Source organism: Schistocerca americana, chromosome 5, assembly GCF_021461395.2.
Source record: "Schistocerca americana isolate TAMUIC-IGC-003095 chromosome 5, iqSchAmer2.1, whole genome shotgun sequence".
NCBI lineage: Eukaryota > Metazoa > Arthropoda > Insecta > Orthoptera > Acrididae > Schistocerca > Schistocerca americana.
The window spans coordinates 279,736,168-279,808,256 of NC_060123.1; positions in this window are offsets into that span (position 1 = coordinate 279,736,168).

A 72,089-nucleotide genomic window follows, 5' to 3' on the forward strand; every position below is an offset into this window, starting at 1 on the left:
GTTATTTTCATGTTTTTTTTAATTGCTGTGGCACCTTTGTTATTTTCATAAATTTTACTTGTTAATAAACAGTCATAAATTTTCCTGTGATCAGTTGGCTCTTGCAATGAGCAAATACTGGTGAACTCCATAAGGGTAACAACCAGAAATTGTTTTCATATTAACGACACAGGAACCATTTTTTTTACTTGGTGACCGAATTAGGTCTACACTATCTTTTAAATAGGTGGCACAGATTTTTTTTCTCTTTTAAATTGGTAGATTCTAAAGATGTGTTGAAATTATTGTGTTTTAGCAAGTAGCTGGTGACCTTTTGCCTTTTCTTTACATTTTTGGTTTAAGTTGGGTGTGAGAAGCCTGCTTGGGAATGTCCTAGCATGGCCAGAAAATTCCCTGCACAGTTTTTTCCCGGAGCGTTGGGGTTATGAAAAGTCTCTGTTGGATTCCTTTCATGTTAATTTCTTAAATCTGTTGTCATTTATGGCATAAATTCCTCTTCTAAATTTACTGTGGCGTTTCTGACTATCTGGGAGGAGACTGAGTAGTGGAACGTGTTACTTTTACACATAAACAAGAACGATCTGTCACACTACTACACTTTAAAACACAGTTTATATGTAATTCATGTCACACAGTCTCATACGGAACCTACATCCGCTTTCTTTTACATACTGTATATGATAAGATACTGTCATCCCCCTTCCCTTCTGTGTGAGAGGATGAATGAGCAAATGTATTTCTAGTTGCTTGAGGGTAGCAGACAAGCCTGTCTGCTAGAGAACAGTAGGACCAACGTCGGAACAGGTACCTACGCTTTCTAAAAACAGAGAGGTTTCTATCCTTAGTATGGTCCTGTCCGTCCCTTGTCATGTTGGTATAGGAAGCTGCCTCTCTGGTCACTTCCGTTTGTATCTGTTAGCACGCTCGGTAGGAGCCCAGGTCAGTCTGTTCGCGGCGAGCGTCTGAAGTGGTAAGATCTCCGGCTAAGCGCGTGTCTGTTAAGTCCGTAGGACAATGGATTTCTTAAGTTCAGCCTAACTGAAAATTTAATCAACTTTATTTCAGGTTTAGCTCTAAAATATCAAATGTTATCTTAAATTGCAACGCTGTGTAATTCGAGTGTGAAGTTCAGAATATCTTCCGGTAGTTGCTTTGTCACTACTTTGTGAGTAAAGTGGAACCACGTGTTGATCAGTAACTCTAACTAAGATCATCAATCTTAAATGCGAATGTGCGTGAGATTATAACGTCTCGTCTTGAAAATATTTTTCAATATAGCAACTTTTCTTTATGTTCAACCCACGTGGGGTGTACTTTGTGAGACCAGTACCACGTGCTTATACAATTGTTTGACCCATCAGGTTAACAGTAAGACGATAGTAACCAGTTCGAGGTTTTTCTTTTGTAAATTGCGCTTCGATGTAATTTATTTTAATTATCAAAATTATTGTGGAGTTACACTCTTTGTGTAAACCAAGTTGACCACGTGAAGCATGTGGTGTAAGCATCAAAGTAGCCCTCAGCTATTCTTTTCGAGAAGATTTCACAGAGAATTAGTATGAATTTAGTATACCAGTGTGTGGTAATTTCAGGACGGACAGGATTGCGCTACGAACCAACTTCTTTGGGTGAAAATTGAATCAGTTGGTTGTGGTTAATTTCCTCTTGCATATGTTTCAGCGTTCTTCGTGTGTTATTTTATGAATGGAGTGTTGTATGTAGTCTCCCAATCTTGGCTCCCTATTTGATGTGTCCCGTAAGAGTACAAACTCACATTTTCACAATCCTAAATAAGGCACCAGTTTAGTTAGGAATCAAGTTTGATATGCTGAAATTTTAACTGAACAATGATCAATGTTAAAATAAATGTCCAAATATAAACTGATTTATTTCATTTTATTTAAATTGTTTTTTTATATGTATATCACCGGTTATCGTAAGATGAGTACTAAAAGATTATAATTAATGTTAGTCTGGATGGGAATTTGGTAAGCTAGACTGAATATCTGGTGAAACAGTTGCGCAGTAAAGCAAGGTTAACTTCCTCAGATAGCTCACAGTTTTTAACCCACTTTTATGGTCTTGAACATCAGGACCGCTTACACCACAAATTAAAGCAACAACGTTACAACACATTGTCATATCACTAAAGTTACTTGTTGGCCGGCCGGAGTGACCGAGCGGTGCTAGGCGCTTCAGTCTGGAATCACGCGACCGCTACGGTCACAAGTTCGAATCCTGCGTCGGGCATGGATATGTGTGACGTCCTTAGGTTAGTTAGGTTTAAGTAGTTCTAAGTCTAGGGGACTGATGACCTCAGATGTTAAGTCCCATAGTGCTCAGAGCCATTTGAAAGTTACTTGTTGTGAAAATCCCGCAACAGTATGGCATAGCCTACATTTCCTCTAAGTATTTTTCCATCGGGTAGGATAAAATATTTTCTTATCTGTTACATCATGCGTCACAGGACTAGAATATTAAACTCATTTTTTGACTCATGACGGAGAATTAAGATCTATCTGTATCACAGGGCGCCACCTGACTTTCGAACTCTGTTTTGAGATAATCAAATGTCTCGTAACATATGAGTATGAAGTCTCTTAATGTAACAGCACAGGGAAGTTGTAAACATACGGTTTATACTACTATCACACTATAAAATCTGTAATGTATCTGATTGTATTGTGATGGTCGTCTCTGCCTGTGTAAGTGAGATACAATTTTCTAACGCTGTGTCTTCTGCGTATGTAACAGTATCATCCGAGGAAATCATCATGGAAGCTACATTAGCCGGTACGTCGTCTGTATATGTCTTTTGAAAAATGGTGGTCCTATAAAAGTCTTCTGTGGTACACCTGAAGTTATTTTTACGTATAAAGATTTCTGTCCAATAAGCCTGTCGTGCTGTGTTCTGTTTACGAGAAACTTTTCAATCTAGTGACAAAACTGGTATGATATTCCATACGCTCGTATTTTGTTCATAAGGCGACAGCGCGGAGGTAAATGGAACGCATTATGGAAGTGACGGAACACATCAAACGGGGCGCCTGTAAGTACTGCCCTCTGTGTTTCTCCATCCTGTGCTACCGCCAAAGTAGTAGCACCGTCTCGCACTACCGTGAAGGAATGCGTTTGCGTCAGACGTGGGTTGCTGACCCACCCGTCGACTGCACTCTGCAGCGAGCAGCGGAAATGACGCCGTGCAGTGAAGTTCCGCGAACAGTTCCGCGTGTTTACACGGTGTCTCCGCGCCGCGCTGCCTGCGCGCTGCACTACCTTTTCCGTACCGTCTGCATACGACGAGTGCGCTCTCCTGAGCCTCATCCTGCAGATACACCACGCGAGGCTGTCATAGCGACGGACCCCGAAAGAAGCGGTAAATAAAACTGGAAACCTCTCCAAGCCGAACACTATGGTTAGTAGTGCAGTGCAGTTCGTGTAATGTGCACGTCAAGACAAACAAATTCTTACAATTTCAGAAAACTTGTATGATTGATTCAAGAAAAAGAGCTTCTGGTATTCAGCGATTCAATAACGCGTTGGTCCACCTCTGGCCCTTATGAAAGAAGTTATTCGGCCTGGCCTTAACGGACAGAATTGTTGGACGTTCTCCTCACGGGTTTCCCCCAGTTGGCGCCTTTGATCGTCAAAATCCCGAGCTGGTTGAAGGAGCCATAGTGCTTCAAAGTTCTCAGTCGGGAGCCATCTGGATATCCCACTGGCCAATGTTGGGTTTTGCAAGTGTGAGGACAAGCAATAGAAATCAGAATGGCTTTCAATGAAGGACAACAAAACGGGGCGTACAATATCATCGACATACGATGTGCAGTAAGAGTGCCGCTGATGGCAACCAAAGGAAGGGAACGTGCTATGAAATGGTATAGAACTTTAGACCACCACTCCTAGTTGTCGGACAGAATGGTGGATGACAGTCAGGTTGGTATCCCACCGCTGTCTGGGCATATTAACACATGTCATCGACCTCGAATCTCATTTACTGTACTATTGTTGTCTTCAGTGATGACTCTCGCTTCTAACAGCGCCCCGATAACTAGTGAAGATAATTTGGAGATGTATCGGACAGCGATTTTCACCCGCCACATGGCCCAACAACCAGGAATGATGGTCCGGGATACCATGTGTTTTCATAACAGGACCCCTTTGGTTGTCATCCGCGCCATCCTTGTAGCACAGCGGTACATCGACAATATTCTACGCCCCGTTTAGTTACCCTTCATGGCAAGCCATCCTGGGCACTTACAATGCAGCAACATAATGCCCGGCCGCACAGGGCGAAAGTTTCCATGGTTTATCTTCGTGCATGCCAAATCGTACCATGGCCACCATGCTCGTCGGATCACTGCCTAGTTGAGAACGTGTAGAGCATTATGGGCAGGGCTCTCCAATCACCTCGGCATTTTGAGGATTTAATACGTCACTTGAACAGAATTTCGCACGAAACCCTCAGGAGTATATCCAACAACTCTGATAATGAATGCCAAGCCGAGTAACTGCTTGCATAAGGGTCAGAGGAGGTCCAGCACATTACAGACTTTCTCAGTCTGTGAAGCTCTTCCTGTTGAATAACTCATCCAACTTTTCTTGAAATTTTATTCAATTGTTTGTCTGTACCTGTGTGTCACGTCTACCGATAGTTCCTAGCCTTTTCTTTTTTTTTGTCTCAGAGTGTATATTTCGTTGAGATTTTCAGTCACAAATTTAGCCAGAGTTAAAGAGTTAATAGTACTAATAACAGCTATAGAAGATTTATTAATTCGCGAATATTGGAAATACCGTGTTATTAGAATTTCAGAACAAAGTTGGAAGGTAGAGCTCAAATATAGTCTACATACCTACACAGACGCGGGAATTTTATGAGATGTGACACTGTGTCTCGTACTCATCCCATCCCCCTGTTTTGATTCACATGTAGAGTATTATTGGTTTCAAGAGACATGGTCAATATTATGAGTAGGGTCTTTATTCAGTGATTTAGAAGGGCAAAATACTTAAATACAACCACTGTTCATCTACGGTACATCTATATTTAGTAAACCATTGTGAAGCGCATCGCAGAAGGTAATTTTCATTGTTCAAGATGCTATGGCGTCTCCCCTTTCCATTCAGGTGTAGAGTGTGGGAAGAACGAATATCTGGATGCCACTGTGCGTGTTGCAGTTAGGATAATCTTGTGCTCACGACACCTACGGGAGTGATACATAAGGGGATACAGTACATTCTACATTCACCGTTTATATGTTGTTGTTCCTGTTGTGGTCTTCAGTCCTGAGACTGGTTTGATGCAGCTCTCCATGCTACCCTATCCTGTGCAAGCTTCTTCATCTCCCAGTACTTACTGCAACCTGCATCCTTCTGAATCCGCTTAGTGTACTCATCTCTTGGTCTCCCTCTACGATTTTTACCCTCCACGCTGTCCTCCAATACTAAATTGGTGATCCCTCGATGTCTCAGAACATGTCCTACCAACTGATCCCTTCTTCTTGTCAAGTTGTGCCACAAACTCCTCTTCTCCCCAATTCTATTCAATACTTCCTCATTGGTTATGTGATCTACCCATCTAATCTTCAGCATTCTTTTGTAGCACCACATTTCGAAAGCTTCTATTCTCTTCTTGTCCGAACTATTTATGGTCCACGTTTCACTTCGATACATGGCTACACTCCATACAAATACCTTCACAAACGACTTCCTGACACTTAAATCTATATTCGATGTTAACAAATTTCTCTTCTTCAGAAACGCTTTCCTTGCCATTGCCAGTCTACATTTAATATCCTCTCTACTTGGACCATCATCAGTTATATTGCTTCCCAAATAGCAAAACTCCTTTACTACTTTAAGTGTCCCATTTCCTAATCTAATTCCCTCAGCATCACCCGACTTAATTCGACTACATTCCATTATCCTCGTTTTGCTTTTGTTGAAGTTCATCTTATATCCTCCTTTCAAGACACTGTCCATTCCGTTCATCTAATCTTCCAAGTCCTTTGCTGTCTCTAACAGATTTACAATGTCATCGGCGAACCTCAAAGTTTTTATTTCTTCTCCATGGATTTTAATACGTACTCCGAATTTTTCTTTTGTTTCCTATACTGCTTGCTCAATATACAGATTGAATAACATCGGGGAGAGGCTACAACCGTGTCTCACTCCCTTCCCAATCATTGCTTCCCTTACGTGCCCCTGGACTCTTATAGCTGCCGTCTGGTTTCTGCACAAATTGTAAATAGCCTTTCGCTCCCTGTATTTTACCCCTGCCACCTTTAGAATTTGAAAGAGAGTATTCCAGTCAACATTGTCAAAACTTTTTCTAAGTCTACAAATGCTAGAAACGTAGGTTTGCCTTTTCTTAATCTTTCTTCTAAGGTAAGTCGTAAGGTCAGTATTGACTCACGTGTTCCAATATTCGTACAATGAAGGCTTGACGACCGGATGGTACCGTTGTTGATAATTCTTCCGGGTTATATGGCCGTGGTCCATGGAATACTTCTATTCCTAACGTTTCGTCCAATAATACGTTGGACATCCTCAGAGGTATGGCTGGTCCTGCCAGTCGGAAGGACTCAACAGGACCAGCCATACCTCTGGGGATGTCCAAGGTAGTATTTGACGAAACTTTAGGAATAGAAGTATTCGATGTTCCATTATTTCTACGGAATCCAAACTGATCTTCTACCAGATTTTCCATTCGTCTGTAAAGAATTCGTGTTAGTATTTTGCAGCTGTGACTTATTAAACTGATAGTTCGCTAATTTCCACATCTGTCAACATCTGCTTTCTTTGGGATTGGCATTATTATATTCCTCTTGAAGTCTGAGGGTATTTCGCCTGTCTCATACATCTTGCTCACCAGATGGTACAGCTTTGTCAGGACTGGCTCTCCCAAGGCCGTCAGTAGTTCTAATTGAATGTTGTCTACTCCCGGGGCCTTGTTTCGACTTAGGTCTTTCAGTGCTCTGTCAAACTCTTCACGCAGTATCGTATCTCCCATTTCATCTTCATCTACATTCTCTTCCATTTCCATAATATTGTCCTTAAGTACATCGCCCTTGTATAGACCCTCTACATACTCCTTCCACCTTTCTGCTTTCCCTTCTTTGCTTAGAACTGGGTTTCCATCTGAGCTCGTGATATTCATACAAGTGGTTTTTTTTTCTCCAAAGATCGATTTAATTTTGCTGTATGCAGTATCTATCTTACCCCTAGTGAGAGAAGCCTCTACATCCTTACATTTATCCTCTAGCCATCCCTGCTTAGCCATTTTTCCCTTCCGTTTATATATGGTAATCGAAATTTTGTAAGTATGCTCTTTCGGGATAGGTCAACAAGCTCAGTTTCTTCAGCATCTCCGTGATACTCTTCTATGGGTCGAACAACCCTGTAACCATTCATGCTGCCCTTCTCTGTGTACGCTCAATATCCCCTGTTAGATCAATTTGCTACGGTTCCCACACAGGTGAGCGACATTGATGGATCACAAGAATGTTATATAAACAACCCCCTTTGTAGACAGACTGTATGTCTTTAGTGTTCTACCAATGAACCGATGTCTGCTACTTGCTTTACCTATGAATGAGCCGATGTTGTCGATCCATTCTCTGTTGTTACAAGCTAGTAACCCTAGGTATTCGTATGACCTCACCGTTTACAATTGTGAGTCGTTGAGGTTGTTGTCGTAGGATACTACTTTCTCGTTTTGTAAAGTTCACAGTTTAGTGTTTCTGAATGTTTCAAGCAAGTTGCCATTTTTGAATTCTTTTTACGATCTGACTGAAAATTTGTGCAACTTTTTTCAGGGAGTCTTTCATTACAGATAACCGCATCTTCTGCGAAAACTCTGAGCTATTATTAGCACTGCCAGCAAGGTCGTTAATATGGAACATCAACAGCAAGGGTACCAACTCACTTCCTTTGCGCACGCATATGTAAATGACTCTCCATCCAACATAATAAATTACATCCTCACTACGAAGAAACCCCAAATCAGTCACAAATTTCGTTTCGTATCCCTTACAACCGAAGTTTCTATTTGTTGGTGCATAAGTTCGTTGCGTTTTTGTTTTGCATGTTGGTGTTACTATAGCTATGGGATTATTTGTTGGTTGTCTTCTTATTTGCAATTCACTGTTATTTTGTCATTTGGAGATAGTGAGAGAAACTGTGGGTAGAAAACGGAGTGCCAAGTGGAAAATCGGAACATTTACATCATCTTCTGATTGAATTCAAAAGAGGAGAGACAGCAGCAGAGGCAGCCACAAACAGCACCGTGTGCGGGAATAATTAAACTGGACAAAGCACGACTATAAAATGGTTTTATTATTATAAGAAGCATTGTTTTGACATTAGTGAGCTTCCGCGTTCAGGAAGATCTTCGTGTTTGATGAACATCGTTTAAACGCATTAATCCACAGTGATCCACGTGACTGTACTCGATAATTGACAAAAGTGATTTCCACCATCGTGCGACATTTGATTGCAATGAGGAAGGATCAAAAATCAGGTGTATGGATTTCGCATGCCCTAAGCCAAAACCACAACACTTAGTGGGTGGCCTCGTATACATTTGATGTCACTCGTCATCGAATGGCTCGTGAACAACACCGACCATTCCTATCGTGTACCGTTATTGGTGACGAGAATGTTGTCTTTACGCTAGAATAAAGAAAAGAAAGGAATTGTTGAGCCCAAACAAAGAAGAAACTCCCCGTACAAAGCCTCCGTGCATCCACAAAAAAAAGAAAAAATGTTGGGCATCCCATGGAACAGCGATGGTGAGGTGTATTACGAATTGCTTATCGAGGTGTAATTGTCACTGCTAACAATTATTGTTAACAAATGAGACGTCTTGCAGACCCAATACAAGAATGACGACTACGAAGACTGCGTGAAGTGACGCTACACCTAGATAACGCATTCTGCTTCACTGACAGAAAACGCTATACAAGAGTTGGGTTGGGAAGTCAACGTACACCCACGTTATTCACGTGATCTTGCATCCTCAGATTTCCACCGTTGCTGCTCTCTATCAAACAACTTTCAAGGAACTTCCTTCCCCGATGACAATGGACTCCGAACATGGGCTCGACAAGCTCTACACTACACATGGCCTGCACCTAAATAGGAAGGGGAAAGTTAAGTTAGCTTCTCTATTAACAAATACTGTAAGGGAGGCTACAGTCACACAAGGGATGAGCCCCGTGGTTAATGGGACCAGGCAGACAGGTTTTTAGGTTAAACCAAAATTCCGGACCGACAATAATCAAGAAAATTAGAATAAAAGAAGCTTCATGTACAGTAAGTGGGGATAAAGATAAGGGTAGTATAAATTTACTTCATTAAAATATCAGGAGAATAAAAAATAAAGCAGATCAGCTGTTAGTGTGTTTAGATGCTCTCAAAAATAAGAATGAGATTGATATATTTTGTCTGTCTGAACACCATGTAACTGTGGATATGGAAAGTATCAGTATAAATGGGTATAGTTTAGCATCTTACACTTGCAGATCTAGCGTGGATAAAGGGGATAAGTACAAAACTGCCGAAGTAAGCAAATTTTGTGTCGATCAGCGCTTTGAAGTTTTGTGCATGTGAACTACAGTTAGATAATGTAGTGTTGATATTAGCAACAGTGTACAGGTCCCCATTGGGAGATTGGGAGCTGTTCATAAAAAGTTTGACTCCCTATTACGCTGTCTGTCAGACAAAAAGAAAAAGTTGCTAATCTGTGGTGACCAGTATAAACTTTCTAAGCAATTCTGATAGGAAAAGTGAACTAGAAGTGTAATTAGTGGCACATAACTCAGAATAAGAGATCAATTTCCCAACATGTATAGCTCAAGACAGTAGCACTCTAATAGATAATGTATTTGTGCAGCAAGAGGATGCAAAACTAACACATTCTTTCTCTGTGATAAATGGATTATGAGACATGATGATGATGTCCCCACATGATACGAACCAAAGTTTGGGTCTGTGTATACATCGCTGGAAAAGTCCCTTGTCTCACCTGGAAACGTCATCACTCAGTTGGACAGTCTCCTGTGTTCACACACTGCCGATGTTTGGTGCAGTTGCTATCTTGTCAATGCCAAATTAATTTTAAGAATTTGCAAAATATATTTTTTACTTCTGGTCGAGCGCGTCGTGTTGTAGAAAATACTCTATAAATTTTCAGAGCTGTCTGAGAGAAAGATGTGGAATTGTAATGTGCAGGTGAGTATTGCAGACACGTGTTTTGGACTCTCGAAAATGGACGACTGTGTCACTATACAGAGGGTTGTCAGGTTTATTAATTTACGTTCTTTCAAAACTACATACTTTCGTCGTTTCGCTGATCAAATTAGTTTTTGTAAATCAGTTTGCAGTTCAGCTGAAAACAAAATGCTGTCAATCGCTTCACAGTCCGATTCTAGAAGAAGGAAACTGTTCAGTACTTTGCTAAAGAGGAACAATAATATATCTCCGTTCTCTTAATACAACTGCTTCTGGTTCTACCCTTCAGAGTGTATTGTTAATTTCAGCAACCTGTTGTCTTCTGCACTGAATCTCGAAAAATCTTCAGTCTTGTAAATCTAGGTTCTGGCCTTAATCGTCTCTTGTAGTTCCTCTTCCAAATTGAATATTAAAACCAAATTTTTTCTTGAACTATCGTTGTTCTGTTTGAATATTGGTGATGCAGTAGTTTTACATAAAGTTCTAAACTCTGTTTTCCACCGCTTGCTCATACTGATTTCTCAGTCTCAATATCTATCTCTTATTCTTAAACTTTTGCAATTTTAACCACAGTGAAAGCTGCTTATCTTTCAGGAAAAAAATCAATTTTCACTAATTAATTCTGTGTTCATACCCATCCATCCACATACTATCTGAATCCCAGCTAAGACTAACTCCACTTCAGTACTTCCAATTCTCTTCATCATATTCTTCCTTCCACTCGTTGCTATTAAGAAAACACCGCATGATTACTAAAAATAACAGATTTTTCCACTAATAATCAGACATGCAGACATGCTGATTCTATTCATCCTAACACTTCCAAGTCCTCATCTGGACTGATATCTTTCGTTTACTACTTCTGCATTAACAAAAGTGATCACAAACTAAACTTTCTCAATTGGACCAAACCATCAGAATACACAGTATTTACATAAAATTGCATTTACAGAATAATATAACAAGTACACATAACACTTTACATCACATTCCGTTTACATTAAGATATGAAATAAATAAAGGAAATTAACTGAGTGACTAATTAGAAAATGTGTTATATACTTAAGCTAAATATTACGCTTGTGTAAAGCTGCTTGGCGACAGAAGAATGGCGGGAAAAACGTCCATCACAATACTACAACATAATTTGTTGCAGAAAACTGATAGTGGAAGGGAAGAACAGTATGGTCAGGTCAAGATTTGAGTGCATAAAACAAGTCATTCATAACATGGGATGTAGCAATATTGCTGCAGTGAAGAAAATAGCTAGACACTGACAGAACTGAAGAGCTGCATCATTCTTGATGATGGAAACTACAACATATTGTAAATGATTTTAATTACCTGCAGGAGTTTGTTCTGTTTATTCACAAGATTCTGTAATTGTCTCCACATTGCTGTCATTCTAATGATTCAGTGAGAAGCACCAGTAATGGCATCAGCCGTCACAGAAGGATACATAGTCTGCATTAAGTTTCTCAGAGAAAACAGCATAAATTCTACGAGTGCTTTGAACTTATGTCAGTGAGGCATACTTGTATAGCATTTGAAAATTGTGTATTTGATGTATTTTGTTGTATTTTGTATTAGTTGTTAGTATCTAGATATTATGTAATTTATTTATGTTCTTTAATTACAGTAATAAGATAATAGTAATTTAATATGTCCCAGATATCTGGACTGACAACAGGTTCCGCAGTAAGCAAAATGAAAAATCATTAAATACCTAAGAAGTAGATTTAAGGATAACATTTGCTGGTGGGTATAAAATTTTAGCCTATTCATACAGTCACGACCCATGTATTAATTTTCAAAACTCTTCAAGTTTTCAAACCAATGGAGATGGTATGAGGTGTGGCAGTACTATGTAATTTCACTGACCACACTCGTTTAAGAAAGAACATCTACGTATTCTAGTAAGTAGCGTAAGAAAATAATTGATAGTGGTCCAATCATCACTTGCTTTAATCGTAAACATATGTTTGAGTGAAGCTAAATGTTCTTATGTTTAAATAAGAAAAATATTATCTTGGTAATAACAGCCGTCTTCGTGTGCTATTCATATGAGTCTTCTGTACGGATTAGTGAATTTACTCATGGCATTTTTGTTGCCCTATGCATGTAATAACTTTCAGAAATCAAATCAATAATCAAATTAACTAATTTAGCAATAATGAACCTTAAATTGCTGTTGTTACGACATGCCACAGCAATAAAATAAAAACAGTGAATAGTGGTGCGCATGTGAATGGGAACAATGCCCATTAAACCTTTTATAAAATAATGACAACTTTTATTAAGCCTTTCTTAACTAAAACTTCCTGGCGAACCAACTGATAAAACTTACACAAAAGTTACAAACACAAATCAGTTAAGGTATGGTATTTGATGGGCATTGGGTTGGAAGTTATATAAGTTCTCCCCTGAATTAATCCATTTTACAATGCAATCTGACGTTGTTCACATGAATCCACAGTTAGGCCCAACTCTACTTAAATGGTATCAACTACAATCAGCTATACAACAAACTGAGGTTCACTTGAGAACAGTATCATCTAACAGTGCTACGTCAGAGCAGTACTACTTTACCTTTTCACCTTGATCCGGGCGGCAGCAGAAAACTGCATGCAGTGGTTGAGTATGGTCGCATCACCAGCTGTAATGTCTTGATGCACCCACGAAAGTAGGCAAACTATGCGGCCTGGAGTTCTGATTGTCAGAATGTGGGGAATTTCCCTATCCGAGCCCAAAAACCCCTGCAGATTTAAGTGTGAGGCGCGTTTGTTCGTTGGCCTGACAAAACTCGTTTGACTCACAGGCATGACGCGACAGTGCGTGCTAGAATTGTCTAATGTCAGACAGCTGACTCAGGATGAATAAGTTCATCCATGGTTACACACGATATGTCAGAGATGATATGCAGGTCCACTGTTGGTACAATTGGAAACTGCCACAGACTCTTAGTCCACTACAAGATATAGACCACATGTCTCACTAACTAGAAAATAGCTTGAAGTTCTTCACCAAGGGAGGACCAGACCACCAAATCCCCAGAAGAATCGCCACCACTTGCCGTCGACCATCAGTATGGGACCCGAATTAGCAAAAGGAAGTCGCCCATACATTGCACGAACCTGTCGAACTGTCTTCTACTCATTAAATCTCCCCCTGTGAGTGTTCTGTAGGCCAGGTAACCAATACAGACACAGCACCAGGTTTTCCACACTGGGAAGCAAGCCTCTCCTTTGTGTATACTGAGAGGAGCCAATCAGCACCTCCAAACCTCTCTTGTATGAAAAAAGAAGGCGTTAGGCTAGGGAAGCATCCTTCTCACAGTAAGCATGGCCATGTTTTGGCAAAAAAAACATCTAGCTAAAATTTATGAAAGAAAGCTGCGTCCCCAATTATTATCCCCATGAGATGGATGTTTTTGCCGCTCACTAAAAGAACCTGGCGTCTTCATGGCGTCAGTGGCTGTTGCAGTCCTACCTCTGCCAGATACATACACCAGAGACTCCGTCCGTGTCGTCCCAGGTTCTCACACAAGATTGCATAGAGTCTTATGACCTACCCACCATTTGTAAAAAAGCTGTTTGGAGCAGTATCTCTTTAATGGCTTCCTCCACCCACTTTCAGCTATCTGACCATCTTCTGTGATGGACTGATGCTGGCCCAGGTAAAATATTTTGTGAACTGGTGCCCTTCTATCTGACCCTAAGCAGAAGGAAGAGAGAGCTTCATTGAGAAGTTTGTCTGCAGGGAAGAACCATTGAACACTATTTCTCAGAATTAATTGCACGACCATGTCGTTGCAATCAGCATTTAAGGCCCCCAATTTGACTCTATGTCTGTTCTTGGTAACCTCTGCTACAGCCCTCTGAGTGCAACCTCTCTGCGGGTTACACATGCAGTTACCAAGGACATTCTGCCCACAATTTCCCCATGTAGGAAAAGTCATTAGGTACACATAGCAAATGTAGTACTGGGGAACACCAACATCATGACCTAAAATATGAATGTTAATCTGACTGACAATGTTGTTCAAATGAGAGACTAGTAGGCCACCTCTCACTGTGTCCCTGGTGCCAATAATTTCTGCATGGAGAATGTCACACTTCAGTAATTAGGTTAGTATGACATGGGGTAGAAGAAATTATGACTCTTCAACTGGGGTTTTGATAATGATATACTGGACAGTGACAGATTTGCCAACTAAAAACTACTGAAACGGTTGCTGCCCTCTTCAGTAACCACACGTTTGTCTGGCCACTCAACAGATACCCCTCTGTTGTGGTTGCACCTAACGTGCGGCTATCTGTATCACTTAGGCACGCAAGCTTCCCCATCAACGGCAAAGTCCATGGTTCATGGAGGGGGGGGGGGGGGTGGGGAGGTGAATAATTCTTAACATTAATTTAATGATATAAACGCAGAAGTCCTATTCTATAACAGAAGTCTTATACTGTGAAGGGTTATAGGGTTGTTTGAGGGGTTTGGTCGTCTGGTTTCCGCGATGTCATTCTCGTGCTCATGCTGCCGACTTCGCCAACCAATCCCTCCGTTATTCTTTCTTTGCCCCCGTTCCAGGCCACCTGCATGAACTGGCTAAAATTTTGCATTTCTTTTCTTTAGTTGTTTCTGTTTCCCTGAAAGTTGCCTCCATGCGTCCTCCGTCTGCTTCTGTCATTCCACTGAGGACAGTTATTAAATAATTGGCCTTGATATTGGTTTCTTGTTCCTAAGAGGAAACTACAGCCGTAATTTTTCCCGAGGGCATGCAGCTTTACTGTATGATTAAATGATGATGGCGTCCTCTTGGGTAAAATATTCCGGAGGTAAAATAGTACCCCATTCGGATCTCCGAGCGGGGACTACTCAAGAGGATGTCGTTATCAGGAGAAAGAAAACTGGCGTTCTACGGATCGGAGCGTGGAATGTCAGATCCCTTAATCGGGCAGGTAGGTTAGAAAATTTAAAAAGGGAAATGGATAGGTTGAAGGTAGATATAGTGGGAATTAGTGAAGTTCAGTGGCAGGAGGAACAAGACTTCTGGTCAGGTGACTACAGGGTTATAAACACAAAATCAAATAGGGGTAAAGCAGGAGTAGGTTTAATAATGAATAGGAAAATAGGAATACGGGTAAGCTACTACAAACAGCATAGTGAACGCATTATTGTGGCCAAGATAGACACGAAGCCCATGCCTACTACAGTAGTACAAGTATGATGAAATAAAAGAAATTATTCAGATTGTGAAGGGAGACGAAAATTTAATAGTCATGGGTGACTGGAATTCGAGTGTAGGAAGAGGGAGAGAAGGAAACATAGTAGGTGAATATGGATCGGGACTAAGAAATGAAAGAGGAAGCCGCCTGGTAGAATTTTGCACAGAGCACAACATAATCATAGATAACACTTGGTTTAAGAATCATGAAAGAAGGTTTTATACATGGAAGAACCCTGGAGATACTAAAAGGTATCAGATAGATTATATAATGGTAAGACAGAGATTTAGGAACCAGGTTTTAAATTGTAAGACATTTCCAGGGGCAGATGTGGACTCTGACCACAATCTATTGGTTATGACCTGTAGATTAAAACTGAAGAAACTGCAAAAAGGTGGGAATTTAAGGAGACGGGACCTGGATAAACTGAAAGAACCAGAGGTTGTACAGAGTTTCAGGGAGAGCATAAGGGAACAATTGACAGGAATGGGGGAAAGAAATACAATAGAAGAAGAATGGGTAGCTTTGAGGGATGAAGTAGCGAAGGCAGCAGAGGATCAAGTAGGTAAAAAGACGAGGGCTGCTAGAACTCCTTGGGTAACAGAAGAAATATTGAATTTAATTGATGAAAGGAGAAAATATAAAAATGCAGTAAATGAAGCAGGCAAAAAGGAATACAAACGTCTCAAAAATGAGATCGACAGGAAGTGCAAAATGGCTAAGCAGGGATGGCTAGAGGACAAATGTAAGGATGTAGTGGCTTATCTCACTAGGGGTAAGATAGATACTGCCTACAGGAAAATTAAAGAGACCTTTGGAGATAAGAGAACCACATGTATGAACATCAAGAGCTCAGATGGAAACCCAGTTCTAAGCAAAGAAGGGGAAGCAGAAAGGTGGAAGGAGTATATAGAGGGTCTATACAAGGGCGATGTACTTGAGGACAATATTATGGAAATGGAAGAGGATGTAGATGAAGATGAAATGGGAGATACGATACTGCGTGAACAGTTCGACAGAGCACTGAGAGACCTGAGTCGAAACAAGGGCCTGGGAGTAGACAACATTCCATTATAACTACTGACGGCCTTGAGAGACCCAGTCCTGACAAAAGTCTACCATCTGGTGAGCAAGATGTATGAGACAGGCAAAATACCCTCAGACTTCAAGAAGAATATAATAATTCCAATCCCAAAGAAAGCAGGTGTTGACAGATGTGAAAATTACCGAACTATCAGTTTAATAAGTCACAGCTGCAAAATACTAACACGAATTCTTTACAGACGAATGGAAAAACTAGTAGAAGCGAACCTCGGGGAAGATCAGTTTGGATTCCGTAGAAACACTGGAACACGTGAGGCAGTACTGACCTTACGACTTACCTTAGAAGAAAGATTAAGGAAAGGCAAACCTACGTTTCTAGCATTTGTAGACTTAGAGAAAACTTTTGATAATGTTCACTGGAATACTCTCTTTCAAATTCTAAAGGTGGCAGGGGTAAAATACAGGGAGCGAAAGGCTATTAACAATTTGTACAGAAACCAGATGGCAGTTATAAGAGTCGAGGGACATGAAAGAGAAGCAGTGGTTGGGAAGGGAGTAAGACAGGGTTGTAGCCTCTCCCCGATGTTGTTCAATCTGTATATTGAGCAAGCAGTAAAGGAACAAAAGAAAAATTTGGAGTAGGTATTAAAATTCATAGAGAAGAAATAAAACCTTTGAGGTGCGCCAATGACATTGTAATTCTGTCAGAGACAGCAAAGGACTTGGAAGAGCAGTTGAATGGAATGGACAATGTCTTGAAAGGAGGATATAGGATGAACATCAACAAAAGCAAAACAAGGATAATGGAATGTAGTCTAATTAAGTCGGGTGGTGCTGAGGAAATTAGATTAGGAAATGAGACACTTAAAGTAGTAAAGGAGTTTTGCTATTTGGGAAGCAAAATAACTGATGATGGTCCAAGTAGAGAGGATATTAAATGTAGACTGGCAATGGCAAGGAAAGCGTTTCTGAAGAAGAGAAATTTGTTAACATCGAGTATAGATTTAAGTGGCAGGAAGTCATTTCTGAAAGTATTTGTATGGAGTGTAGCCATGTATGGAAGTGAAACATGGACGATAAATAGTTTGGACAAGAAGAGAATAGAAGCTTTCGAAATGTGGTGCTACAGAAGAATGCTGAAGATTAGATGGGTAGATCACATAACTAATGAGGAAGTATTGAATAGGATTGGGGGGAAGAGAAGTTTGTGGCACAACTTGACCAGAAGAAGGGATCGGTTGGTATGACATGTTGTGACGCATCAAGGGATCACCAATGTAGTATTGCAGGGCAGCGTGGAGGGTAAAAATCGTAGAGGGAGACCAATAGATGAAAACACTAAGCAGATTCAGAAGGATGTAGGTTGCAGTAGGTACTGGGAGATGAAGAAGCTTGCACAGGATTGAGTAGCATGGAGAGCTGCATCAAACCAGTCTCCGGACTGAAGACCACAACAACAACAACAACATACTCCTATTTCTGTTTCGCCAATCATTGTTTCCACCAGATGCATCTTGCGAATTTCTTTCATTATGTCTCCTTCGTTCCCTCGCATTTTGCGCTTCCTTGACCAACTCTAACTCCTTTAGAGCACTTTTCAATGACTCTATCGTGTCATTACAATTGCCAATGAAGAGCTGCTGGTAACTCAATGGCTGTTTCATGTAGCAGCGTCGCCTTATCTCCTTATCACAATACCGGTGGTCTTGGTAAACAGTTCTTGTTGACAGAAATTTCCAAAAACCTTACCGGTTTGTGATACCACGACGCTTCGTAATCTTTCCCTAAGATGGTCTCTTGTTTAATCCTTTCCTGGGTGTCCTGTGACCAGTAGTCCTTCAGGAAAGGCTCTTTAAATTCTCCATAGCGTCAGCAGTTTGCTGTAGCGCGACGCATTTGCTCTACTATTGAACCTTGCAGGTATCCACAGACAAATTGCCATTTGTGTACTAGAGGCCATGACTTGGGTAGTACTATGTCTTACTGAGAAATCCATGAGTTGGATGTAATGAATTTGTGGTTCTCCATTTATACTTGAAACCATTGAATTGAGAGAAAATGTTTGAAGTCGAAATGTTTATAATTTTGCGGTACTGGACTTTCTCTAACTTGCAGTGCACATGCGCCCAAAATTTCATGGCCATTGCTGTACCCTCGTCTCGTTTCAACAGAGTTATGGAATAATGTTTCCGTACGTCTGAATGACGTGCATTCTTGGTGCGGTTCGGTACTTTGTACTGTACGCGCCACTGACTCCACTCGCTCCGCCGAGCGCCATATACTGTTAAGCGGGCGCTCCTGCCTTATATCGGCGTGTGCCAGTTCCAATGGTTCAAATGGCTCTGAGCACTATGGGACTTAACGTCTGAGGTCATCAGTCCCCTAGAACTTAGAACTACTTAAACCTAACTAACCTAAGGATATCACACACATCCATGCCCGAGGCAGGATTGGAACCTGCGACCGTAGTGGTCGCGCGGTTCCTGTGCCAGGAATGTGGCTGCGGGAAGAATTGCAGAAATTTCTGTTTGGAATTCCTGGTCGGCAAGGAACTCACGGGGACTTGCTGTTGCTTCCTGCCGAATTTCTACACGAGTGACCCGTTCACACATTTCTCATCTCACCCGTCAGCTCATTCTGCTGGGTGGTGAGACGTGTTTGCTCGTCTTTGATTTCTAACATTTCTTACTTTGTCTTTCCAACTACTCTCTGTTCCTGTTTTTAAGAGGAGAAGAGAACTTCTTGGTTGCGCTCACTTCGACCTTTGCCGGCGCTGCCTGATCTCCTGATCTTTTGGGCATTTTTTCGCGCGCCTCGTGCCACGAATCTGGCTATCCTAGCCTTACATTTGGACTCTACCGCTACTTCTCGCGTGTCACATGACATTCTCCTAATGTATTCAACCTCTGCTTTTACACCCTTAACTTCATTCCTGATCTTACTTACGTTTCCGACGAACTCATCAGCCCTCCTTTGAATTTCCTTAAATTATTTCATGGCTCCGTTCTGTCTCTTTTCCTCCTTGTCTTGTCGCTCCTGAATTTCCTGGATTTCATTAATGAGGAACGCCTGTCTTTGGTTTGGTCCTCTTCTTGCCTTCGTCTCTTCTCTGCCTCTTGCATAAATTGAATGAAGGATTCTAACTTCGTACTTCCAGTAACGTACCCTGGACTAGATGCACGCGACTCAGCTGCTCTATGGCGTCTTGCCAGCAAAATCGAACTTTTACTTGCACCTGACTGTACCTCTTTCCATATTTATAGAACCTACGTGACCACCCGTCTGGACATCGTTTTCACTTTCGTTTCCTGTGTGAACTGAACCCTCATCATCGGAGTATCTTGCATTTGACATCTGTGCTCTATCTGCAGACTGATTTAAATGAACTTCTTCCTCTGTTCTATCTTGTTCTGCTTCAACGGCTGGGTCGTGTTCCATTTCTGACGACATTTATGTGCAGCCTTTCTCATTATACAAACGAGCTTTGCTTCTCGTAAGCATCCGAATCGATTGCTGCTTCCGCAAGTTCCCGATTCTAACGATCACGCACCACATCTCCACTCTGATCTTCTTTTAAATAATTTTCGCCAAAGCCCATGAAACAAATCCCACACCACGATATCGCACACATCTCCATACTCAAATTCTTCCACAGAAGCTTACACAACGCTCTTAGCAACGAAGCAACGTCAGAAAACAAGTGACGTAGAAGCCACTGACAAGACACAATGAGAAATCAAAAAAAGACAAACAATAAATACAATGAAATAAAATATGTTCAGCATATTACGAATTGATGAGGTACAGTGTATAGCGCCAAAACCGAGTCTATATGTTCCCAGTACACCACAGTCTCAATAAAAAAAAGGAAAAAAAACGCGCTTGTTTCTCAAGATGACATAGTGATTACCTCACAAAAGTGCCATGATTCGAGATTCTGGCAAAGGGATGCCAATTGCAATGTCTGAGTGAAGCTAAATGCTATTGTCCTTAAATGAAGAAAAATACAATCTTAGCAGTAAAGTTAGAGTCGTGTGCTATTCATATGGGTCTTGTATATAAATTACTGAATTAAAGATTGCATTTATGTTGCCCTTTGCAAGTAATCATTTTCAGAAGTCAAATTAATAACCACATTAACTGATTTAATAATACTAACCTTAAATCGCTGGTGTACCCATGTACCACCACAATAGAATAATACTAACAGTAGAGGGAGTATGAATGAGATTGGAAGCTTTGTAAGTTCTCCCCTGAATGAATCCCCTTCACATCGTAAACTGACGTTGTTTACATGAATCCACTGCGAGACCCAACTCTACCAAAATGGTATCAACTATACCAGAAACTATGGTTCACCTGAGAACAGTATCATCTAAGAACGCTAAGCCGTTGCAGCAGTACTTTACCATTTCACCTTGATTCAGGCGGCAGCAGAAAATAGCACGCTGGGGACGCAGAACGGTCGCTGTGGCAGCCGTAATGTGTTGACGCGTCCACGAAAGTATGCAAAGTATGCAGTCTGGCGTTCTGATTATCAGGACGTGGGGAACTTCTTTATCAGAGCCCTGAAACCCTGGTAGATTTCAGTGTGAGCTGCACCCGTTCGCTGGTCTGGCGAAACCAGTTTGACTCCTGGGCAATGACGGTGCATGCTAGAATTGCCTAATGTTGTCTAATATGAGACGACTGTCTCAGGACGAGTAAGTTCATCCTTGCAACATGCTATATGTCCGAGATGATAAGCAGTTCCACTGTCGGTACAGCTGGAAAAAGGCGTGAGCTTTCAGTCTACCACAAGATACAAACCCATAGTCTCATCCGCTAGGGAAAAACTCGAAGTTCTCTACCAGGGGAGGATCAGAAGGCCGACTTCCCAGGAATCTCCACACATTCCACCAAGCCACGGACAGGAGCCGAATTATCAAAACGAAACCGCCGACACGTTACATAAACCAATCAGACAGTCCTCTATTCTTTGAATCTCCCTCTTGACTGTTCTACTGGCCTGGTAAACAATCCAGGCGAAGCACCAGGATCCAACGATGGGAAGGAAGCCTCTCCTCTGCGTATACTGAGAGGAGCCAATCAGTGTATCCAGATATCTCTTGTATGAAAAAAGTAGACTTAAGACTAGGACAGCATAATTCTCACGGTAAACATGACCATGTTTTGGAAAAAAGCATCTACCTAGACGGGACCACAACCCCTCATCTACAGGGTGATGTAATCTTTCCAGGCCAACCACTCCTAATATCTGAAATAATCGTGCTAAACTTCTCTGATAGTCGTGCCCATGAAGTATATGTTTTTACAGCTCACTGAAAGAACCTGTCGACTTCCTGGCGTCAGGGCGGGGGAGAGGAGTGGGTTTACAGTTCAACTTCCACTGCACACATTCACCAGCCACTATGTCCCTATCACCACAGCTTCTCACGTGGGATTGTACGCAGTTTTACGACCTTCCCACCGTTTTCACAAAAGCTCAATTTTCAGAAGTCTCACATACCTGGCCTCCTCCACCCACATTCAGCTATTTGGCTTTCTGCTGTGATACACTGGCGCCTGGCCCAGGTAAAATGTTTTGCTAACTGGCACCCTTCTATCCGACCCTAAGCGAAAGGAGGGGAGAGCGTCGGCGAGAAGTCCCTCAGGAGGTAAGTACCACTGAACACTGTTTCCCAGAATCACTCGTACAGCATGTCACTGCGCTCAGCATTTAACGCACGCCGGCCGCGGTGGTCTAGCGGTTCTAGGCGCTCGGTCCGGAACCGCGCGACTGCTACGGTCGCAGGTTCGAATCCTGCCTCAGGCATGGATGTATGTGATGTCCTTAGGTTAGCTAGGTTTAGCTAGTTCTAAGTTCTAGGGGACTAATGACCTCAGAAGCTGAGTCCCATAGCGCTCAGAGCCATTTGAATCATTTAACGCACGCCCCCCCCCCCTCCCCACGCATTCGCCTCCCTCCCTGTCCTCGGTCACCTCCACTGTGGCCCTCTGGTTACAAACTCTGTAAAAGTTACACATGCAGTTACAAGGACATTCTGCCCACAATTTCTTCATCTAGGAAAAGTCATTAATCACAAAAAAAGTCTCTGAGCACTATGGGACTTAACATCTGTGGTCATCAGTCCCCTAGAACTTAGAACTACTTAAACCTAACTAACTTAAGGACATCACACATATCCATGCCCGAGGCAGGATTCGAACCTGCGGCCGTAGGTTGCAGACTGAAGCTCCTAGAACCGAACGGCCACACCGGCCGGCCATTAATCACAGTTAGCAAATGTAGAATTGAGGAACACCGAGATCATTACCTAAAATTTAAGTGTTATTCTGAGTGATAATGTTATTCAAGTGAGAGCATATCTTGCCACATCTCAGTGGAACTTTTGCAAATGGAAAAATGGAAATGATCGTATGGCATTGTTTGGCGCAGGACTCATGCGGGGGAGTTCGGCCGCTGTTTTGCAACTCCTTTTTAGTTGACGCCACTTCGGCGACGTGCGTGTCAATGATGATGAAGGACACACAACACCCAGTCCCCCGCTGGGAATCGAACCCGGGCCCCCGGCTTGGTAGGCGGAAACGCTACCGCTACGCTGCGGAGGCGGACTTATGCTAATGATGGTCCGTGTTTAATTTTCATTTGATTGGTGCAGACAGCATCAGAATCACTCAACTTGACCACGAGGTATTAGAATTTTATTGATTAGCGCAACAAAATTCGCAGAGGTAAGCAGCATTCTGTTCGGTCTTGTAGTCCAAGATCAGTCAGCTTGACCACCGAAGGCGCAATGGTTCCAGGTGCTGCGGAAACGAGGACTTCGGGAATGTTTCTGAAGCCTGTTACGGGAATACTTCATGGAAAAACTAAAAGTGAGATGCAGTTTTTTGGGGGAGACACCTCTTATCAGTAGTGATTGGACTTGCCCCTTGCCTTGAAGGACGCCAGAAGAAAAAGCGACCTGCACATAACAATAAATTTTGCGGCATAAAAAGTGACCACAAAAAAGGTTCCTCCGTGAGTTTATATGGGAGGAAAGCGTTTGGAGCGCCATAATATCAATATTATGTATTGAAGGAGAAGTGATATGTCTGAGATCACAATTGGCTAAAGACCTATAAATATGGATCAGAGTATCTTGCAGAGGCAAATCACAGTGGGTCTTGACGATAGACGGGCCTGAACAGTCAGCTGGAAGCGAGTTTAATTGGTATTTCAAAGTTATATTTTGATTGTGACAGTAACTGCAGATTTGTACATGCCGGCTCTGATGAACAAAGCTCGTGTCGTGCGGTTACGTCGTCTCTCACATTTATGCTGATAAGTAGGACAATACTTCTTATCTTTCTGTGTACCTTCTCAGTGTTGAGTTAATGAGCTTTTGCTCGTGATTATGAGTGTCAGTTTTATCGTATCGGAGAAAACTGCAAGTTCCAGTTCAATGCAGATTCAGAACTATCCAATTTTCTCAATCATAAGATCCTAAGTGCCCGCAGTATCATTGCTAGCGAAGGATATTTACGGAAGTCTAATATTACCGGGAATTAAAGGCTACAGTGCAGGTTCCGTGAATTCTAGTCCGCAGCCCTTTTTTTCTTTGTGTTTATGTTGTTACTGATGTACACCACACTAACAGGAGGGTATAAAACCTCAACTGTACGACATGTTTTTACCAGACTCTTGTGTTACTTACACCCCCATGAATGGCTTATGGTAATGTAAAGAGTACGTGTGCCGCCCAGTTGGAGCGCATCGTCAGATCGAACGCAGAAAGGAAAGTTGGAAGCAACCATGTTCGGTCTTCCGAAGCTGTTTCACAGCGGAAGATAGTAACACTGTCCCTCCTTTCAATCGTCGTACGAACGTCGAAATGGTAGATATTGAGATAATCGATTGTGGAACTGAAAAGCAGCTACAATCGCTTGGTAATGGAAAGGCGTCAGGACCAGATGAGATACCTATGGATTCAATAAAGATTATTTGAAAGTACTTGCTCCCCTTCTGGCAGTAATTTACCGTAGATCGCTTGAGCAACGAAAGGTACCTAACGACTGGAAGAAAACGCAGGTCATCCCCGTTTTTAAGAAAGGCCGTAAGACATATCCACACAATTATAGACCTATATCGTCGACATCAATCTGCTGTAGAATTGTGTAAAATGTTTTATGCTCAAGAATTAGGATTTTTCAAAAAAATTAACATTTCCTCTATAAAAATCAACATGAATTTCGCAAACAGAGATCCTGCGAAACTCAGCTCGCTCCGTTCCTCTATGAGGTGCACCGCCCATTGGACAACGGCACTTAGTTTGATGCCGTGTTCCTTGATTTCGTTAAGGCATTTGACACCGTCCCGCATTGCCGTTTAATGAAAAAACTGCGAGCGTACTTGCGACTGGATTCAAGACTTTCTTACAGATAGAACTCAACACGTCGCTCATAACAGAACAAAATCGACAGATGTAAAGGTAATATCGGGAGTACCACAGGGAAGTGTGATAGGATCGCTGCTGTTTATAATATGTATAAATGATCTAGCAGAAAGCGTCGGATGCTCTTTAAGGCTATTCGCAAATGTCTGCAACAAGCAGCAACGCCAGAAGCTAGTAAGCATTTGCAGAACGACGTGCAGAGAATTGATGGTTGATGCAGGCTCTGGCAGTTGATCCTGGACGTAAATAAATGTAACATATTGCACATACATAGGAACAGAAGTCCACTACTGTACAGCTACTCTATTGATGACAAACAGCTGGAGACAGCGTCTGTCGTAAAATATCTAGGCGTAACTATCCAGAGCGACCTTAAGACCTTAAGTGGAATGACCATGTAAAACAGATAGTGGGAACAGCAGACACCAGACTCAGATTAATCTGAAGAGTCTTTAGGAAATGTAACGCATCCACGAAAAAAGTGGCTTATAATGTGCTTGTTCGCCCAATTCTTGAGTAGTGTTCATCTATCTGCGATCTCTACTACGTAGGACTGATAGAGGACATAGAGAAGATGCAACGGAGAGCGGAGCATTTCGTCACGGGATTGTTTAGCTGTCGAAAGAGCCTTACGGAGATGATAAACAAACTCCGTTAGCAGACGTTAAAAGAGAGGCGTTGTGCATCACGGAGAGATTTACTACTGAAATTCCAGGACAGCACTTTTCAGGAGGAGTCGGACAACATATTACTTCCACCCACATACATCTCGCGTATTGATCACGAGGAGAAAATTTAGAAATTAGAGCAAATACAGAGGCTTATTTATAGTCATTCTTTCCACCCACTATCCGCTAGTGGAACAAGATTGGAGGGATCAGATAGTGGTACCGAAAGTACCCTCTGCCACACTCCATTAGGTGGCTTGTGGAGTATTATGTAGATATAGATAGATATGTATTAATAGGTGAATGCAGTGCAGCTCGGCAACGAGTGAACTGATCCAGCTGGTAGGTCCCAGGTATGACTAGAACATGGACGCCTGACATTCTACCTCTCACAGCTGCAGACAGTTCATTATGAAAGACAAGCTTACGTTTGTCGTCTTCCACATATCCGCTCTAAATTGATGTACTAATCATTAATGAGTATAGAGGATTGACGTTACAAGTGGATTTAATTCATGGAACAGTCCAGAGCATACCTTTACCCTGTAATGATTATCAGACGACTATTGATGATCATTACGCTTGCGTGTGCTTTCAGAAAAGATTGGTACCTGAAACTTCGATGCAGATTAAAGATGTGTAGCAGAAGAGAACTTGAAATGGGATGTTTGCCTTTTGCCGGCAATAGCTCTGTCCAGTGAGCTATCGAAGCACGAACTTCTGTGAGGTTTGGAGAAAAGCAGATGAGATACTGGCACAAGTGAACATGTGAGGGCGTTCGTGAGTCGAGCTTGGACAATACAGTCGGTAGAGTATTTGCGCGTGAGAGGCAAAGGTCCCAGTTTACAGTCCCGGTCTGAAACACGGTTTTTATCTGCCACGAAGTTTCAAGTCGACCCACACCCATCTGCAGAGTGAAAATTCATTCTGGAATCTTGTTACTTGCCATTGTTAGATATATTCAATGGGTGTTAATTCCACCGACAAAATTGCGGAAGGTGTTCACGGATATTCTGGCGTGAGGGTACCGTGATCTCCGGTGGCTCGTTAAAGAATAGTAATGTAATTCTGATTCGGTTTATTACTCCAATTAACTATCTTTCTGTGAAAATTCCTTCATAACCGTGAAAAAGCCTGTGAAATGCGTTTTGACAAGGATATAATAGTTGTTCATGTAAGGCTGTTCGGCGTTTAGTGGCATGCGGAATATATACGTGGATATAAATAGAGACGATAAGCCTGTATGAAATCACATTATGTTTGCAATTAGGTATGTAGTCGGCATGTCTGCAGAAGTGAAGTGTTCTCCATTTATCGACACTAGCATACGCCGGTGCGCAACGCACAGAAAGTAACAAGCGTGCCTCTGTGATAAAGTGGCGGATGAATGCGATAATTCCGCCCCGAGCGATTTATTGCCGTTCATAATCCTTCAATAAACTCATTGCTCTTCCGTGTAACTGGTCGCAAACGTGTTACTTTAATCCACAAACATAGAAGTGATAAATCTGCATTACGGGATTATTTTCGCTATTGATGGTACACGCAATCAGCGGTTATTGGGAAGCGGATTGTACGTGACGTCGGTTAGTGTTGCGGCGTGCTAGGCACATGCAACGTAAAATCTGAATGACCAATGACGTAACACGGGGAGGTAGGAGATTCTGTCACCTAGATGGCTAAAAAACGCTTATGCAGTGACCAAAAAAAGTACAAAACAGTTGGTAATAACGCAGATATGTGCGTATATATAAACTGCTGAACTTTTCCACTCTCAGGTAACAGTTTTAATTTCCTCATTTAATTTCAGTACTTCATTTCATTTTGTAGGTATGAAAGATAGTGCACATAATAGACCAATTTGCTGTTTCTGCTGGTTTCGTTTAAATTCATAAAGGACAACTACATTCACATTTTTTGCCTCGAACCTTCATCACTCCTCTAGATTGTTTAAATATCTTTTCTGTTTCCTAAATAATGTGACACTTTCATCAGCTAATATAATCATAAACACTATCGCCGTTTAACTTCATTGCTTGGATGAGAGCTAAATCAGACCTCTTTGAAGAGTTTCTCACTAGCTATAGCTAACACGTAGTAAATTTTCCAGTAATATTGTATTCTGCTTGTTGCGCTTGACCTTAAGCTTCTCACGGTTTACCCGACGGGAGGCTCTAGCTACACGACATTTCCATTACACCATAACTGTTTCGTCTTCGATCTTCTAGAATAATGGAATTTTCTTCTTTTTCTTGTGATGTGTGATATTAAACGTCCAAAAAGATTTATATATGAAGTAAGTATGTTAGGTACAGAAATCAATACTCGATATTACAAGAATTAAACGTTTCTTTGTAACTTATACATATGTTTTTTATTGTGCACCGAACGTTCCCTTACCAGTAAGATCATTCATAACGAAAAACGATATCAGTTCTATAGTGGTATGCTATGTTTGAGCTGAGAGATAGGGAATGAAACCATTTCTGTAATTTTCTGTACGGGTACAAGGAATTGGAGAATGATCTGTTAGAATGAGTCGTAAAGCTTTACCAATATGAGCTCAGATAATATCTTTATCACAAGGTCACATTCACACTTCTGGGAACCCCGTTCTCTGCCAACATATCTCAGGCAATACGTGAGACGCTTTCAAGGCCAGAACGTAACCTGATACCGGTCTTTTGTCCTTCCAACACATGTAGGGTAAATGTGTGTTGTGCATTCGAGGTCAGAATGTAACCTAATACCACATCCACGACCCGCACGCAATTTTGTGACATAGAAATAATCAACCATCCACTGTGCCTGTTCTGGGGCAGATAAAAATCCAAGAGGAGGTCACCCTTCCCCCTCTGTTTCCCCTTTCTCTCCCTAGACCAACAAGAAGGCAGGAAATCCAACTCCTGCCCCTCTTTTGTTACTAGGATAGTTGTGCGAGCTTCGTCATTTGCACTCTGTGCACCACAGAAATGGCCATCAGCAGAGGGCTTTCTAACAGTACAAAAATAAATGATGCAGAAAGTACATCGATAATCTTCAAATTATTAGCACCCAAAATACCTGGAAGCTTGGGTCCCATTTCTTCAACTACACCAGCATATTCCTTATTAAAAATGCACACAGTTTTAATCTGCCACTAAGTTTCACATATTCTTTTAAAGGCCCAAGCCGTTCCCTCTTCATGAATCAATGCTTTCTATCCCCCTTTACTCTAAGATATAAGTTTGCTTTTAGCTTTTAGAGAGCACTTTCAACGAATGAACAAAAATAAAATACCTGACTTAATACGTGCAGCTGCTCGTTGAAATAGTTGATGGTGCACTAAGCAATTATTCTCTCTAGGAAAACACTTCAGTTAATGGATCACGCACTGTACTTGCATAGAATGCTCCACAATTTATGTTACATTCCTCTATGGGTTGTTTAGATGCACAATGCATCTACGAGTAACTTATAGAGGGGTCGACTGTGGTGCTCCGTGGATGGCCACCAGTGATTGTCGACCATGCGCATGAACGCATGTGTCGCAGACACATCTTGTGCAACAAACAGCTGGATCGCCATGTGAAACAGCTCCTGCAGACAACGCAGATCAGACCTCATTGTATGCATAACGAGAATCTCCTATGTCCTTCTAGAACCTCTAACAGCGTATGATAGAAAATGTGGAATGCCCTTCATAATCCTGAACAGTTGTCTTCAGGTTCTCCTGCAACATGGTACTAACGTTCACTCCGGTAATTTTGTCTTAACGCAAGCGTAATCCTCTTTTCCTACATGTCTACGATCTTATAGAACGCAACAAGAAGATTAAAAACAGATGTGCAGTATTTCATCCGATAGCTAAGTTACAAGAATCAGAACGAATAAAGGAATCGCGATTGGCAATACAGTAGGGAATCAAGCAATGATTTTATTGAGATTCTACAGTTGAATATAAGTCAGAGAGATTCTATTAACACTGAGATAGGAGGTGCGGATCATGTGTTTGTATTCAGCAAGCAGCAGGAAGTGTCTGAGAGGGATCTGAGGAGACTTGTGCCACTCCTGCCAAGACGCATGGGACGCGGCACTCCGATTGCTCACTTCCTTCACATCTGAATATCGTTATATTTCCTCCATTGACTGTTGTTCACTGAATGTAGTCCTGACTCTTTCAGATGTGATGTTTAAGTTCCATGCGGCTTTTCGCGGATGATGCTGTAGTATACAGAGAAGTTGCAGCATTAGAAAATTGTAGCGAAATGCAGGAAGATCTGCAGCGGATAGGCACTTGGTGCAGGGAGTGGCAACTGACCCTTAACGTAGACAAATGTAATGTATTGCGAATACATAGAAAGAAGGATCCTTTATTGTATGATTATATGATAGCGGAACAAACACTGGTAGCAGTTATTTCTGTAAAATATCTGGGAGTATGCGTGCGGAACGATTTGAAGTGGAATGATCATATAAAATTAATTGTTGGTAAGGCGGGTACCAGGTTGAGATTCATTGGGAGAGTGCTTAGAAAATGTAGTCCATCAACAAAGGAGGTGGCTTACAAAACACTCGTTCGACCTATACTTGAGTATTGCTCATCAGTGTGGGATCCGTACCAGATCGGTCTGACGGAGGAGATAGAGAAGATCCAAAGAAGAGCGGCGCGTTTCGTCACAGGGTTATTTGGTAACCGTGATAGCGTTACGGAGATGTTTAATAAACTCAAGTGGCAGACTCTGCAAGAGAGGCGCTCTGCATCGCGGTGTAGCTTGCTGTCCAGGTTTCGAGAGGGTGCGTTTCTGGATGAGGTATCGAATATATTGCTTCCCCCTACTTATGCCTCCCGAGGAGATCACGAATGTAAAATTAGAGAGATTAGAGCGCGCACGGAGGCTTTCAGACAGTCGTTCTTCCCGCGAACCATACGCGACTGGAACAGGAAAGGGAGGTAATGACAGTGGCACGTAAAGTGCCCTCCGCCACACACCGTTGGGTGGCTTGCGGAGTATAAATGTAGATGTAGATGTAGATTTCGAGAACAAATTTTGGAGGGTTGGGGTGATATTATTTTGTAGTTCAAAGAAAGCGACAGCAGAAAACTTGTTAGCGGACAGCTAGTGGCCGTTACTTTCAGTGTTCTTTCGTTGTTGTATAGTGCAGTGCGCAGAATCTGCTAGCGCCGACTCGTTGGACGGTGGGGGAGCAGATGCAGACTCGTTAGGGTGACTATCCTTAGCTCCTCAAGCCGAACGTTGGTTTCATCACTAGCGAGCAGCAGAATTTAGCAATGTTCGTTGTGCAACCATATACGTTTATTAGATCTTCCCGAATGAATTTCCAGTCTGCAGCCGTGTGTAAACTGATGCAGAACTTCCTGGCAAATTAAGACTGCGTACTCGACAGGGGCTCGAAGATGGGACCTCTGCCTTTTGCTAGCAAACGCTCATCCAACTAAACTATCCAAGCGCTCTCACGATCCCCCCTCACAGCTTTGCTTCTTCCAGTACCTCATCTCCTACCTTCACACACTTCACAGAACTTCTCCTGCAGGACTAGCACTCCTAGAAAAAGGGATAAAAATCATCTCCTAGGCTGTGGCAATACACTTTTTTCGGGGCGTACCAGTCCCGCAAGCTATAGAGGAGAACTGTGAAACTTGGATATTAGGAGATGCCGTACTAGTGAAAGCAAAGCTTTGATGTCGGGTCATGAATTGGCCTTGGATGGCTTAGTCACTAGAGCAGATGCTGGTGAAATGCCAAGGTCTCGAGTTCGAGTCCCAGTCCCGCACACAGATTTAATTTTCCAGGAAAATTCGAGCTACTTTGATGCCAAAGTAACCACAGTAATGTGACAAAAGCTGTAATATACACTCCTGGAAATTGAAATAAGAACACCGTGAATTCATTGTCCCAGGAAGGGCAAACTTTATTGACACATTCCTGGGGTCAGATACATCACATGATCACACTGACAGAACCACAGGCACATAGACACAGGCAACAGAGCATGCTCAATGTCGGCACTAGTACAGCGTATATCCACCTTTCGCAGCAATGCAGGCTGCTATTCTCCCATGGAGACGATCGTAGAGATGCTGGATGTAGTCCTGTGGAACGGCTTGCCATGCCATTTCCACCTGGCGCCTCAGTTGGACCAGCGTTCGTGCTGTGTGCCTCGGTCGTATGCAGTTCTGATTGTGGCGCTCACCTGCACGGCGCCAAACACGCATACGACCATCATTGGCACCAAGGCAGAAGCGACTCTCATCGCTGAAGACGACACGTCTCCATTCGTCCCTCCATTCACGCCTGTCGCGACACCACTGGAGGCGGGCTGCACGATGTTGGGGCGTGAGCGGAAGACGGCCTAACGGTGTGCGGGACCGTAGCTCAGCTTCATGGAGACGGTTGCGAATGGTCCTCGCCGATACCCCAGGAGCAACAGTGTCCCTAATTTGCTGGGAAGTGGCGGTGCGGTCCCCTACGGCACTGCGTAGGATCCTACGGTATTGGCGTGCATCCGTGCGTCGCTGCGGTCCGGTCCCAGGTCGACGGGCATGTGCACCTTCCGCCGACCACTGGCGACAACATCGATGTACTGTGGAGACCTCACGCCCCACGTGTTGAGCAATTCGGCGGTACGTCCACCCGGCCTCCCGCATGCCCACTATACGCCCTCGCTCAAAGTCCGTCAACTGCACATACGGTTCACGTCCACGCTGTCGCGGCATGCTACCAGTGTTAAAGACTGCGATGGAGCTCCGTATGCCACGGCAAACTGGCTGAGACTGACGGCGGCGGTGCACAAATGCTGCGCAGCTAGCGCCATTCGACGGCCAACACCACGGTTCCTGGTGTGTCCGCTGTGCCGTGCGTGTGATCATTGCTTGTACAGCCCTCTCGCAGTGTCCGGAGCAAGTATGGTGGGTCTGACACACCGGTGTCAATGTGTTCTTTTTTCCATTTCCAGGAGTGTATATATATTGCGAAGATTGTATTTGAAGAACCACCCAATCTCTGAGATGCAATAACTCGTGACAAGGGCTACAGAAAGAAGACCTGCACAGACCTATACCTCCATGCATCCAACTGTCATCGTTCATTGCAGCAATACACCATTCTAATGGTGCTACTTTGCAGGGCACATGCTATTTGCAACTGAGGCAGTGTCCTAGCATATCTACGGTATCTTAGAGATGTATTCCACCAAAATGGTTACTGCTAAGCACAGATTAATGTGCACCAGAGAAAATGAATGCCACAGCCATCCGCAAAGAAGAGGAAGAGAGAAAGCAAGAGAAACTCGACTAAATCCCCCACACTGGGCTTCCCTCAGCCAAAAGAGTCCAAAAATAGTCAGAAAAATATCAAGGCAATCTTTTTTTATTTTCTTAAAAATATTTGAAAATTTGCTTTGTTCAGCAAAGGACAAATTTCAAATACAAATACATGGTATATATAGTAGTATCCCTTACGGATGTGGCCACCAGTACTTTGGGCAGGTATAGACCTGCATATTGTGGCACAACCTCAATAAGGGATATACATCTTAATTTGTAAAAACAGGACTGTTCTGCCAAGCTATAGTATATATAGTAGTATCCCTTGTGAGTGTGCCCACCAGTAGTTTGGGCAGGTGTAGAGCTGCATATTGTGGCACAGCGTCAATGAGGGATATACATTTGAATTCGAAGAAACAAGCCTGTTCTGCCGAGCTATAGTTGATTCCTCACAGCAAAGTGCAGATAGTTGCCGGGGAAAACCACAGCCATCTGTAGAACTCTGACAACGCTGAGGCATTACTATAGGGACATTTACAAAATCTTGTAAAGTGATTTGTTGCAGTAGGCACATGGAGCTGTTGTGCCCAGCCCACTGCAACTGTCAGGGACCTTCTTATAGTGACTCTACTGTAGTGGCTTTTGGGAGAGCATCATGAAAGAAACAGCCGAGGTAAGATTGCATGACAATCTCATCAACAGGGATGAGAGCTACCAGTTAAGTTTGACACGGAACCCTGCGCTAGCAGCTACACACCGAGACTGTGCCCAGCAGTTCACACTTTGTGAGTCTGGCCAAGACTGAAGGCATCTTAAGTCCAACCAACCTTGTGTGGCCATGCCGCTAGGCTCTATACGTGGGACATCCACACATCATCAATACTTCATGAGAAGATGATGAGAATGACACTCATTGAAATGTCGTGGAATTTGATTGCAGCCACCTGGATGGAAGCCCAAAATATTTTGACAAGGGGTACCCCATCACACATTTTTCTAAAATTTAAATTAATGTCTATTCCCTCCCTCACATGTATGAAGTGTTGTTATTCTTATATAAAAATCAGCATACAATAAACCACTCATTTTCAACATGATTGCAGCACCCATCACAGGGAGAATTTAAATTATGTGACACACCTTTTAAGACTCTACCCCCAAACGCTGGAGTATATGGGCTTAAAAGTTTGCAATGAAGTAAAAGACAGTGATATATTTAATGCAGAGCTTCATTCACTGAAAAGATTACTCTTTACTCTTCTGGTGGGAAAGCATTCATTGAGGACAGTTTCACGGTTTGAGAAATTTAATTATACATCTTTTTTCTGTATACTGGAAACAGTAGCATGTATTTGTGTAGCAATACCTCAGAAATATAAACTAATGTAAACTTTTGTATTTCTCTTAAAAATGTTTCTTATTGTAAATTCTCACAACTCTCCTATACATAAAATCAAATTATTTGCAAATTATGCTATTAACCATACAGTGGAGATGTTCAGCCGCAGACAGGCCCGGCAAAAAGACTGCTAAGGCAGCCAGAGACAGTGATCGTGTGTGTGTGTGTGTGTGTGTGTGTGTGTGTGTGTGTGTGCGTGTGTGTATGAGAGAGAGAGAGCTGCCTTCGTGTTGTAAAGGGACACCCTCCTCTAACATTACCTTTCTTCAACAGAAGTTATCAATACCAAAAATAGAAGATCAGGCTGGAACAAGAAAATGGAAAAAAGGACAAGCGTTCTTTGTGTAATTCAAATGGTTCAAATAGCTGTGAGCACTATGGGCAGGATTCGAACCTGCGACCGTAGTAGTCGCGCGGTTCCGGTCTGAAGCGCCTAGAACCGCTCGGCCACACCGGCCGGCTCTTTGTATAATTAATCTTGAAATCAGTTGAGATGAAGAATTCAGCACAGGAAAAGGAAACTAGTCAGGAAGGTGAGGACCACTTGGAAAAAGAATGATGTCCCCATATACGGCGTTGATGACTACAGGATAAATCTGTAAGGCTGACGCAGCAACTTAACGCTCCGACTGCCCTTCTCGGAGTCGCAGACGTCTCCGCCTCACATTTATGAGGAGGCAACTCGTTACTGGCGGAGCGTTTGTTTGTGAGTTGTGAACAGGGCGGGCAGACCGGTGCGTGGGGTCACGGCCGCGGCCTGCCCCGGGCACCCCGGGATTAGCGCGTCACGAAAGACCGCTGCTTAAGGATTCATGGTTTCATTAGCGGCCGCCACAGTCGCACTACTTTGCAAGCGCCGCGCCGCTCAGGCAGGCTCGCTATCCGTTCTCGTTAACTCACGGCAGCTCGCGCACAGCCAGCGATGGGACGACGGGTTCTTCAAGAAAGGTCACGGCAGCGCACCACGCCGCTGCGACGACACTCTCCAAAGTGCGTGAAAGACATGAGCGTTACCTGTGACCTTTCCAGCAGGAAATCCGAGAGAAGCGTTTCACATCATTGATGCTGAAGTTACACATTGCGATATAGTTTCAGAATACACATTTACACGGGCCCTCAGTAACTCGTATGATTCGTAGATCGGCTGACTGTTTTACGAGAAAAAGGAAATGACCTACAGTAAGATTCATCCATTACCAGTTTTTCATGCTAAACACTTTAAGAAAATGAGTAAAGAGGAAATTTACAACTAAAAAAATTACAGAACTGAACTAAAGGAGGAAATCAAATGGAATTAAACTAAAATTAACCTTATGTAGTCCATGTTGAACTATTTTTTTAAGGAAACTGCAACTGTTTCGACTGTAATAGTTCAAGTGAAACAATTTATCTGTGTCAGTCACATTTTATTTCCTCCCACGACGCATTTCGAAGATTCATACTCTCACCTTCGGATGGAAAACAGCAATATCTCGGTACCATCTAGATTTAGCTAGTTATTTGTTTTGGTTTCATTTTGCTACAAAACGCAATATGTGGCATTAAGATTATATATTTGGAATGGTAAAGGAGCTACAGTCTGTTCCAGCGCACAGAACCTTGCAATTCGTCATAAATGAACGTTTTCGACTTGATTTTTCACACAGAAAGACGAACCACTAATATAAACACACCAGAGATTTTATCAATGTGAAGATACGATACTTTACCTGAGAGATCTTTCATAGCTTTGTGGATCAGAGATACATAGAGCAATTATAAAATTATTTCTTTCCTTACAACATCTTTTTAAAACTATTACATTGTAAAATATGTGACAGTAACATTGGTAGTGACCGGGTCTAATATCTTACGAAATAAGCGTCAAACGAAATAACTACAAAGAACGAAATTTGTCTAGCTTGAAGGTGAAAACCAGATGGCGCTATGGTTGGCCCGCTAGATGGCACTGCCATAGGTCAAAAGGATATCAACTGCATTTTTTTAAAAATAGGAACCCCAATTTTTTATTACATATTCGTGTAGTACGTAAAAAAATATGAATGTTTTAGCTGGACCACTTTTTTCGCTTTGTGATAGATGGCGCTGTAATAGTCACAAACGAATAAGTACGTGATATCACGTAACACCCCGCCAGTGCGGACGGTATTTGCTTGGTGATACATAATCCGCGTTAAAATGGACCGTTTACCAATTGCGGAAAAGGTCGATATCTTGTTGATGTATGGCTATTGTGCTCAAAATGCCCAACGGGCGTGTGCTGTGTATGCTGCTCGGTATCCTGGACGACATCATCCAAGTGTCCCGACCGTTCGCCGGATAGTTACGGTATTTAAAGAAACAGGAAGTGTTCATCCACATGTGAAACCTCAACCACGACCTGCAACAAATGATGATGCCCACGTAGGTGTTTTAGCTGCTGTCGTGGCTAATCCGCACATCAGTAGCAGACAAACTGCGCGAGAACCGGGAATCTCAAAAACGTCGGTGTTGAGAATGCTACATCAACATCGATTGCACCCGTACCATATTTCTATGGACCAGGAATTGCATGGCGACAACTTTGAACGTCGTGTACAGTTCTGCCACGGGGCACAAGAGAAATTACGGGCCGATTACAGTTTTTCTGCACGCGTTCTATTTAGCGACGAAGCGTCATTCACCAACAGCGGTAACGCAAACCGGCATAATATGCACTATTAGGCAATGGAAAATCCACGATGGCTGCTACAAGTGGAACATCAGTGACCTTGGCAGGTTAATGTATGGTGCGGCATTATGGGAGGAAGGATAATTGGACCCCATTTTATCGATGGCAGTATATATGGTACAATGTATGCTGATTTCCTACGTAATGTTCTACCGATGTTACTACAAGACGTTTCACTGCCTGACAGAATGGCGATGTACTTCCAACATGATGTATGTCCGGCACATAGCTCACGTGCGGTTGAAGCCGTGTTGAATAGCATATTTCATGACAGGTGGATTGGTCGTCGAAGCACCATACCATGGCCCGCACGTTCACCGCATCTGACGTCCCCGGATTGCTATCGTAATCCACCGACAACGCCTGACAACATGCGTCAGCGCATTGTCAATGCATGTGCGAACATTATGGAAGGCGAACTGCTCGCTGTTGAGAGGAATGTCGTTACATGTATTGCCAAATGCACTGAGGTTGACGGACATCATTTTGAGCATTTATTGCATTAATGTGGTATTTACAGGTAATCACGCTGTAACAGCATGCGTTCTCACAAATGATAAGTTCACAAAGGTACATGTATCACATTGGAACAACCGAAATAAAATGTTCAAACGTACCTACGTTCTGTATTTTAATTTAAAAAACCTACCTGTTACCAACTGTTCGTCTAAAATTGTGAGCCATATGTTTGCGACTATTACAGCGCTGTCTATCACAATGTGAAAAAATGGTCCAACTAGAGCATTCATATTTCTTTACGTACTACACGAATATGTAATAAAAAATTGGGGTTCTTATTTTAAAAAAACGCAGATGTTATCCGTTTGACCTATGGCATGCGCCATCTAGCGGGCCAACCATAGCCCCTTCGATCTAGACAAATTTCGTTCTTTGTTGTTTTTTCGTTTGACGCTTATTTCGTGAGATATTTGGCCCGGTTATGATCAATGTCCCACCCTGTATATAGCCTCATGGAGAAGAAGATAGAAAGAATTATAATGCATCATCTCGTGTAAGTGCAAAGCTCCTAAAGAAGCTCTTTGCAACTGTCTCAGCTTTTTCGTTTACTGTGCTTTGTCCATGTTTTCTGTTGTGAATGAAAATTTCCTATTCTTCATAAACATTGAGTTTGTGGCTTTTTTTCATTTTGTGAAGTAGTGTTAGATCGGCCTCCATGCTATCAAAGGAATTTCCTGTGTCCTGAATGTCTGTAGCTATGACAGATTAATTGAGTGTGTTGTATCTAAATGTATTAATGGGTTCTTTGAATCCAGTTCGAAAGCTTCGTTCGGTCTGCCCTACATACTGCACAGAGCATTGACTGCATTTTATTTGCATATACCTGAGCTGTCTTTATTTTTTTTTTTTTTGTATTGTGTGGAACTCTATCGTCTAATTTATTGTTTGTGGAGAAAGCAGCTGTTACAGTGTATTGCCTCAATACATCAGCAAATTATTATGAAACGGTACCAAAGTAAGGTAGGCGTACTGTCCTGGTGTATGTCTGTTTGTTGTTCTTATTTATGTCTCTATCTGTTCCTTTCTTAACTTTCTTAGATACTTTCTCTATGAGTGTAGGCTATAATACCATTTGCGGCTGCTATCTGTTTGATGACATGTTTCATTGTGGAGTGTTACCTTACTTAATGCCATTTTGTGTGCTCTGTGTGATATGGATCTATAGGTTGCTAATTTGTGTGTGTGGGTGGGTGGTCTGAAGAAGAGTTGATATTTATATCTCTGGTTGTGGGTATTCTGTAAATACTAAGCAAATGTTCATTTTTTTTCTAGTGATGGTGAGGTGCAAAAATTTATTGAGTTCTGACTTACGTATTTACAAGAGAATAGAAAGTTCTTGTGCATTCTGTTGGATACAGTTCTGGACGTCCACGCAGCACAGACGCCCGCCAGGGTCGTCGTATTGTAAGGGCAGCAGTGGCAGATCATACAGCTACCACAGCGCTGGTTAGAGGGCTTGTAAGACCCGAGGTGTTAACACGAACTGTTGTGAACCGGTTAACAGCAGTAGGACTATGGCCATGCACACCTCTAACCCGTCTTCTACAACTTCTATATCTCCGTGATAGCTCTGTAATTCACAATTAAGTTCCTGGCAGAGGGTTCATCTAACCACCTTCAAGTTATTTCACTATCCTTCCTCACTCGAACAGCTCGCGGGAAAAATGAACACTTTTATCTCTCTGTGCGAGCTCTGATTATTTTATTATGATGATCATTCCTCTCTACCTAGATGGGCGCCAATAAAGTATTTTCACACTCTGAGGAGAAGGTTGATGATTGAAATTTTGTAAGAAGATCCAGCCGCAATGAAAAACGTAATGATGGTCACTCAAGCTACAGCATCGACGTGCATGCCTCGAGTGGTGCCGTCAGAGGATCGCTTAAAAGAATGTCGCGCTGTGATCTTCAGTGATGAAAGCAGATTCTGCCTGCAAGCAGGTCATAGTTGTTTGCATGTACAACGAAGACCTGGTGAACACTGTCTCGTAGAGTGCATTCGTCCAAGATACAATGGCACCAAAAATGTTCAAATGTGTTTGAAATCTTATGGGACTTAACTGCTAAGGTCATCAGTCAATAAGCTTACACACTACTTAACCTAAATTATCCTAAGGACAAACACACACACCCATGCCCGAGGGAGGACTCGAACCTCCGCCGGGATTAGCCGGACAGTCCATGACTGCAGCGCCTTAGACGGCTCGGGTAATCCCGTGTGGCATGCACTGGCACCATCCCAGGCCTTACGGTAAGCGATGCAATTAGCTACAGTTCTTGTTCACTTTTGGTGTTTCTGGAGGGGATGTTAAGCACAGGTCGATACGTGCAAAATGCCAGACTCGTTCTTTTACCGTTCCTGCAACATGAAGGTGATTTGCTGTTCCATCACGATAATGCTCGCCCGCATACTGCCCATGAAACTAAGCAAGCTCTTCAAAACGCCCACCAAATTTCCTGGTCGGCACGATCTAAGGATTTGTCTCCAATCGAACACGTGTGAGATGTAACGGGACGGGAAATGACTAGAGTGGCTCTTACAGAACTACTTGAACTGGTCGAACAACTGCGGAATAAGTGTTCCAGAACAGTATTGCCATCTATACAATCGAATGGATGGCAGAGTAAGCGCCTCATTGCCGCCCGTGGAGGCTACGCCACGCACTAACATTTGTTTACACCTGACGACAAGTTAACAATGAATTATTAATATAATAGTTTTTAGTGGTTTTAAGAATTCTTTATTTTGTCCTTTTAGAGCCGTGGAGCACTAAATGCAAAAAATACCTTTCACGGTACTAGAGGTAGTTTCAGGTGACAAAATCTATGATAAAAGATAGTGGCTACAATATATACAACAAATAACTAGGAACGTTGAATGAAGGTGCGACTTAAAGGTGAAGAAAATGACACAAATATGATAATGACTAGGTAGTTTAGATTTGCATACTCACGGAATAAACTTCATTGTACGTTAATTTTGGGCCCTCCGATAATTTGAATGGCTGTAACAGAACGAGGTCGGAGAGCAGACTCCTGCGTGAACGGAGATGAACCTAAATAAACAGGCTGCCTACTGTAAGCTTCTGCTCTCGATAGCGTTGACGGACAAAAGTCACGCCGTTACTCCGAGAAAGAGAGGACGGAGAAATATTTACAATTTAAATCGAGGACACCCGGCTGATGCCATATGTAGGAAACACGATGGAGAAGAAAGTAACTTACGTTGGGAGACTACAGATCAATTCTGTTAAAGGCAAATGCTCTGACGTACAAGCACATATTCTAAATATCAAAACAATTGTGTTACTTTATATGCATTGGAAGCAATCATGAAACGTCAAAGATTAAATCAAAAACTAGAGCTGATTGTCAGAGCGATGCCCTGTTAATCAACTTTGTATCCACTCCCTTCAATAAGAGGCAAAAATAAGGAAATATTGTATTTGAATGTGAAATTAAACCAAACAGTGGTATGATACCCGATTACAACATGATTTTTGACTAGAGATTTAAAAAATCAGATACAGTAGGAGAATACTGGTGAATTTTTTGAAGTATTCAACGCATCATTACATTCCTAGAAAATCAAGGAACAAAGGGAGAAGTAAGCATTCATTTATTTACCTATATTATTTTATTCTTTGATTCTATGTAGCTTACAATGTGTAATGCAAAAGTCTTGGAATTTTGCAATCGTTGTTCGATGTGTACCTTAAATGCAGGAAATAACATATATAAAAAACAGAAAATCGGTCATCTCTGAAACTGGTTGTGTTGAGTGGTTTTAACAATCAGGTTAAACTGCATGTTGAAGGAAATGATGTAACCGAAAACCGTTCGTTACAGCGATAACCGCCGTCCCTACCTCCCGAGCACATCGTTGGATACCGGTACCCTTTAACTCTGAGGGACCGTAAAAATTTACCCTAGATGATAACTAATTTACATTTTTCAAATTTGGTCCACTCGCAACAGTTTAATTTTATTATCTTAGTTTGTTTTCTACAGTAGGGTAGTAAAAATTCAGTTTAAAACAACAAAAGATTAGCATTAAATGTGGTCACCGCAGCTAACCATCACGCCAATTACAGTACACTAGTTCGATAATTGGTGGTTCAACCTTGGTAAATTTTCTTTTGATTTTCTTGGAAGCTCTTCAAATAGTTATTGCTTGCTCTCAGGAAGAAAGGTACTTTGCACACTGAACACACCCACATAGTTCGGATCAGTGTTTCTCTTGAACTACAAACTGCACATCTTCTAGATGATGAGTGAATAGGCTGATGTGTATTGTCTTTGTGGTGAATACTTTCGTTTACGTATGGGTGGTGTGCCTTAAACTGAGATGATAAATTACGTTCGTATACAGAGGATGAAGCAGCAGTAACTAATACTATTTTTGGAGTCAACAAACTTTTTTACACTTCTCGACAAATGTGAATGTCACGTTATTGTCATCATTTGCGTCACTGTCAACGATGTTGTCAATACAAGGAATTTCATCAAATAATGTTCGGTAATATTTTTTTTCTGTATTTTTTGGGCGACACGTACTAGATGTACAACAAGAGCAGCGGTTAGCGCCAGTAACCATACAGAAGTCCATCTGTGATGTATCGAAAATTCTATTCGAAAATAAAAAACTAATATTATGTGGAGATTTATGGAAGGTAGGAGATAAATATAAAAAAAAATTATTACAAAAAACAGCCGTATATAGAAGTGATACAAAGAGAAATAGACATAACTTCCACGAACAACACCAACAATGCATGAAATATCAGCTCGTGCTGTAAATACGCTTTAAAAGTACTGCACTGTGATTCTCGTGCCATCTAGTGAAAATTTAGTCAACAACTAGTTGGTGAAAATTGAGTGGTCGTATGGCATTGTTGGCCGGCATGTCTCCCCGAGAATTATCACACCTGAATGGCAAACCGAGAAAAATATGTAGTTAGGCACAGTCACCATCGCTATTTCAAAGCGTCTACATACACTGATCAGCCAGAACATTACGACCACCGACCTGCTATCGATATAAGCCCGTCCTGGCGTGGAATGATTGCAGGTCAGACACACGCGCGGTGCATTTAGAATCAGAAGGTTCTCTCTGTGTCTAGAGTGGGGAAGGAGAGCAATGTAGCTGAGTCTGACAGAGGGCAGATTGTGATGGGCCGGAGGCTCGGCATGGTCATTTCGGAGACTACACGACTTATCCGGTGTTCGAGGAGTGCTTTGGTGAGTATCTTCAACACGTCTCGAAACCTAGGTGAAAGCACGTCCAGATGTCTTGGGGTTGGGTGGCCACCCTCATTACAGATGTCGGACGTCGTGGGCTGGGCAGACTGTTAAGACAGGACAGGCGGCGAACTGTGGTGGCACTAACATCAGACTTTAATGCTGGGTGGGGTACAAATGTGTCTGTACACACAGTACACCGCAGCCGACGACCCTTGCATATGCCGATGTTGACACCATGACATCGGCAAAGACGACTGGACGCTGGCACAGTGGAAGAGTGTTGCAGTGTCTGACGAATCCCATCTTCATCATGCCGATGGGAGGGCGCAAACCACTGGTGTTCCAGGGCAACAGTTCCTTGACACCCGTCCAGCGGGACGAAAACAAGCTGACACTGCTCCGTTATGCTCTGTGGAACATTCACGTGGGCATCTATGCATCTATGGATCCAGCGGAGCTCCAGCAAGTCAGCATGAAGGCCAAGGAGTATCGTGCACTGGTTGTATGATACGTACACCCCTTCAATACGATCGTGTTTCCCGACGACAGTGGCATTTTCCAACAAGATAATAGTGCTCCATGTCACAGAGCCAGCAGAGTGGTTCGAGGAACACAGTTTCGAGTTCCAGCTGGTGTGCTAAACCCCCAACTCGGGAGGTCTGAGCTCAATCAAACACATCTGGGATGTGACTGAACTTGGCGTCAGCGTCAATTACGGGAATTGTGTGACTTGCGTGTTGAGACGTGGTGCCAACTTCTTCCAGCGACCTGCCAAGCCTCATTGCTCACGTGCCACGACGCGTCGCCGCTTTTATCGATGCCAAAGTTGGTTACTAGGCAGGTGGTCATAATGTAATTCTTCAGGCTTTCCCGGCGATCTAACGACATCTTGGGTTGTCGGGTGTTCTGCTGGATATCAGCGTCGTACTTACACGATATTTCGGTAGCGTAACTCGTTACCTTCATCAGGTGTGACCTGAGACTATTCCTCGAGTGGACCTGGTCCAGTATTTATGCCTGTGGCCTTCCCCCTTCAGGCTCTCCCTCTGCGGTCTGCGCCCGCTTGCTGCGATCTTATGGAGCATTGCCGTTCCCTTTTCCGTCCGCTGCAGTCTTGGGTGTTCTCTTTGCGGTCCGCGCCCGCCAGACACGCTCCTGCGTGTTTCATCTTCGGTCTGGTGCGTTTGGAATCCCGTCTGTGGTACCAGGCATTCCCCCTCCTCTCCCGCTCACTGTGACCTACTGGAGCGTTGCCGTTCCATTTTCGGTCCGCTGCGGTTCTAGATGTTCCCTCTGCGGTCATAATGTTCTGGCTCATCAGGGTATATGGTAGGTTACAATGATGTCTGCCCTACAAACACTTAAAATGGCGATGCTACTATAGGGAGTTTGGATAGCCCGTAGTGATGAAAAAGCAAAAATTGTAGAGAGCTGGATGTGGAAAGGTCGTGTTCCGGTCACGACGCAAGGCGTCACAGTCTGCGGCGGTCACAGAGCGGAAGGCGGCGCCTGACTCAGCCCACTTTCTCCGCGGCTGCCGCCCTTGGGGCGCTGCTATCGGCACCGCCTTCCGCGTCCGCCAGTCGGTAGTCACCCCCGCGTCACGACGACCCAGTTTTCTCCCACTGCACTCCACGCAGCTGTGTATACGCGGGAAACATTGCGAAACGAGCTTGTCGCCGCTATCGGGCTGCCACTGCCGCACTCATCAGGTTCAGGTAATGAGTCAGGGCCGCCGCTTTCATGGCGCTTTAGAAAGCGCCTCGCAGATGGGTGCGTCACGTTTCGGTAACAACGTGAGTCACAGCACGCGGCAGCGGATGGGCGCTCTTCGCTGACACCGCTGGGAATTTGCGGAGTACGTCTGCGAAACGGGGAGCTCGATAGCGTTGTATGTACTTGCAGCGGTTGTTGCTAAGGATCTGTGCGAAACTGGACACCAATAGCGATATTTACTTTGTGGATAAAAGCTCACGCCAGTGCGAATATCTATAGGTACGCTACTGGCCACTAAAATTGCTACACCACGAAGTGGCGTGCTACAGAAGCGAAATTTAACCGACAGGAAGAAGATGCTGTGATATGCAAATGATTACCTTTTCAGAGGATTCACACAAGGTTGGCGCCGGTGGCGACACCTACAACGTGCTGACATGAGGAAAATTTCCAACCGATTTCTCATACACAAACAGCAGTTGACCGGCGTTGCCTGGTGAAACGTTGTTGTGATGCCTTGTGTAAGGAGGAGAAATGCGTACCATCACTTTTCCGACTTTGATAAAGGTTGGATTGTAGCCTATCGCGATTACAGTTTATCGTATCGCGACATTGCTGCTCGCGTTGGTCCAGATTCAATAACTGTTAGCAGAATATGGAATCGCTGGGTTCAGGAGGGTAATACGGAACGCCGTGCTGGATCCCAACGGCCTCGTATCACTAGCAGTCGAGATGACAGGCATCTTACCCGCATGGCTGTAACGGATCGTGCAGCCACGTCTCGATCCCTGAGTCAACAGATGGGGACGTTTGCAAGACAACCATCTGCACGAACAGTTCGACGACGTTTGCAGCAGCATGGACTATCAGCTCGGAGACCATGGTTCAAATGTTTCAAATGGCTCTGAGCACTATGGGACTTAACATCTATGGTCATCAGTCCCCTAGAACTTAGAACTACTTAAACCTAACTAACCTAAGGACAGCACACACATCCATGCCCGAGGCAGGATTCGAACCTGCGACCGTAGCAGCCGCGCGGCTCCGGACTGGGAGACCATGGCTGCAGTTACCCTTGACGCTGTATCACAGTCCCCTGGGGCGCCTGCGATGGTGTACTCAACGGTGAACCTGAACGCACGAATGGCAAAACATTTTTTTCGGATGAATTCAGCTTCTGTTTACAGCACTATGATGGTCGCGTCCGTGTCTAGCGACATCGCGGTGAACGCACATCAGAAGCGTGTATTCGTCATCGACATACACCCGGAGTGATGGTATGGGGTGCCATTGGTTACACGTCTCAGTCACCTCTTGTTCGTACTGACGGCACTTTTCACAGTGGACGTTACACTTCAGATGTGTTACGGCCCCTTGGCTCTACCGTTCATTCGATCCCTGCGAAACCCTACATTTCAGCAGGATAATGCACGACCGCGTGTTGCAGGTCCTGTACGGGCCTTTCTGGATACAGAAAATGTTCGACTGCTGCCCTGGCCAGCACATTCTCCACATCTCTCACCAAGTGAAAACGTCTGGTCAATGGTGGCCGAGCAACTGGCTCCTCACAATACTGTGGTATCGTGTTGAAGCTGCATGGGCAACTGATCCTGTACACGCAATCCAAGCTCTGTTTGACTCAATGCCCAGGCGTCTCAAGGCCGTTATTACGGTCAGAGGTGGTTGTTCTGGGTACTGATTCCTCAGGATCTATGCATCCAAATTGCGTGAAAATGTAATCACATGTCAGTTCTAGTATAATATATTTGTCCAATGAGTACCAGTTTATCATCTGCATTTCTTCTTGGTGTTGCAGTTTTAATTGCCAGTAGAGCATATCTTCGAATATCCGTAAAGATAATTACTTCGTGGTTCAATGTTAAAGGATAGTGTCAACATTGCCTTTTTTGTATTTGGATGTCATAGTGATAATTATTATTGGAGAGGAATCCTGTCTTATGTAACACACCAGTCTTTGTTAGTTTATTCTCACTTGAAGCTGTTGGATTCCTACTACGCAATTTACAACTTGTCATAGTTTTTGATGTTGTGGTGTTTTTACTTTGTTTGTGTCGAGGTAACAAGCTTATCACTTGCGTTTCTGTCGATACGCATGTATTTCCTACGATTTGTTCGACAAGCACAGAGTTTTTGGTGAAACCAAAACCTCAAAAGTGTCTTGCATAAAGTGGAATTCCTCTCCAATTTCCTTAGTGAACCCGGAAATAAGAAGAACTGCAACAATCAGAAGATAATCATCATTGTATGAAGCCAACCTTCGGAACTGAGTATCATTATGTTGGGTGAAGTGCATAGTGTCCTGGAGAGGGTAGAAGGCTTGTTGATATCTATAGTGACTGAACTTGGTGACATGCGCTTCTTCCTGATTTTCCACACAGTTACACTACTATACGTTTTCTGTCGTAACAACAGCTCTCTTATGTCTGAGACATTGCTGTTTCATTTGCACTAACAACTGTCACTCATTCAGCTTCTAAAAGCAGCCTTCCTGCGCCCGGGTTCCCGGGTTCGATTCCCGGCGGGGTCAGGGATTTTCTCTGCCTCGTGATGGCTGGGTGCTGTGTGATGTCCTTAGGTTAGTTAGGTTTAAGTAGTTCTAAGTTCTAGGGGACTGATGACCATAGATGTTAAGTCCCATAGTGCTCAGAGCCATTTGATCCATAAAAGCAGCCATGAAGTATATTCCTAGTCACTCCAATGTTTGAGACCTTCTCTCCCTGTTCTAATTCCTGTTCACGTTCCACGACGTAAAAAATGTATGATATACGATCAAGGAAACTTTTCTGAAATATATTTACAAATACACATTGCAATGCTTATTACATTGAAAGGCGTTGCTCGGACACATTATTTAAAATCGTGGCGAATTAACGTAGATGCGATGAACTACATTAGAAACATTTGACAGCAGAAACATAGTGTCCTATTAATATCATATCAGTGAGTTACAATTTAAATCTGTAAACTCATACAAATACTTCGATGTAACACTTAATAGCGACTTGAAATGCAACGATCACATGGGCTCAGTTTCGGGTAAAGCAGGTGCTGGACTTCGGTTTATTCGTAGAATACTGCAGAAGTACAGTCAGTCTACAAAGAAGATTGCTTACAAATCATTCATGTGGCTCTTCCCAGCATATTGTTCAAGTGTGTGGGTCCTGTACCAAATAGGACTAGCAGGAGATATTGAACATATACAAAGAAGGGCAGCACAAATGGTCACATGTTGGTTTGACCGGCGGGAAGGTGTCACTGAGATGTTGAAATGGACTGGCAGACTCTTAAAGATGTAAACTTTCCCGACAATGCCTACTTACAAGGTTTCTACCAACCGGATTTATATGTTGATTATAGGAATACAGTAAAGCTCAGAACTCATGGCTTCAATATGGATTTTGAGGAAAATATTATATTAATTAAAGCACGCAGAGAGGCATTTAACTTTTGTTTGCCCTCATAGGTGAACGGAATGAGATAAAGCCCTAATAACTGGTACAGTTGGACGTGCCCTGGGCCATGCCCTACACAATGATTCAGTGTGTATACGTAGATGTACATATAAGACGACATCTTGAAACTACTTCATTTCGTTTCTCAATGTTTCTGAAATATTCCATGAAAAATTCACAGAATGGCTTTCAGTAACTGCGACAGAAAACTGTAACGATACGCATCAAGAATATGACCGATTAAACTGCATTAAAATTTGCTCATGATCGGCTACTATATTCTCAGATAAATGAATGTAAACTACTAAATACAACTCCAGCAGACGAATAGGCAGGCCATGCACCCGCGGTACTGAATCAGATAAAAGTGGTTTTCTAAATTTTAATACCCGTGCTTGCGGACAGAATACTTACTGGTAAGGATAAAGGACTTGCGGATGCGGGTACCACTTCTATTATGAGCAGACTTCTAGTTATTGGCATACCGCTCACTCAACACAGTAAAAGACTCAAACCTCTAACAAAGAAGTAAGCGGTGATAAGCCATCACCAGCGTAGTGGGGTAGTAGACGGGGAACAAACAAATTATAATGGAAGACTCAAATTTACTTTAGATTCGATAAACAGAATCAGGAGTGAGATTAAATTTCATGGTGATAGAATATCAATGATAACATTCGGTGATGATATTGTCATCCTCAGGGAAAGCGGAAAAGAATTACAGGACATACTCAACGAAATGAACGATCTGCTTAGCATAGAATGAACCGAAGAAAGACGTAAGTGATGCGGAGTAGGAGAAATGAGAAGTTATAAAATTAACATAAATATTGGGAACGACGAAATAGAAGTGAAGAATTGTGCTACTTCGATAGCAAAATAACTCGCAGCGGACGAAATCAAGAGCACATAAAAAACGGGCTAGGATATGCAAAAAGGGCACGCCTGGCAAAGGGTATCTGCTAGTATCAAACATTAGCCTTAATGTGAGGAAGAAATTTTAGAAAATCTGTGTCTGAAGAATAGCATTATCTGAACGTGAATGATGGACTGTGCCGGAAACATAGAAGAAGAGAATCGAAGCGTTTTACTTGTGATGCTTTGGAAGGGCGCTGAAAATTAGGTGGGCTGATAAAATAAGAGAAGAGGATGTTCTCCACAGAATCGGACAGAACAGAAAACGTGGAAAACATAGGCAAGAAAAAGGGACAGGACGATGAGACAGGTAGGAAGTGATCTCCATGGCAATAGAGGGAGCTGAAGAGGGTAAAAACGGTGGGCGAAGGTCGAGGTTGGAATATGTCCAACAAGTAATTAACGCATAGGCTACTTTGCAGAGTATGTAGTCCAAGTTATTCATTGAGATGAAGAACATAACCCCGAATATGTAACAAAAATTAGTCTCTGAGAGAGCTATTCTCCTTGATTTTTGAACAGTATTGTATTTGTGAAAATGCCTTTACTGTTTAATATGTCCTACATAATACGATTCAACGTAATCAATACAATGCTTATACAATCGTCAAAGAGTTTAATGCGCGCTTCCACACAAGCCCCTGGGCATCAGGCGCATCTCACAGCTTGTCAGACGCTTTAAGACTCACAACAAGGGCGTCATTTAAATGCTGTACGGCAGAGGACGTCATGCCTTTACATGTAGAACGTGGTAGGTTTTCACTGAGACTGGATCTGATTATGATATGCGAGCATAGCCGGTGGTAAAAGGCATACACGTGAGGGCATGTATTGCACGTATAAATATTATAAAATACGCTCTGCTCCAAACTAGAAATTGTTTATTTTCTTTCTTCGTCGAGTTAGTACGTTGGTTACTCCTTCACGATGAAGCAGTGGACGGATTTGAATGAACTTCGGCATGTAGATGGCCTATATCCTGAATTAAGACGTAGGCTACCTTTTATTCGGAAAAAACCTCTCTTTCCATGGGATGGTCAACGTGACTAATGTTCCCGTGAGATGGATAACGTGACTAATCAATCATCCATGAAAGTTAACTACCAAATGAACGCATTAAGTTTTGCGTAGAGATTGGATTTTTCCTTAAGTAAACGAGTGAACTGTGAGCGACAAATCTGACAGCTCTTCCCATCGTTTCAAAATTTGGTAAAAAGTTTTCGATCGTTTGAGTCACAGTCACGAAATGCTTTTTAATTGAGTAAACCGCTGTTTGACTGAGTATTACTATATTTTTCTTCTGTACTATCTACACTCCTGGAAATGGAAAAAAGAACACATTGACACCGGTGTGTCAGACCCACCATACTTGCTCCGGACACTGCGAGAGGGCTGTACAAGCAATGATCACACGCACGGAACAGCGGACACACCAGGAACCGCGGTGTTGGCCGTCGAATGGCGCTAGCTGCGCAGCATTTGTGCACCACCGCCGTCAGTGTCAGCCAGTTTGCCGTGGCATACGGAGCTCCATCGCAGTCTTTAACACTGGTAGCATGCCGCGACAGCGTGGACGTGAACCGTATGTGCAGTTGACGGACTTTGAGCGAGGGCGTATAGTGGGCATGCGGGAGGCCGGGTGGACGTACCGCCGAATTGCTCAACACGTGGGGCGTGAGGTCTCCACAGTACATCGATGTTGTCACCAGTGGTCGGCGGAAGGTGCACGTGCCCGTCGACCTGGGACCGGACCGCAGCCACGCACGGATGCACGCCAAGACCGTAGGATCCTACGCAGTGCCGTAGGAGACCGCACCGCCACTTCCCAGCAAATTAGGGACACTGTTGCTCCTGGGGTATCGGCGAGGACCATTCGCAACCGTCTCCATGAAGCTGGGCTACGGTCCCGCACACCGTTAGGCCGTCTTCCGCTCACGCCCCAACATCGTGCAGCCCGCCTCCAGTGGTGTCGCGACAGGCGTGAATGGAGGGACGAATGGAGACGTGTCGTCTTCAGCGATGAGAGTCGCTTCTGCCTTGGTGCCAATGATGGTCGTATGCGTGTTTGTCGCCGTGCAGGTGAGCGCCACAATCAGGACTGCATACGACCGAGGCACACAGGGCCAACACCCGGCATCATGGTGTGGGGAGCGATCTCCTACACTGGCCGTACACCACTGGTGATCGTCGAGGGGACACTGAATAGTGCACGGTACATCCAAACCGTCATCGAACCCATCGTTCTACCATTCCTAGACCGGCAAGGGAACTTGCTGTTCCAACAGGACAATGCACGTCCGCATGTATCCCGTGCCACCCAACGTGCTCTAGAAGGTGTAAGTCAACTACCCTGGCCAGCAAGATCTCCGGATCTGTCCCCCATTGAGCATGTTTGGGACTGGATGAAGCGTCGTCTCACGCCGTCTGCACGTCCAGCACGAACGCTGGTCCAACTGAGGCGCCAGGTGGAAATGGCATGGCAAGCCGTTCCACAGGACTACATCCAGCATCTCTGCGATCGTCTCCATGGGAGAATAGCAGCCTGCATTGCTGCGAAAGGTGGATATACACTGTACTAGTGCCGACATTGTGCATGCTCTGTTGCCTGTGTCTGTGTGCCTGTGGTTCTGTCAGTGTGATCATGTGATGTATCTGACCCCAGGAATGTGTCAATAAAGTTTCCCCTTCCTGGGACACTGAATTCACGGTGTTCTTATTTCAATTTCCAGGAGTGTAGATTTCGGGGTTTATGCCTTTAACAAACGCAATACTAAAAGTAGCTATACCATTATTACATCTATTAATGCCTTAACAGATTTGACATAGCACTGCAATTGTTCAAGGCATAAAAGCGGAAATCTAGGTTGCACAGAAGACAAATACACTAATACACAGGCAGATGGCGGTTTACTCATTCAAAATTTGGTGTTTCATCCGATGTCGCGCGGTTTGCTGGGGCGCAAGTGGCTCGCGCATCAATACCTCCAAGAGATAATTTTTGTGATGGCGCGTACCTTGGGTAGTGAGTTTTGCATTAACATTTCTTTACAAATAACTGTTTAACCGCGGGGCGCAGCTAGTGATAATATAAAATTTGTGTCTGACTGGCAATCGAATATGGATTTCCTTCCTTTCGTGAGAAGTAGCCTTAAGCATTGTTTTAAAGAAGTAGGCTTCTCTCGACTACTTTAAAGCATTATTATTCTCTCGTTGTTTGTCGCATTGATCGAAAAAACTGATGAAATACTCTTGCGCTAAGAATATATTGACGTTTGGAGGGATCATTCTTCAGGTGGAGCAATAATGTAGACTGCCCCTGTAGCTTAAGGGGCAGCGCACTAGCTTCTGAGAGATATGTGAGTAACTAAACCCTGATGTAATGGGCCTAGCGGTTTAACAACCGTTGGTATGGTACACTAGACTGGCTAAGCGTGATTTTGACTGTTTCCCCTGATCGTTTGGATAAGTAATCCGTCTCAGAAAATACGATAAAAAATTTAAAATTTAATAACACTCAGAACTTTGTTTATGTGGTTCACACACCTCCCTCCATTAGGTTCATCCGACGACTGTGGCGATATGGAGGTTTTCCGACCACAAAAATAAAATAAAATAAATCTGCCAAATAGTGGAAACAATGGACCCGTATGACCGGATAAACACAAGCAAAGTGAGGGATCAGAAACACGTCAGAGAACGCGAAGAGTTCTTGCATGTTGTTGTTGTTGTTGTGGTCTTCAGCCCTGAGACTGGTTTGATGCAGCTCTCCATGCTACTCGTTACGAAAAAATCATGATGTCATCTGCTGTGATAACGAGTAAAATGTAAATACGAAATTCTATAGTGCTGGTGAAAATAATAGAATGACTAACAGATATAACCAGGTTTAATAGAATAAACGTTCTGGTTTGCACCTTTCAAAAATAGAGAAATAAAAGAAATTAACATATCGTTTGTCTTTGTTCATTACCTATAAGATGATACTGAGTAGTTGTCAAAGAATGGAAAGCTTTTTCCGCGTCATGACTGAAGCACCTGAGTGGTCCAGTTTCTTTTCAGGTGTCTTTCGCTGTTTATGTGAAGTTCCTGTGGCTATGACCGAATTTAGACAAGAGAGCGCCTTCTGCAGCGTTAGCTCACATCCTTCTAAGTTTGAGTAATTATGTCGGACCTTGGGGTCTAGTGGTAGATTCGCCTCGGCGGAACTAGGTAACTGCTCACTTGAGCAGCAACGAGAAATACGCAGACAGTGGGCAACTTAATACCAAAGAGTCCTCCCACTATTTCAGACTTCGCTCTAACCTTGTGTTCGAGCGAGTAATCTGCGATTTGGCTGGTAGCTTTAGCAATAGTAACAGGCTCTGTCTCGACGTTTAGTGTTAGTCGAGCATGCAATAATAAAATTGGAATAGCAGACTGGTGAACACGTTCATGAAATTCGGAACGAGGTCTGCGAAGATCCATTCCCCTTCCAAAATGGAACGAGATCTATAAATATGGACGTTTAGAAAAACCGATCCCATCCGTAATCATTCTTAGGGGCTACGAAGCACACATTGCATGAATGGGGCAACTACCAAACTGCTTCATAGATTGTATAGGACTGTCCTAGACCAAAATTTCGTCTTGAACTGAACATAACTAAATGTTTATTTTCTGACGTCGCTACAGGAATAAGTAGACAACCAAAAACAAACGGTGCTACAGCAGCTAAATGGTGCCGAGATTGTAAACAGTAAGCTTGAATATAGAAATGATGTTCGAAATGTATCAAACGACCTTGCATTTTTGCCTTTGCGCGTAGTTGGAGAGCGTCATGACTGTTGATTTTATTTATTTATTTAACCTAATCCGATTATGGCCATCAAGTCCTCTTTTACATCGGCCCAGGATTTCACACATACAGTATCTTCTTTACGGTATACTTACCTAATAAATAACAATTTTAATATGAAAAATAATATTAAAATGATTTGATTGATAATATGAAAATGCTAGAGACAATGTGAGTAAATAATGCTGACATGAGCCAATAAAGTTAATACTGGCATTGTTTCTACTATTGTTGCAGCTGCCACTAATAATGACAATAATTACGCCCATAACAACAATAATGATAATGGCAGAAATAAAAAGAATTTATAGATGTTTCTCTTACAGTGAATTCTGGGGAAAGGTAAATCTAAGGACACTTCATCAGCTAAGAATGCTGGGGATTGAGGAAAATGAGGAAGCCAGGGTTCGAGGTTATCTCAAATTCGAATTCCTGCTACTGAAAAGTAGTTCAAGAAAGTGGCTGAGCGATGGAGTGGAACAGAAACGATTTTACTCTAATGGAAACGAGTGTTTCTACCATGTTGTTCAGACAAGAGCGTTAAGGTCAAGGAGAGATATGAGAAACAGCGTACGTTGATAAAGCGGTAGGGAATTAGAGGGTATAGGAATCTTTGATCATGGCTGAACGGAGCCAAGATAGCGTTGTGCGTATAACGATATGTATTTGGCAGTCCGTGGGCGTGGCAGTCTGTTGTGATAACCATTGATAGACAGAGACGACCTGTGCGTATGATGGTGAAATATGATCAAAGAGTTGAATATCACATATACAGAGAACTCAAACATTCGTAACTAGTTGCAAAGGCCGTTAGTTTTCTCGAAATGGACCTTGCAAGATAACATCACTGTAATCAACAGTTGGAAGTATAACTGCTTGTACAAGTTTCTTTTTCAGGTTAGGACGGAAGAGTTTTTTATATTTTTGTAGGGCATAAAGGGATACAGATGCCTTTTTGCACATTGCAGTTAGGTGCTCTGTCCAATTTAGATTTTCATATATCATTTACTCCTAGACTCTGTGTTGAGGGAGGCAAGGTGATAATTCATTTAGGACTAAAGAAGGTTGGGATTCCCTATATTTTGGACTAATGAGCTTAATATGAGCAACCAACACCACTTGGATTTTGCATAGGCTGAGTTTTAACCCTCTATTCTGTCCCCATTTTGATAGTACGCACAGAACAGTGCTGATATTCTCGATAGCTTGTCTTCAGGTTTATTGCTTTTGCACTTAGGTACAACTGAAAGTTATCGGTGTATATATGGTATTTACAGAAGGACAAAACTGATGACACGCCATTGACATATAACGAAAAAAGTACAGGGACTAATACTGAACCCTGTGGGACGCCTAATACTGCCTACCACCATTGTGACTTTATGGTGCAGGACATGATGCATTGCTGGCGAGACATTAGGTATGAGAGAACCACTGCAGTGCACTTGACAAGAAATTTAAACTGCTAAGTTTCGTGAGTAAACTTTCGAAACTGGCAGTGTCAAAGGCTTTGCACACGATAGTTCCCTCTTGAGCATCCACAGCAAGTTTAAGGTCTTCTGTTACCTTTATTAATGCAGACCTTATGCTGCGATGTTTACGGAAGCCTGATTGATATTCGTCTAGTACGTTATTTGTAGTTAGCTAGTTTGTTAGCTGGTCGTAGACTACGTGCTCTAAGCCCTTGAACAGTGCGGGAACAACGTAAATAAATAGGATATATGGGGGGGATGTGACAACGTTCTTTTTAAGTAGTCGCTTAACTAGTCCTTGTTTCCAAGCCTCAGGGAAAAAACATATGGTTAAGAGTGGTTGAAGATATCTGTTATATTGGACTTTATTAAGTCAGTAATAAGCTTCATCATTTGTGCAGTGACGCCATTGTCTCCAGTAGATCCTGATCTGGTACGCATGATAGCTTTCTTGACGGTATTACAAGTAACATGCTTTAGACAGAATTTTTCGTGGCTATAGTCGTTTACCCCACGAAGTGATCAATCAGTCTCCGTTTCTCTGTTATTATAGGTTATCTGTCTTTGAGCTGACTGCAAAGTAATTAAAAAGAATTACGCCAGACGCGTTTCGCTTGTATTTAAAAAGCATCTTCTGTGGTATTCTGTAAATTGGATACACACGTGTGTACATTTATTTGATTCTTTTAGGTTAAAAACAATGTTTTCTTTACGAAGTTGATCTGTAAGCTACTTACGGTGTTTCGTTACATAGTCTGCACCTTCCCCTCTTCCTACCAGTGGCTGATATCGACAGGTTTCATTTCACATCTGCCGTTTTTGGCATTTCCTGTGCTGCACTGTTTATAATTGACTTTCTTAACTGTTTTTCATTCATCACTGCTACAGTGTTTATACCTATTCGTTTGTTTTCGTTCACGTTGTGAGTGTTGCCAACCTATGGAACGATTTTGTGTGTGTGTGTGTGTGTGTGTGTGTGTGAGAGAGAGAGAGAGAGAGAGAGAGAGACAGAGAGAGACAGAGACAGAGAGGGGCGTATTAGTCTCTGTTTCGTTTGCGGTTCAATTGTGGTTGTAGGCAATGTGAAGTGTCAGTTCAGTTCTTTAGCAGGGACAATGGGATCAGCTGCGGATTTTACTTTGCCTTTACCAGGAAGCTGGTCTATTTATGTTGTTGGTTAATGGTCTCTTACAGCTGAAATGCCTCTGTTCCTCTTCTGTTTCTAAGCAATACGATTTTCAGAGATAGGGCTTAGCTTCCATGCTCAATGTGCAGCCTCTCTGAGATCCATAAGCTTAGTTCTTCAGTTAGTCAAGGTGCAAGTTTCTCGAGTAAGTTTGCTATAAAATGCATGTTCTATTTCTTTTATGTCCAGGAAGAGATAGAAGTCCCCCAAACTATTTCTTGGGCCGCTGTTGCAAATTCAGATTAGTAAATGCTTCTGAAGTCTCGTTATGTAGTCAGTTGTGGCTGCTTTCTTGGACATTCTAGTGAGTACGTTATGTGCAGATATTTGACGGTTCATGTGCAGATGTTTGACGGGTATGAATTACTGCGTTTGGGAATGTCGTTGCAAATATATCTATGAGAGTGTAGTATATCTATTAGAGTGTGACTGCTGATTCTATGATGGATACGAGTAAGCTGAAGTAGCGTCATATTTGAAGAAGAAAGCATCTGCTTAAATTTCACTTTGGAAGGGCTGCTGTATAGAAAATTTATGTTAATCTCACCAGCTACGTTTAAATGTATGTTCGTATTTCGATTTGCGACTTGAAAGAACAGTTTCGAAGCAGGGAAACCCGCCTACTTTAGTAGGTTTGTAGATTACACATATTTTCTGTTAGGGGATTTGATATATATGAACATATCTTCCACTGCAGAATGAGGTTTTCACTTTGCAGCGGAGTGTGCGCTGATGTGAAACTTCCTGGCAGATTAAAACTGTGTGCCGGACCGAGACTCGAACTTGGTACCTTTGCCTTTCGCGGGCAAGAGCTACACAAGCACGACTCACGCCCCATTCTCACAGCAGTTCTGCAAGGTTCGCAGCTTCTGTAAAGTTTGGAAGGTAGGAGGCGAAGTACTGGCCGAAGTAAAGCTGTGAGGACGGGGCGTGAGTTATGCTTGGGTAGCTCAGTTGGTAGAGCACTTGACGGCGAAAGGCAAAGGTCCCGAGTTCGAGTCTCGGTCCGGCACACAGTTTTAATCTGCCAGGAAATTTCATATATTCCACTGGTTCATCTTCGTTATAGTTGGATGTGTGTAGCACAGTAGCTGATAAATCATAGCGTATGTAAGCTCGTATTGTACCCCCTGGTGTGTTACATCTGTCTTGTCTTAGAAAGATGTAGCTGTCTAGATTTATCCAACTTGTGCGGATATTTGATTTAAGCCAGGTCTCCAAAAGAAATATTATATGGATGTCTGTGTCCTGAAATATATGACAGCACAGACTTTCGTGTTCATCTGCGTTGCTGAATGATCTTTTCACATTTTCGGTCTTCACCATTATCCCCCCCCCCCCCCCCCATCATTTGTCCATACGTTTTGTGGCCCAATTATCGAAATCACGTTGTTTAAAATGTTGAATCTTTCAGAACTAAGATCCTCTCGTATTGTCAGATCTGACTTCGGGAGTTTCTTCTTCGTTCTGAGGAAGGAACTGACCCTTGACCTAACAGTCAAGCACAGACGTATAGATGAAGGTGATAGCACAGCGATAGCAGCAACTTGGAGATAAAAAACTGTAAACGAACTCTCCACCGAAGTGACAGCGCAACAGCGGTGGGACAGCTTACAACAAATTGCTTAGCTGTGTCCGCAATGGAGATCGTTCAAGGTGACGCAAGAGATGGTGCTCTGGTGATGGGTCTTGAGTGATGGTACATCCAGCGGGAGCATCTGAGGGTTCACAATCGCAGATGGACACCACTGCAACTGCATACTGGACGAGTCAAAGAGGAAAATTTTGCGAGTAATAACGAAGTGATGTAAACAAACAGGTCGAATGCTGGACTGAAGATATAGCCATGTCTGAATAAGAAGCGATTTCCAAACTGAGGATTGGAAACGGGAAACGCTGAAAGCGTCAAAATTTGATATTTTCAATTTTCTCACTGTAAGCCATTCGATGTGCCATGGCTAATAACGTGAGATAGGGTGGGAATATCAGAGAAGCCTCCTTGTACTACAAAACACTTCCGCTAAATTTAGCAGTGTGTAACGTCCTTTGTTTTGTGATCATGAGACGAGAAACGCTGAAGGAGTCGAGAGTGTGTACCTAAGATCATAAACATGTTATAAACTTGAAATGTGGTATCTGTTGTGTCGAATATGTCCGACAGAATAGACACCACATTTCAGTACGGATGAGTGACAACTGCTCTTGGTGTGTTCATCGCGGATGTAGCATATCTTCCGAACCCCTGCGGGACTTAGCGAATGCTACGAGCTGTAGGGCTACTTGCGCGTGACAAGCTGAGAATCTGGGTCGGCCATTAACCGTGTCCAGGTGGCCTAGGCGCTTATAGGAAATGTTCTCGAGAACCAGTGATTTATTTCATGCCTGATACGTGGCGCAAGTCCCGTGTCTCGTAATAATGTTGTAACCTGTTTCTCGCTCGCTTTCCTACAAACAATCTAGCGCGGGATTTGGATTTGGACTGAGTGGAGTTCCGGCTGCGGTTATGCAGGCGTGGGCTCTGTTTTATATTTAAAAAAATCTTCTTAGTAGAGAAATGATCACAAAACATAACTTAATTTACAGCGCAACATAGTTCTTGATGGCAGGGCTCAACAAGACAATAACTACAGAAAATAATTTTAGCACAGTGACAACAAATTAAAAAGACTTCCCCCAGCAGAAGGAAATGGCCTAAAACAATAAATTTTTACATTATCTTGGTCCTGGTCACAGGCAGAAAAATGGCAAATAAATTAGCTTTCATAATTTACCGAAGGACAACAACTGGAAGATAGCTCTGTGACTTATTTAAGGCTACTTACATTAGCACTCAACTGAATATAGATCTACGACGAGTTATATCACCAACTAGTCACTAAAGCAGAGCTATTGCAACCATCTACAAGATCAGCCGGCAAAATTCTCATTACATCTTTTTGTCCAACATTATATAAAAAATAGATCAGTCTCACAAGATAAAATAAAAAGATAATTCTTGGTAAAATGCCATAAACAAAATCAGTCACACTCACCATGTAGTAACTTGGCACGTAGAAAACCGCCAGTGTTTGTCCTGTAGCAAGTAGAACTGATAAAGAAAACGGGGAATATCTTAAGAAGTTCAGCGCATTTCGTTACAGGTTCATTTAACAAGCACGAAAGCGTCATAGAGATGATCAGTCAGTCAACAGTAGCAGACGCTGCGAGAGATTCGCCCTGCATCAAGGTGTGATTTATTGTTGAAGTTCAGAGAGCGTACATTCCTAGAACAGTCAACAATTATATCTCGCGAAAAGACCATGAAGACAAAATTAGAGAGATTCGATCCCACACCGTGGATTACCGGCAGTCGTTCCTCTCATGCGCTGTTCGTAATTGGAACAGAAAAGGATAAAAGTACTTTCACCAAACACTTTACGGTGACTTGCGGAGCATAGATGTAGGATCACACCCATTGTACATAAATAAAAAAATAAATATGGCTCTCACTTTTAGAGCAAACGTCTGCACACTCAACTTGCCACAACACAACAACCATAGGGCGCCACACTGAACCCACGATCCTTCCGTGTGTGATATTACTGATCATCCAGTACACTAAATGCGCAGCCTGTACTCTTCACTGTACACTATTCTGCATCATTCGACGCCCCTAAATACTGCTGTCGGCAACTAAAGCAACCAGTTAGTGCTCCTCCTATAATCTGTAGGTCCCTTGTCTGCTTCTCCTGGAATAACCCAACCTTTACCTGGGGAAAGACACCAATCATCCCACTGCATTTTGCGTGTCCACACAGGGGCCACAAATCGACGCCATCTGCGTCATTTGTAAGGAGTACGCTACGCACTGGCACCAGGTAGTTTCCATGATTTGGAATTAATTTTTTCATAAAATGTGGTTTCATTGACATTGTGTTCTCGATAATCTATTTCATTTACTTGTTCCAAGTGCCAAAATGTTTAAAACGTTCATTACCAGGTGGTGCATGGTCTTTGTACCAAGCAGGAGTTAGTTACCTCTGGAATTCCAGGTGCAATGCGTCAATTTCTCCTCCAAGTAGCTGGTGCACAGTTTGTGTTGTAAGCAGGATGTATGTAAGCTTTCGTTCGTATCAACAAAAGATATTTATAATCTACGGAGGTAATTTGGGTTTACAAACAGCAAAAGAAGTTGGAGAAGTGAGCAGGCAAAGCAACGTGTGTCTGAAAAATGTTTTAGGTACCCATTTCATCTGCAAAAGAACAATGCGCTCTATTGCTAACTATGCAACATCGGATTCCAAGAATGGAGTTGTGTAAGAGGCAGAAACCAATAATTAGAGGCTTCTTTTTTAATTTAATTTCATTGTTCTCTTGCAACACGTTTACAAAGTGTGGGAAATAGTATTTATTGACTACATTTCTATAAATTGTAACATTACTGCTGTTTTTATCACAATAAAACGTAAGGGTTCTCAGTATTATTGCACACAAGAAAAATTCTTATAAGCAATTAGAAGCAGTGAGTTTCTCGTTATGGCAACCATAACGTTATTAATAAGTTGTTTCGTTCTTAATTTGTCTCATTACTTTCGCAGAGATGTGTCGAGCAGCATAATTATGTTGTCTCACAACACCTTTTCAATATTTTGGGTAGAAATAGGTTCTGCTGACAAATGTGAGCTTTGGTAATTACAACGTCTGACTCTCTTTCATTTGCTGTGAACATCAGTTGGTCGTGTTTGACCACAGCACACAACGAGAAAACCATCACAATGGCCGGCCGGAGTGGCCGAGCGGTTCTAGGCCCTTCAGTCTGGAACCGAGCGACCGCTACGGTCGCAGGTTCGAATCCTGCCGCGGGCATGGATGTGTGTGATATCCTTAGGTTAGTTAGGTTTAAGTAGTTCTAAGTTCTAGGGGACTTATGACCACAGAAGTTAAGTCCCATAGTGCTCAGAGCCGTTTGAACCATCACAATGAAAACAACAACTTAGGTATACAACAGGTTATACGTTTTATTTGTGGGCCGCCTAACTGTGGGAAAGTTGCAGGACAATTAACGTATCATAAATTTAGACAACATTGTCCGTGGAGCGCAGCAATCTAGTCCGACGAGCCGCCAGCATTACCCATAGGAGCCCAAAAACATCTGAGGATGGCTTTAGCATAAGCCGAAACTGGTCATAATAAACAAATGTTATTACGACCTCGAATGTTGTTTTAACCCAATTAAGGTATCTTAAAATCGAAGTCAAGAGTGAGTACAACAGATTTTTATTTGCGTTGTATGCTGTATATATTTCACATAAAGTTGACAGAGAAGGAAGTTCTCTAAAATCTCAGTAAAAACTACGCAAAATGACACTGGCAGTGTAGGGGGGTGGGGAGTACCATAATACATAGAGTGTGGAGAAAACGCAGCAAGATTTCCTTACGTGGACAGTTTGTGGATTCAAAGTTAACACCACAGAAGAGAGCCAAAATTATAATCAAACAGACAACATAAGTTGTGTGGCAAAACATATAAGTTGCGAGCTGCTCACAATATGAATCGTACTACCACAACTGCGACACCCGCAGTTCCTAAAATATCAGTTAGGTTGCGGCCAGGAGACGAACTGCCCAGAAACTTCCTTCTCACGAAAAAAACACCTTTCCACAGAGGCGTACAAAACTCAGCTTACAAACAAAACGGTTTCTGTGTCAGTCACTTGTTTATTTTTCCACTACACGTGTCGATTATTTTTTTACGTGGCTGGTGTTGGTGAAGAGAACAGACGTCTTTTCACAGTTGCAGACCAAGGGCAGTGTAGGTTATTTTGCGTCTGTTGAGGGACGGTAGGGTTGTAAAGTCTGCATACAGTATGTCCTTTCCACACACATCAAGCAACAGCACGCAGCCTTTTTACAACTCTACCGTCCCTCAAAAGACGCAAAACAACTTACACGCCCTTGGCCAGCAACTGTGAAAAGACGCATGTTTTCTTCACCAAGGCCATTCATGTAAATAAGTAATTTTACACCTGAAGGTGTGGCAAAATAAACAAGTGACTCACGAGGAATTCTCTGGAGAGTAATTGAACATGATACTTTTGCCTTTTCTGTATAACGACGGGATACCATTGTGCCGCCCAAGCAACATGAGAATGTTGGTTGCTTTCGGTCAAAATTTTGGTGTATCCAACCAAATGAGCCACCGACACCACCGTGCTTGGTGCAAAGAGGCAATGGCGACACAACAGTCTTTCCTCTCAGCGGGGACAGATGCTGGATTTAGGCAATAAAAGCATGTAGCGGGCCGTGGATCACCCTCCTGGAAAGTGGTCAGCGCCGTAGGAATGCTCATCCATCCTAATGAGATTCACTGACTGCCTGCTGCCGACAAACATGATCTACAGACCATATCGATAGTGCACCTTCCCAATGAGAAAGACGCAAATATTTTCTCCCAACCAAACATGTTCAGTGCTCTCAATAAGATAAGGATGCAGCAGTGGCAGAATAGTAAAACAATGTCGTCTTGTAGAATTAATAAACAGCCGATCGGTTGTAAAACGTAAGATTTATTTAAACACCATCTACCATGGTTTCCAGGTTTATAAATACATCTTGTTCAGAAGGAAATAGTGATAACCTAAAAAGGTTTTATTCTCCACTGGGCAACACATCGAACAGTGTGCACTCCTTTAGAACAGCACTGTTTTAAAAAAGAAATATCCGCCATTAAATCCATTGCATTTAACAGTGGATATGACCCTGGTTGGATGATGAAATTGCAAAGAAAAAAACCGCTGAAATGTGTTCAACTTTAGGCAACACCAGTTGGAAGACAGGAAGCGAGAGTAATACTATTTCTAGGAAAGGTATCGCACAGGATAAGCAGACTGTTAAACAAGAAATACGTCTCCAGATCTGCTGTTTCTCTCTTTCTAAACAATAATCCAAAACAAAAATTAATCCATTCCATTAGAACACAAGAAGATCGTTTCACCAACTCTGGTGTTTCATGACAAACAGGGAGACCGCTCTAAGTAAGATATAAAGAGCACCTGCTAAATAAAGTTGGGGGAAATGTGTACAGCGCCACTTTTTCTGAACATCTGCTTCCTCTCCAGCACATACCACGCAGACTAGAGGAATTAGAACTTTTACATAAAGTAAGTAAAGATTACAGGCTTGACCTGCTAGAAGAATTTGAGATTTCTTAAAAAATGTTCAAATGCGTGTGAAACCTTATGGGACTTAACTGCTAAGGTCATCAGTCCCTAAGCTTACACACTACTTAACTTAACTTATCCTAAGGACAAACACACACACCCATGGCCGAAGGAGGACTAGAACCGTGGCCGGGATCAGCCGCACAGTCCATGACTGCAGCGCCTGAGACCGCTCGGCTAATCCCGCGCGGCGAGATTTTTAAACATTTGCTTATATAAATTGATCCATTTCAAATGAGTAGATGCATCTCAAAAATAGAAATTTTCTAGATTGTTTCAGTCCCATACTTCCATTAACGTAGCAGAGAAGTGGCTCGATCTTCCAGACGACTATTGGATATATTACTTTCTCTCGCGTCCGTCGGCCGTCGTAATTTAATGTATATATTATTATTGTTATTGTTATTTTTTGATTGTTGCCGACTTACGTGGCGGGCCTTCATAAAAATGATATTTAAGTTGAACAATGTAATAAACTTTTCATATAAATTTCCTCGGCTAGTCAGTTGACGTTAAAGCAAAAGATCTTTAGTTATTAATTACAATTGCGGCCCACACACACGCGAGAGTATTTTTCTTACCTCCGTTAACCATTGTATTGTAGTCAGAGTCCTGGCTCTGGGTCTCGGCTATGCTACTGAAAATAAGAATCTTAAACCTAAGTATTTCTGCAACTTCGTGCGGCTGTGGAGAAAAATTAATATTATGCTAATAGCGGGCGAGCTTTCCTCTTCCGCTAATTTTTCATAAGTTAATATCGCCACGTAATGGCGTCGATGGCTGCATCGGCCGCTGCGATTGTTGAGCTGTAAATTACTTGAATGCAGGTTAATTCAAGGAAGGCGGACATGAAATCGGGATCACCTCTTACAAATTAAAAGTGCAACATAATATTAAATCAGTATATTATATGCTTAATTCATACAAATATGCTTACATTCGTCAGCACACACAAGATGTCCCTCTAGACACATTCAAGACAAGCGAAGAAGTAAGTCGACTAAAAAATTAACAAAAGAGCGTATCTTGTCGTCTCTTTAGATCATTCTGTCATAAATTATTTCTTTGCAATCTAAACCTACACAGAGAAATTATTATTTCACGGCTACATGAAAAAAAAATCTCTTACAAATTATGAATGTCTTCTTTATAAATATTGTCTTTTCGTAATATGGCACTGGGGACGCTATATTGCCCCCCGAAATGTTTATGTCATAAAAAATGTTCGTGTTTTTTGACATAAATATTTCCACTTTCATGTCCACAGTATCCACACGCAGAGTTTTCTTTCATAGTCTATATATGTCACATCGTATGTTGTAATTACTGAGGTGTGTTGCACACAAAGTGTAATACAGATGAAGTTATCTACATAACAATATAATATACAATTGGTTACGTATGCAGTCATGTACAAAAGGACATAGAATACAACTAGTTTTATTTTGATTGCTTCTTCTTAGGGTTGCAACTTTTGCAGTGTTCAAAGGTATACAATCACGAGTTAGTCCATAAACTTGAAGTCCCAGGGGTGTCAACTGTTCGCTCCCCATTTGGCGCGGCCGTAGGGAAACCTGGGGAAAACCTCGGCGGAGCGACAGACTAACTGCTTTGGTCACTTTCACTTAATTGTTTCTGGAATGTCATTGGAGTACAGAATGTGCATACAAATATTTTTGTTGCACTCTGCAAAAAATGAGGTCATTAAAACAATTGATTGCGGTGTCGTTGATGATCTACGCCGCGACGTTTGGCTCGCGACGGCGTCGGTTGGTGTGTTCGGTGCTCGGCGTTCGCGGCGGCTGCGGTGAGGTCAACGCCCGCTCGACGCCAGCGTGTGTCTCGCCGTCGCGGAACGTCAGAATCAGCTGATCGGCTGCACCGTTGGCGATGCGCTTCTGTCTCGGCCGGGTGTGGCGGAGTGGGATGATATCCGCCCCCCGCTCTTGTTGGCAGGAGTCAGCTCTGCTACGCATCTCCGATGTAGTACATGAAACACACACACAACCAACGTAATATTTGTTTCCCGCTTCAGATGGTTACGCTAGTGGGAAAGGAGCATTTATTAGTGCGGCAGTTGTTGTTAAGTTTTCGCCAGTTTCCGAGTGTCAAGCTAGCACTGTCTTGCAGAAAACATGACATGGACCTTCTCCCGTGAATGCAGTTTTGATGCAATACTGTTTCCATTACACGTCAGTTTTTGTCTTGATAAAATTATTTATGTTTTCGCCGCACTCGCAGGCACTGGTGAGTGTCCCAGTATGAGTTTAGCACAAACATTCGCCGTTTCTGCGGTCGCTGTTTTGCAACAGTCCACGCATCGCATTCCAATCTCGCATTATTGTGCTCACTGAAACTACAGTCTGTCCCAAAAATATTGACTGTCTGTTCACTTCACGTTAACAGTTCACATTTATAGTAAATTCACAGTTTTTCGTGCGTAATATTGGCGTTTGGCGTCTTCACCGCTGTTGAACGTTCAATACTAGCACTTCACTGTCCATATCACAGTTTCACCTTCACAGTTTTTCACACTGCTTAAAGTAACTGTTTCGATTAGTTCACAAACACTAATGTATTTCATTCAGTCTGAACTGGATTTTGGCTAGTGCTGGATTTTACCAGTCTCTCGCACTAATTATCTCTTTTTATTTTCCACTTAGAGTCGTACTTGCCTTCAGATTTTTTGACTATACAATTGTATTTCCGTCTCATCTGAGGTAAGTCCCCATGTCATGTCTGCCCACTCATTGCGTACTTGCCCTCCAGAGCCAGGCTCGACTTTACAAAACTTTGCCTCTCGCATTATTGTACACATTTTATAATCTAGGCCTAGCGTGCAAGTTCCTAGATTAATGTTAGATTTGTGACTTTTGTTTGCACTACAAATTCGTGCAAATCTCTGCCTTAGCAGATGGCAATATATTTTAACAGTGCTTAGCGGTAGTCGCGTTTATTGATTTGCTTTGTACCTTGTCCACACCCTGCACTCATGTTGTTTAGTAAATTATGATTGAGCATATTTCAAGATCGGTATAGACATAAATACATGAAACGACTTATACACTATAATTTTGAATTTCATAAGTTTCATTACTACTACAGTTCAAAAATATTCATGACACACTAATGAAAAATTCTTTCATCGTTACATGCTACTGAATTTTCTCTTTTTTAAATATTTTTTTTTTTTTAGCATTTTTCAACATGAAATTTTTAACATATTCTTAAACCTACGTTCATTTTTTTTGTTTTTTGTTTAAAAATACTATTATTCCTTAACATCTACAAAATTGAATCGCACTAATCTTGTGTGCCTCATTGTCTTTAAATGTTACACTAAAATCTTAACATTTACACACAGAAAAAATACACTATAAACTTAACCTACTACACACAAATGTAAACGTTGCTCTACTGAGCGAACTTCTTTAAGTCTTTGTAAGTATATTTTCTTATTTCCTTGGTAACTGCCTCCTTATTTGACCACGGAATGGTGTAGTTTGCGTGACAGAAAGTATCGTGAGGTACCACTTCGATGTTATAGGTGTAGCCCTCGATAACACCGGGTTTTTCCGAAAGCACATTCTCATAATCTGTAAGTAGGTGAGTCAATTCGTTTTGTTGTGCTTCAGTCAAATGTTCTGACTCCCTAACTTTCATGGCTATCAGTTTCCTTTTTTCCTCTCTGTCTTCAGTAATAAACTCCTTATAACATGCTTGTCTTGTACTTAAGTCAGAATATAAATTCATTACCTGTATTCCTTCGAATCTCGTTTGAAAGCTCCGGCAATATTTACCGTGCACTTCCCGTGTCCTCAACAACGGCAAAACTACACGTGTACCCTCATTCATAAGGCTTACTTCCCCGCACAAGAGGTCGATTTTTGCGTCCCTCTGGCGTAAAAATTCCATCCCCAGGATGCAAGCAACACCTAATCCCTTAACTACTAGGAACGAGCTTTTCATTGCTTCATTTCCTACCGTAAACTCGACTTGCACCTGGTGCTTTATGATATGAGATTGTGCACCTATTGCACCTGTTACACGACAATTCTTCACTGGCAATACTGGTATTCTATTATTTTGACTCAAGTACTTGTAAAAATTTGCGCTCATGACATTGGTTGACGCACCGGTATCGACTATTATGTGTATTGGTGCTCCATACATATCTGCTTGCAATATAGCCTGCACAACACTTTTGTCGGTTCGGTTACACTTCTGCGGTATGTCTACAAGTTCCTTTTCTATTTTTGTTCCTTCATTGTATCTCAGCATACAAAGTTTATGGCTGTCATCCGTGAATGTGCCCTCACTACACCATCCTGCAGCCAACAACGGAGAGCGTATTGTGGCTGTCTTTAGTTTAACGGATGAGCATTAGTGGGTTGACAGTTGTCTGTCACTTCCACTAACCTCACATTGTGGTTCTGGTTGTTGTTGTTGCTACTGTTGGGTTGGCCGCCCTGCCTCCCCGATGGTGTATTTTGATATTGTGTATGGCTCTGGTTTTGCGGTGGTCGGTTGTAACTTCCTGACATGTTCTGTGATGGACCTGGGTTGGCGTTCCATTGTGGCGCTGTGTTTTGTTGCCACTGTGGTGTCGGTTCGTTACGACCACGCCACTGGTTTCGGTTGTTCCGCCATTGCGGATTGCCGTTACCATTATATCCATTACTCATGCGTCCATCATGATGTCTCTTTCGATTTTCACGATTATAACCGTTGCCGTTATAACCATTGCCATTGTTTGTGCCTTGATTCTGTTGCCGGTGCTCTTGCCTATTCCCGTTACCGTTTGGTACTAAGTTACTACCATTACTGTGGCTGCTATTGTAATCGGCTTTGTGTTGATTATAGCCTGCATGGTTCCACTTGTTTTCGGTTTTCATATCTTCGATCAATAGGTCAACAGAATCCACTATTTCCATGAATTGTTCTATATCGTATTCCGGCACATTGATGAAATATCTTTTAATTTCACTGGGCAACTTCATTTTTATTAATCTGATTATGTCACGATCGGACATTGGCTCGTCCCAGTACCTGGTTTTGTTTATATACTTTTCGAAATATTTGCGTAACGTTCCCATCTTAGGATTGTACATTTCTGGACTGTACAACTCCTTTCGTAGTCTTTCTTGGACGCTATCGGACCAGAATTTTTGCAAGAATGCACCTTCAAACTGTTGCATCGTTAGACATTTTTCGGACACGTCGGTGGCCCACAGTGCCGCGTCACCTTGAATAAAGGAGACCACGAACTGTATTCTTTGTCTTTCCGTCCATGTCCTGGGAAACACATTCCTGAAGCTCTTAATAAATACAACAGGGTGGACATTTCGTTTTTCGCTATTGAAGGGTTGGAATGTCCTGTGTTTTATTACATTGTCCTCTTTTTTGCACATCTGATTGCTACATTCTGGGACATTCATCACTTCGTGATGTGCGCTGCACGGTATCGCGTGTTGCTCGTGCTCATAATTCGCATTAGGTTGCGGTTGCGCACTCGCACCCTGGCTACCGTCAGCGTTATTATAGTAATCAGTACGCGGAGTCTGATTCATGATCTGTCCGCCACTGTTTACATTGCTTTCCAACGCAGACAGTCTCCGCGCGACCTCCTGTTGCCAATTTGGCAACTCCGCAGTCACACGGGACTTAATCTGTGTTAATTCGGCATGTAGTGCGGCAGCGCTGGCGTCAATATTTACACTCGCGGCCGCAGTCGCTTGTTCTACAGCTGTTTTTACGTCGCTTTCAATCTTTGCAGATATCTCGCGATCCTTTACTTCTAGCCATTCATTTAATTCTTTTTCTACTTTTTGAGCTTGCACTTCCAAATATGCGTCAATACTTTTCCGTGCATCTATCTCCACATTATCCACGCGGTTGGTTAAAGTCTGGACATTGTCTTCAAGCCTAGCCTGCGATATCTGTAATTTTTGCATCTCTCCGGCTAAGCTTTGCACAAGATCGGGGATCTCTTTGCAAGCGTCCCGCATCTCGGCTAGTTCACTTTGGATCCTATCTAGTTTCGCTTCATTGCGCTGCTCTTGCTCACGTAGCATCTGAGCCAGTTTTTCGTCTCTTTGTTTTTCCCTCTGTTCTGACATTCTTTCCTTTTCCCTTTCTTTCAGTTCTCTTTGTTGCTCTTGCTCATGGAGCATCTGAGCCAGTTTCTGATCTCTTTCCCTATCTCTTTCTTCTAACCTGCGCAGAAATTCTGCAAATGGGTCTGCAATCGGTGAGCATACTGGTGCCCCGCTTAATCTAGCACTCGATTGGCCCCCCTGCCCAGGCAGTGGAGTTGTTACTCTATTCCCATTCTGCTGTGGAGCGTCATTCACCGTCCACAGATCCTCGCCCCCCGCTCCGGAAATTATGTCATCCGAGGCGGTGGCTTGGGATTCGTTTACGTATTGCAAATGATCCTCACTTTCCATATTAACAGAATTTTGTTCTTCTGGTACGGATGCTTTAGGTTGTCCTATCTTACCCATACTAAATTCACTTTAAGCCACTGACAAATCTTTAACACTGATACACACACGATTAATTATCCCCTCCAAAAATAAACATATAAATACACAAAACGAATAATTATCCCCTCCAAAAATAAACACATAAATACACAAAACACCGAAGGTATCTCATGTGCACATGGGTTCGATATTCCGCACAGAGCTACACAGGATGCTTGCACAATAGGCCTTACCTTACTTATTTTTCTTTCTCGCAATCCTTTTTCTTTTCTACACTTTTTCCTCTCCAGATCTCCTCAGGGTGTGGTTTTGTTGTTGTACATGTAAAAGAATTCATACAAGCATTAATATTTTACAACAATTAGACACATACATAATTACATTCATTACAACAGAATCATATTAATCGGGCCCCAAAGTTGCGGCGCCAATCTCGCGTCCGTCGGCCGTCGTAATTTAATGTATATATTATTATTGTTATTGTTATTTTTTGATTGTTGCCGACTTACGTGGCGGGCCTTCATAAAAATGATATTTAAGTTGAACAATGTAATAAACTTTTCATATAAATTTCCTCGGCTAGTCAGTTGACGTTAAAGCAAAAGATCTTTAGTTATTAATTACAATTGCGGCCCACACACGCGCGAGAGTATTTTTCTTACCTCCGTTAACCATTGTATTGTAGTCAGAGTCCTGGCTCTGGGTCTCGGCTATGCTACTGAAAATAAGAATCTTAAACCTAAGTATTTCTGCAACTTCGTGCGGCTGTGGAGAAAAATTAATATTATGCTAATAGCGGGCGAGCTTTCCGCTTCCGCTAATTTTTCATAAGTTAATATCGCCACGTAATGGCGTCGATGGCTGCATCGGCCGCTGCGATTGTTGAGCTGTAAATTACTTGAATGCAGGTTAATTCAAGGAAGGCGGACATGAAATCGGGATCACCTCTTACAAATTAAAAGTGCAACATAATGTTAAATCAGTATATTATATGCTTAATTCATACAAATATGCTTACATTCGTCAGCACACACAAGATGTCCCTCTAGACACATTCAAGACAAGCGAAGAAGTAAGTCGACTAAAAAATTAACAAAAGAGCGTATCTTGTCGTCTCTTTAGATCATTCTGTCATAAATTATTTCTTTGCAATCTAAACCTACACAGAGAAATTATTATTTCACGGCTACATGAAAAAAAAATCTCTTACAAATTATGAATGTCTTCTTTATAAATATTGTCTTTTCGTAATATGGCACTGGGGACGCTATATTTCCTAGTGTGTTAATGCTAGTGGTACTTGTCTTTCTTCTTTGTTACGATGTAAATATATTTCTAGAGGTTTGATGTTCACAGTTTTTTCAGACATATTACGTTTGAGAGTTTTGCACGTTTTGCGAACTTCCCCTCTTCCTCCTCGATTTCTCTCCACCCCATTTCCTCCCCTCCCTCTACCCCCCATTCTCCGTTTCTCCCTTTCCCATTTCCTTCCCCCCCCCCCCCCCCCCTTTCCCCCCTCCCTTCTCCGCTCTGGTCTTTTGCTACTGCTTTCTATCGGTAGACTTAGAGAAAGCTTTTGACAATGTTGACTGAAACACTCTCTTTCAAATTCTGAAGGTGGCCGGGGTAAAATACAGGGAACGAAAGGCTATTTGTACAGAAATTTGTACAGAAAGCAGATGGCAGTTATAAGAGTCGAGGGACATGAAAGGGAAGCAGTGGCTGGGAAGGGAGTGAGACAGGGTTGTAGCCTCTCCCCGATGCTATTCTATCTGTATATCGAGCAAGCAGTAAAGGAAACAAAAGAAAAGTTCGGAGTAGGTATTAAAATCCATGGAGAAGAAATAAAAACTTTGAGGTTCGCCGATGACATTGTAATTCTGTCAGAGACAGCAAAGGACTTGGAAGAGCAGTTGAACGGAATGGGCAGTGTCTTGAAAGGAGGGTATAAGATGAACATCAACAAAAGCAAAACGAGGATAATGGAATGTACTCGAATTAAGTCGGGTGATGCTGAGGGACTTAGATTAGGAAATGAGACACTTAAATTAGTAAAGGA